This window comes from Anas acuta, chromosome 2 (genome assembly GCF_963932015.1).
Source record: "Anas acuta chromosome 2, bAnaAcu1.1, whole genome shotgun sequence".
In the NCBI taxonomy this organism is placed as follows: domain Eukaryota; kingdom Metazoa; phylum Chordata; class Aves; order Anseriformes; family Anatidae; genus Anas; species Anas acuta.
Window position 1 is genome coordinate 72,143,708 of NC_088980.1, and position 72,089 is coordinate 72,215,796.

Below are 72,089 nucleotides of genomic sequence, written 5' to 3' on the forward strand. Positions count from 1 at the left end.
ATTTGACAACTGTTGAGAATCAGTAAGAAGCATGAGAATAACTGTCAAAAGGAAGGGTTATCATGTATTTTATTGCAAAGAATAAGTGAAGTTCTAAGAAAAAAATTATGCAATATAGTATGACATGAAGAGAAATAGAAGAATAGAAAAGTATCTACCAAAGTCAGTCATGTAAGCCAAAACAAAAAAAAAAGCCTCCCTTCCCTTCCCTTCCCTTCCCTTCCCTTCCCTTCCCTTCCCTTCCCTTCCCTTCCCTTCCCTTCCCTTCCCTTCCCTTCCCTTCCCTTCCCTTCCCTTCCCTTCCCTTCCCTTCCCTTCCCTTCCCTTCCCTTCCCTTCCCTTCCCTTCCCTTCCCTTCCCCACTGCATCATTTTGGTGAACATTTTCTATATAAAACATGGTCAGTGACAACACTTGGAATTGACACTACCTAGACATATGGGGGGGGGGGGGGGCAGATGCTATTAGATTCAAGAGGAAAGCATAGCAAAGAATAAATTACTTCTGCAGAACTTTGTAATTAGTTTGCTGTCAGACTTCTCTGTGCAGTTAGAATGTATGTGGGTGTAATCAAAATGATAGCATTAATAACAGTACCTCTCCTGATACACTTCAAGGAACAAACTGTTTCTGTTCAGTTAAAGTCAAAATGTCTTCTCATTATTCTCCTCATTAGAAACCTAGTCTGCTTAAAGATGCTTGACAACACTGCTTGCATTTTGCTAATATTGATATTTCTATAAGTGGTTTGATTCAACTTTATCATCATTGCAAATCTCTCTAGAAATATTGCATGGTAAATATCTGAATCTTTTTATAGTTGATATTGCATATATGTGCAACTTTTGGTTTTCCTTAACAAATAGATTTTAGGTTTGCATTTCTGCTTCAATTAAGTTTTGCTTCACAGTACAAATAACTTGCTGTTTCTGTCATTATTAACTAATTCCTCTGAAAATGATGCCATTTTTAGTTAGAGAACTTTCTGAGCATCTAATACTTTTAGTGTAATATATATTTTGTTATTCTACAGCACCATGTTCTATGACACGTTGCCTCTTTGGATTCAATGACTTTATTTAAGCTATGCAATTTGGAAAAATTTTCAAGCTAATACTGTAGACATTAAAAAAATCTAAGAGGACACTTAGATTAAGTCAGGAAAGAGGAATTAAGAGGAATACTCAGGTGTATTTCATCTCTTCTTCTGATCTCCACATAAAGAAAAAAGAAAAAAAAAAGATGTCATGACAACAGGAGCCAGCAAACCCCAGTAAACAAGTAGAAGTGGAATATATTTATTCCTATTTCAGGAAAAATCTCCATAGAAAATTCAGAAATCTGTTCAGTTTGTCAACCCCTGGTTTTCTGGTATCTACAATCTAATCTTAGAATGCTTGATCCTATCTTCATTCTGCTGTTGTTGTGCACTTGAGTAATTTCATATGTGACTATTTCAACTGAAGCCCTTACAAACAGAAGCTTTGTTCATATACGTGACAGTCAGACATTAATAGATCATCATTCTTGCCTCATAGAATTGAAGAGAAGTGAGAAATAAGATAGAGAGAATTAGGGGGAGTTTTAAAGGAGTGGTGGCTTTCTTACCCAAGTACATTTGTACTTGGGTCATGTTTTAAATTGTTTTTACATAACAGCTATATAGTAATATATATATAGTAATATAAAATATTAATAGAAATATACTTTAAAACAAAAACAAATAAAGCATACTGAGCGTTTTTTTTCATAGTGTCATTCTAGAACAAGTGTCGTCGTCAAAAAGAAGTATTGAAATGTTGGTAGTAACACAATGAGATCTAACTATATTTTTAATTTCTGCATGTGTAGATATACAATGTTTCAGAAGTAATGAGGAAACCTTAGAATCTAGTACTTCAGTTAAATCAGTAACTTACGTATGGAATTGTTCTGGAAACAACTGTATCTGCAGCAGCCACTTACACATTTAAAAATGGATAAAGTTTTAGGTATCTCCATGCCCCACTTGCCTCTGATGTCTCTTTAGGCTGAGCGTGCACTTTCAGGTGACTCCTGTTGTATAGGTCTGTATGTAACAAGGAGAGAATTTTGTGGAGAGAATAATGAGACAAGAAATAATAGCAGGGTAGTCTTGGCAGAAGGAACCATAGGCTGGATTTTCCCAAGTGACCTTAAAGAGTCAGAGTATTTCCTCTCTAAAACATGAGATTGCAAAGACAGTCTTGGTTTATAATATATCTATATTGCATGCACATCTGTAATCTTTTGCTCTCATTTATTTTATAGATGAAGTTATGTATATTTTATTTAAGAAAATGTTAAAAAAATAGAGCATGATCTATAGCAAACATCTTTACGTTAAGTCTATCTCTTCATGGTAATGGACAAAATGTGTTAAAAACCTTGTTTTTCTCACCTTAAACCTGAAGAAAAAGAATATTACTGTATGTAATATGCTGTAGCATTTTAACTTTTTTTTTTTTAATACTAATGTAGTTTTATCTATATTGGAATATAATGAGAAAAAAGCTAGGATCATATAAAAAATCATGAACTATACAAAAACTATGTGCATTTTCTGATATGTTTAACATCACAATCATGTTGAAGCAAAAGAAGAGGGATATACATAAGAGGTACTACAAAGTCCTCAAATAGGTGACCTTTCTGAATCTACAGAAAAGAGCAACTTACCTGTGATAGTCTGAATTATGTCTGAATCTTCTTTCTTTTCCTCTGCTTGTATGGAAGATGTGACAGTTTTCAATAAATAATTATGATGCTACAGAAAAATGTCATTCATCAGATTATTTAAAAAAAAAAGTATCATTATAGAAATGTTTATTGACTATGAAGTAATATATTTATTTAAGTTGTGAAAGACATCTCTATTACAAAGCATAGAAAAAAAGTGCTTTAATAATGCAAGCATTGTGCAGCAAAGAAAATTACCTACTGGGAAATTTTTGGCTTCACTCTGAAAACTGTAAACCTTCTGAGAAGATACCACCACATGGTACCATTACATAGGTTTATAAGGCTGTTTTTTCCTAATACACAAGCAAAGCTTCTATTTAATAGAACACTGCTGGAACATTTTTCTTTTTAACAAAGGTACAAAAAGTGATCTTGCATTCTACTTTAGGTTATTTAGAAAATACTAATGTAATAAATGACTAAATCCCAAATAGTATTACAATCAAAGTTTACAATTTATTAAATGAATAGAGGTAAGCAAACAGTGCTGGGTGCGCCAGGAGTCTCTGCTCCACCAAGACACACACAAGTTACATCAGGCAGCTGTTTTTATACTGCTAGGCTAATACATATTCATTACTACTTCTAGAAAAGGCAGGGTTATTATAATTAATTCCCAGAATCCCAGAATCTGAACTCTCCCACTGGTGTATGCGTAGTCTCTTGTGGTCCCTCTGGGGTCTCTCATGTTGAAGGCTCATAGTCTTCCTTCCAGGCTTTTAACTTGTCCTTCTCCTTTGTCCATCTTGGCCACATATCAGAGACTTGCATAGTGTCCCATGCAATAGTCATAATAGTTAGCAGTTATTCTGAAACCCCTTTGTTCTCTTATCCCCTACTGACACGAATTGCTGGACCATTCCTTTGCAAGATACACGAACTATATACATTAACCACTCTGTTTTTCTTAACTTGTGGTTATACAAGGGTATGTAAGAAGGTTCATCATATCATGCAGCCCTAGCATTGTTCTATATTGACACAAATCAGATGAACACATTTCACACTAAGGTGAGCCAATAAAATATAAGGAGCTTATTGTGATCAAAATGCTTTGATGCCTCCACACATATTTTGTCCACCTACTTTAATGTTTGTTCACATTCTAAAAATTACATACCTGGAGTAAATTCCTGAAGAAAAAAAAGATTTTTGAAGAGCTGGAATAGTCACTGACACTCATGAAGAATCCCTGAAGAAAAGCTAGCTGTCTTTGCCAAAGGATTGAGTAAAATAAATTGCACTAAGAATACATACGTTTATATGTACACACACATAGACACATACATGGACTCTTCTTGTTTACTGAGATGATTTAAAGGGAAGAAAACTTCTTCATATGTTATTGCTCAAAAGAGTAGAAATATGAACTTTCCAGAAAAACAAATACTATAACTCAGTTTACCTTTCAGTGGAAGCACCTTTGTCAGAACTAACAAAATATGTCTACTCTGTCAAAAATAATGTCTAAATATTCTATGGGCCTAATTGATCTACAAATAAAGTTTGGGGATTTTTATTTGTTTGTTTGTTTTTTATTGTTTGTGTTTGTTTGTTTGTTTAAATCACACTACTTAGTGATGTGCAATTATTGTGGATGCACATCCCCAGCTGAACAAGATCACCACCTGGTTTTCCTATGAGTGCCCTTTTATTTTACACATGGGGGGAATTTTACTGCTTTCATCTACTAGTCTAGCTACTTATGTTTAACCCATTGAACCTAACAACTTAGAATGATACAATACTCTTCCTTTTTTTTTTATTTAAACCTATTACTAGTGAGATACTACAAAGACACAATTCCAGATGTTATATTGACCATGTCAGTTGGTAACTTTGATTTTACTCCCTTGACAAATTTCAGAAATTTTACACTGATATTAGTATTCTGGCAACGCAATAAAAAAGGCAATATGAACATCTGTAATTCTGTATCAAGATTTATAAATGACCACTATAATTTTGTTTTTCCGGTTATATAATAGGCTGTCCTAATATGTGTAGCTACACATCTTATGAAAGAAGGATTTATTTTATTACTTTTTATTTTTTTTCATTACAAATACCATTCCTTCTAGAAATAACAGGGTAGGTGAATTGAATGGAATTCCTGTATTTCCCATGTGGTTTACACACATTATGTTATAATTAGAAAGCATCCTTTAGAAAATTAGTGCTGTTCAGCTCAGAAGATCTTTTACTAATATTTTTCTTAGTAATTTTGTTTCTAGAATGTATAAAAGCTCTTCTATACCCTTTAATGAATTTAGCTTCCAATTAAAAAAAAAAAAAAGTGATTAATAGATTAATAGTAACAAGAATAAGCTTCTAAATTATTTAACTGTAGAGGACCCAACAGAAAAAAAGCTCTTCACAGGCTTTAAAGACTGAAAAAATACATTTATATTTTTAACTTGTATTTCATTTTATTCTACTTTCAAATGTCCAACTGTTTATCCACAGAGATGTTAAGAGGCTGTATTCCAGGTATTCCCCTTGTTGGAAGTTATCCAACTTTCATCTACCAAAAGAAAGAAACCTTGGGGCCTTTGGAGATATCAAAGAGAACCAACAACAGGTCTCCAACATAGGTAAAACACAATATCAAAAATAAATATTGATATAACTTAGCCCTACAGACCGGTGAAGAAAGATCAAGGTGTACAATACGTGCAGACGTGCAAAAATCACCACACACATCCTAATGTGTGAAGCAAGAAACCATCAGTCTCAACCTCTTATTCTACGTCTTGAAGGATTTGGGATGCCAATACTAAACTGATGCTAAACACTGATCTGCCAAGTTGACTGAAGAAGTGGATAGGCTTAACACCAGAAAAATGGGTATTTACTAAAAAGTTTACATGTATTTCATTTTAAATGTATATAATAAGAAGTGCAAGCACAGCTTCCACCGAGGTAATAATAATTTGTTGATAGTCTGGTTAAGGCTTTATGTGACATATTCCCTTTGCTCATAACATTTTAAGTATAACAAACTGGTAGAAATTCAAGCAATTTTTCTTTAAATTGGATGCAACAAATAAATTAATGAATTGGTGTTCCTCAGGGACTGATGTCCCTCAGTCTGGATTGGGACTGGTACTATTTAACCCTCCGCAAGTTTTCATTAGCACCAGGCTAAGAGGTGTGTTTGACACACTGGAGGGAAGGGGTGCTATCCAGACCTTGACAGACTCAAAAGGTGGGCCTCTGTGAACAACAAGGCCAAGTGCAAGGTCCTGCACCTGGGTTGGGGCAATCTCAGACATGAATACAGACTGAGCAATGAGAGGATAGAGAGCATCCCAGTGGAAAAGGACTTGGGGGTGCTGATATGAATAAAGTCCAAATGTCCTTGGCTATGTGTATGTGGGAGCTGAAAAATGTGAAAGGTAAGTAAGACTTGAGAAAAAGAGTTTTGTTCTATGCTTAAGAAACCATAATACCAAAATTTAGGAACAAGAGCAATTGGATAAATAAACAGCAATCTAGGTTTTGCAGAAAAATGAAAGCAGCTATTTTGGCTATTTCAAATAAGTTTATATAAAATAAAAGAGATGAAAGTTAACAAAAGTAAATATATAGCAGAGCCAGAAATTCTAGAACATTCATAAATCAGGCAGAGTATTCTGTATCACTGAATTTTTAGGTGTGCTGAAGAGTACAGATAGATTTTCATAAGTAACATTAAAAAGATAAAAGATGATTTATGGTAGTAACCAGTCACTTTTCTGCTTTAAAAAGTAGTCTGTAAAAATAATAATTAAAAAAATAAATAAATAAGTTCCTGATACTGTAAATAAGCTATATTGTAGGTGAAAGTTTGAAAACTAGGATGGAAGGCATCCCCTTTCGGCTTTATTAATATAATCAATGTTGTGATATATTTGACAACAGAGATGAAATGACTTTTAATGTGGCATTTGCTAAATTGTCAGATATTGTTATTGAAAGAACTAGTTCAAAATCATTAACTCTTTTATCAGTAGGAGATTGCATTTTAATATTGGCTGTATAACCGCGGGTAGCCCTTTATCTCTTTCCCTTACCAATATAATCTCTTAAAATCACATTTTCAGTTCCATGTGAAATTTAGTATTGATTTTAAATAGTTCAAATTAATTAATTCATGTAAATTAGAAAATAATTATGTTAAAACATTCTTTAAAAAGTACATGCTTCTCATACTTATTTCATTAAAAGAATATAGGAAGTCACTTCTGCAAAAAGCAAAAAAAAATTAAATTTGATTATTATGTTTATTTTAAAAGCTAAACATTATTTTAATTTCACTGCTGGGTTATATTGTGTAGCAAGTCATCATTAAGTAATGCAGGAATAGGTGCAACATGAATATGCTGCATGTCTGGACTCAAGATCATCAGCTAATAATAAAATCCTGTAATTTTCAGTGACAATATTCCGCGTTGTGCCTTTGCCAAGATAATTTTAATAGTTAAAATATAAGTACAGAAAAAAAATAATAAAAAAATACATTGCATATTATAGAGCACAGAAGAATGTACCCTTATTACAAATTCAGACCTAGAAGATTGGATAGGTGAAGCACTCAAGTACAATGAGTGATATAGAGTATATGTAATATAGAAAAAGAATAAACCTAACCATTTTTTCTCAATAAGATTTTTTTTTAATTAAGATTTTTTTAACATAAATGGCTTCCCATCTGAATACACCCAAGCTCTTCTATAAATTTAGCAGCTGAAATTAAGTAAGTTAATAAAGATTTTTATTATTATTATTATTATTATTTATAGGTACTTATTTGTCGTTTACATACATTTAATTTTGCTGTAGGACAAGAATGTGCCATGCCATGCCCATATTAAAATATTTTCTATCTATTCTTTGTATTGTTTAATTATTGATTTGTTTATTTTTTTATTCTGTTACCAAGACCAGTGCAGGTTCCTTACAACTTTGCTATTTGTAAAGTAATACAAGGGCATTAAGATAGGCCTCTGTTTTTATCCACTTAATGAAAGGCTCTTTTCTGATTTATAAATGACAAAAAATCAGAGAGCTTGGGGAGAAAGCAATCATTTCAGTTAATCAATGAATGTAGATCAAACACTTGCATATTTATCCAAAACTTACCAGAATTATCTAAACCCCATTATTAAATTATCTAATTATAAATTATCTAATTATCTAAATGGGTGACAGAATCAGAAAAAAACTCACATGGTTCTACATTTTGGATTTGAGTTGCAAACAGTGTTGATAACACACCAATATTTTAGTTGTTTCTTCAGAGTCTCTTTAAACAGAGACGAGATCTTTTCTGTTTCTTACACTGCCCAAGAAGGGGGACTCAGCCAGAACAGCTGATGCTAACTGGACAAAAGAATATCCCATAATATTGTGCTTAACAGTAAGAGCTGGGAGAAAAAAAGAGGAGGGAGGGTGGACATTTACAGTTATGTAGTCTGTCTTCCCAAGTAATTGTTAGCTGTGTTGAAGCCCGAGATTCCTGGAAATGGCTTGCTAAATGGATTCCTTATTTTGCTTTGCTTGGGCATGCAGCTTTTGCTTTACCTATTAAACAGTCTTTATTTCAACCCATGAGTTTTCTCACTTTTGCCCTCCCAATTCTCTACCTCACAATACTGTGGGGAGTCTCTTATTGAATTTTTATTAACAGATTAAGTCACTAAATGCTTTTTCCAGGATCTTACACGTCAATTATAATTAACTTTTATTTCACTTCAGGTGCCATTTTACTTGTACTAGGGAATTTGACTCTACATGTATGCCAAACATGTAGTTACTTCTTACTTTACCTTTTATTTAACAAATGCAATGAGTAAAAAATATTTTAGATAATTATTTAGATTAGCAGAGCTAACTGTGTTCACAACTCTGCAGCAGGTAGTCAGACATTTTGTTTAAACTACTTTAGAACAGACCAGAACTACTATTGCTTAGCAACACTTACCACAAGGCTATTCTGATGTATTGTTATTGAAGAGAAGAACAGGGGAAAATGTCTGGATACTGAAATCTGGATTCTCAAACATGAATTTTAAGTCTTGCAATTACATATTTGCATGACACATCTAAAGAACTAAGAACTTTTAAGCACCTGAAAATAAAGATGGTATTTTGATAGGTACTTGAAGAAAGTCATAGCTTAAGTACTTAGTAAAAACAGGTTTTTAAATCCACCAATTTGTATTTGATATACACAAATACTTATCTAATTTTCTCATTAAAATAAAGGGAAATAAAATGGTATTAGGAAGATATTAAATTAGTGAGAATATATTCAATCCAAATAATCTAATGTTATGGTATAGAAACATACTCCACTGTTTTTAGAATATTTTCTTTTGCAAGCACAATTTATTAAACCTCTTATGAGAATGCTTTCTAAACTGCCTCTTTAGCTACTGGCTTTGTTAAGGTCGTGTCTTTCCCTGTCCTCTCTCAGTCTCCTTGTTTCATGTTCACCAAATAACCATACTTAATCACATTATCCTTGCCTTTCAGTTCTTAATGTTTTGGCCCATGCCCTACCTGCCAGGCCATTCTGCATCACTAACTACTTCCTTTTTTTTTTGTTTTTCAACAGCAGATCCTAGCCTTTATCACCCTCTCTCAAATCTGTTTTGTTCCTCTTGTCCTCAAAGAACATCTACTATATATATAGTTGTGGTGGTTTTACCGTGCTGGGCAGCTAAACCCCACAACCGCTCTCTCACTCCCCCTCCTTTAGATGAGGAGGGGGAGAGGTAAAGCAAAGAACAACTCACGGGTTGAGATAAGGATAATTTAATTAAAGGGAAATAATTATAATAATTAAATAAAGACTACCATGAACTAAACAATTTAACTAAGGGGAAATAAAAAGGGAAAGGGAAAATAAAAAGAAGGGAGGAAAACAAACAAACAAAATAAATGAAAGCTATATGGAAGTGCAGAGGAAAGAAATTACTCTCTACTTCCCACAAATGAGCGATGATTGACCACGTCCTCGAAGCAAGGCCTCAACGCACGCAGCCAGTGTTGGAGACGAGGACCAACGTCTTCTCAACGAGAGCCCACCCCTCCCCTCTTCTTCCTGTTTCCACCTTTTATTGCTGAGTGTGACACCACATGATATGGAATATCCCTTTGATTGGTTTAGGTCAGCTGCCCTGGTGATGTTTCTCTCCTCACTTTTTGTCCACCCCCTAGGAGGGTTAGAGAGAGGCCCAATGCTGTGCCACTGCTGCTCAGCAGTAGACACAACACTGGTGTGGTAACACTGCTGTTCCAGCTACAAGTGCAGAGTACGGCACTGTATGGGCTGCTGCCGGGAAAGTTAACATCCTAGCCAGATCCAGTACAATAGTAGATATATAGCATATGTATATAATAATAGCATATAGATATGTATATTTATATGTACTTATTATATATATACATATATAATATATATATATATATATATAATAAATATATTTATTATTATTTTCAGCAAAGAGTCAGACTCCCTCTAAAAGGAATCCTTAAAATAGTGTGACATACAGAATTTGGTTTATTTAACATAACCTTATAACATATCAAAAGAAAGAATTATTATTCCATGTAACATAGAAGAAAACATCACAGACTTGAAGTGTCAAGATTTCATGATCCTCAGTGAAGAAGAAACAACAGCAGAATAGAAAAAACATGCATTATGAAACTGTATTTGCAAAGGAGAGGCCTTGCAGAGAGATCTTGACAAATATGAAGGCTGGGCAATCACCAGAAATGCAAAGTTTAACAAGAGCAAGTGCTGGATTCTGTACCTGGGATGGGGCAACCCCCAGTACAGACTGGGGGACAAAAGGCTGGAAAGCAGTCCCATAGAAAGCAAACCGGAGGTTTTGGTCAATGGTCAGTTGAGCATGAGTCAACAGTGTGCCTTGGCAGCTCAGAGGGCCAACTGTACCCTGGGGTGCATCAGGCACAGCATGGCTAGCTGATTGCGAGAAGGGATTGTCCTACTCTGCTCTGCTCTGGTGCAGCCTCACCTCATTCAACGTCTGCATTTTGGGGAACCACAGTATAAGAAGGACATCAAACTATTAGAGAGTGGCCAAACAAAGACTACAAAGAGGACTAAGGGTCTAGAGGGGAATATGTATGAGGAGTGGATGAAGGCACTTGGATTGTTAGCTCAGAGCAGAAAAGACTGAGGGGAGGCCTCATGGCAGCCTGAAGCTTCCTCATGAGGGGAGTGGAGGGGCAGGTGCTGAGCTCTGCTCTCTGGGGACACGACAGGACCCAAGGGAATGGCATGGAGCTGGGACAGAGGCAGTTCAGGCTAAATGTCAGGAAAAGTTTCTTCACTGAGAGAGTGGTTGGGCACTTGGAACAGGCTCCCTGGGAAAGCGGTCATGGCAGGTTTGCTGGAAATCAAGAAGAGTTTGGACAATGGCCTCAGACTTGTGGTCTGACTTGGAGGGTGGTCCTGTGTGGAGCCAGGAGCTGGACTCAACAGTCCTTCTGGGTCTCTTCCAACTCAGGATATTCTATGATCCTATGAATCTCTGATTCTATGAGAACTGATGTGTTATATCACTTGTTCAAATGTTTAAGGATATGTGTCCATTCCTTTAAGAAATAATACTAAAAGTGCAAACAAACTATTCCCCCACAGAAAGAAAAGTAACATTCATAATAAAATATCGAGATTAAATTGCAGCTTTTCATTGATCACACAGGTGTAAAAGAAGCATATAGCAAGTGGAAACTATATGAAGTGGCTAAGGGGAAACAAAAATGCATCATGACCATATAGAAGGAAAATAAGAAAGACTAAGGCACATGTTAACATGAAGCTAATTAACATGCAGGACATGGATAAGAAAATATCAAAAAATAATCACACAAGGAATAACAGGAACTAAAAAGGAAAATGTTGTCTGTTGTTCAGTAGAGAGCAAAGGCTACGAGCTGATGACACCAGGAAGGGTAAATTAATTAACGTCTTGTTTGCACAAGTAGTTGATATAGTTAGCATTAGTATCATATATATAAGGCTCTCATCTTTCAATAGGTTAGAAAGAAAATGTATGTAGAAACAATCCACTGCAAAAAGTACAGAATGGAAAACAGGATGGGAAATGGTAGTTCTGCAGAATAAGATTTAAGATCTTTAAGCTTACAAGCCAGAAATGCAAGGAGGATTTATAATACATAATACATAAAAGATAGATATGTTAAAGAATTTAAAAATAAATAAATAAATAATCAAACATCGTGTCTCAACTGCAGGAATAATAAAAAAAAAAAATGTTTAAACTTTAAGAAAAGACTATTATAAAGTAAGGATGAATGAGTCGAATAGTTTGAGAAATCCATGGAATCACTGATCGTGGTGCCAGATGGCTTTATGAACAAGCAAGACATCCCTCTGCAAATAATGATATAAATATGGTGGATGCTGACCCAGGATAGACTATTGCAGATTTGTAATTCTGTGTCTTTAATTTACTGTGATACAAAAGATGTGAGGAATTCTTCACTCATGCTCAATAGCTACTTGAGATGCTGTGGTCAGTTTATAAGATTAATTCTTTCCCTGGCCTTGAAATTCATGTACATTAAAAGATTTATATACATATATATATATGTATATATATGTGTATATATATATATACAGTATGTATACAGTTTATCATTTAGATTTTGTTATGCAGCACACTGTATATATATATACATATATATAATATGTATATTCTATATATTCTATATAATATATATTATATAGAATATATAGAATATATATTTTATATATACACATAATATATACATATATATTATATATGTGTGTATATATGTATATACAGTGTGCTGCATAACAAAATCTAAATGATAAATGCATTTTGCTGCATCCACTTTTCCAGAAAAATGTTTTGTGCAGCATGTGTAACATCTTTGGTCTCTTCTTCCTTCATGTGTCACAGGAATGAAAGTAAAAGCATTTGTACATTAATGAATAAATAAATAATTATGAACTACTATTTTATCTAGTGATAGTGAAAAAACATTGTGAATGTCACAGAGGTAAGAAAACAGTGAAGATCCCTTATTGCAGAGGGATTGCAAGGAATTGCACAAGCTTTGTGTTTATCTTGTATCCAGGGAAGAAAAAAATAGTGCTGTATCAGGGTCCCTTTTAATACACTAACATCCAAAGTTCTGGATCTTAGCTTTAACTTTAAGAAATGTTTTCTTTCCGAAAAGTTTTCTGAGTGAAAGCCCCAAGAGCAAAGCTTTCCTTTCCTCTTGCCTTCTTTGAAACAACTACATTTGATTCATGCTATTCTTAAATACAGAACTGAGCTGCACAACGTAACCAACCAAAATTATTTTAGAAAAGATTCTAGCATTGGGGATTATCTTCAAATGTGTTTTGCTTTTAGTAATTCATACATTTTACAAGACGCTATTGTTTGTGGAGTCTGTTTGCATACCAGAAGGACTAATATTCCTTAAAGCTATTCCATTTCCAGCTGGTATTTCTCTTTCTGAATCTTATTTTTACATGTATATTGTCACTATTGTACCTTAGGTGAAATTGCTATTCTATCATGATTATAGTCACTAGGTAAAATATGACTATACTGAGTATTTTTGATGAGGTCAAGGGGGGAGAATGAAGAGATGCATCCAAAGGAATGCAAAGTAACAATTTTAAATCAACCAACTTGGAAAGTTCTTTTTTTTTTTTTTTTTTTTTTTTTTTTTTAACAGTCTGGAAAGAGTAAGCTCAAGGCACATATTTTTAATTTATAAAATTCATTGTGGCAGAGACACATTCAACATGACTTCTCTCCTGACACCAAGTAATCTCCAGGTGTTCAACTCCCTTCAAACTACAACTGTGAGTTTGCCTGAGTATGCTGTGTGCCCCAGGCTTGGAAATATCTGAGTGAATTTGGTATCCTATAGAGGTGAGCTAGCACATCAAGTTAACTGTAAGGTTTCAGTATTTAATTGTGCCTGACTTGTCTTTGCTTAGTCACTTCCCATGCCTACAGCCTTCTCTTCAGTCCTCCAAAGCTGACAGATATATCTATGTGTTTTTTCAGTCTGTATTTTAAGGAAGAGGGAAAAAAAAATAATAATAAAAAAAAAATCAATACCTGTATTCTAATATTCTTAAAAGGCAAGAATTGGAAATGCTACAGAAATTATGTAGCACATTTTCTGCCTACAGATAAGAGAATTGTATAAACAGCTTCCCATCACATAGAGGTACCTCTTATGCAGTGAGACTACACCGATGTACAACAGAGTTGATCAGTTGCCCTTTTTCAGTGAATGAATATAAGGGAAGGACTGCGCAGAAGGCTTAGTGGTTCAGTGCTTTCATTGCTGACACAACAGAGGAAAAGAAAAGAAAAAAAAAAAAAGAAAGAAAAAGGTGCTCTGGTCTTGACACAACAGAAATGAACATCCAGATTGAAGCTCTGTTAAGTGCTAAATAAAATAACGTACTACATATTCCTTCACAGGAAAATAACCTGGGTGTTCATCTGTAGTCAAATGATTTGGTTTTTGAGGAAGTGAGAACCCTTAAATACAACTCTGTTCAGCTGGGCAGCACATCAGAGTGATATGGTTAAAGCATGTCAACATCTTTAAAGAGCAGCAGGCAATTGATATGGTGAGCATCACGCATCTGACTGCTTTTGGTTTTTGAACTGATGAGGTGTCACTCACATTAGCAGTTGACTGCTAACCAGGACTCCAGAATTAGGTCCAGAAGGAACTATACCATTTTGCCATGCTCCCAAGTTCATTTAAAAAATGGCCACAGACACTAAGAAATAAAAGAGACACAACTGAAGACTAATATTTGGTTGCATAGTGACACTGAGATTCTGAGACTCTGAAACAACTCCTAAAAGTTGCTTAAATCTTTGATGAATGCCCAATTTCACTTTCTGACCTCCTTGCTAGGATATTTTTTAACCCTAATACTAGTTAAAGGTACAATAACTACCCAAAATATATAAATAAATAAAATTCAGATTTACCATGCTTAAATGCAGTAAAAACTATCATTTGGTAGTTTTGCATTAACATATTCCAGATTTGGCACAATTGTCTACTATAGACTTGAACCAGTGCCTAAATTAAACTAACTGGACACTTGCTGCAACCGCAGTGGACTACTGTGGGCAACTTTTGGTTGAGTTCCCAAGGATATGATTACTTCATCACTTAGACTGAGGGCTAAATGTGCTCTGAAGATTTTACTTAGCAAATTTACTGACCAAATGTACTCTAAATCTTAAGCCTGAACACCATTTGCATTTCAGCCTGATTCAGGGAACTTCATTCAAGTTATAAATGTGAAATATAACTTAGAAGAATTTCATAAGTAGTAATTTATTTTCCCTCCCTTCTATGTTTTCTTTCTCCATCACCCAGAATATGGCTGTTGTTTTTATTCCCTTGCTTCTTCTTTGTGCCCTATTCTTACCAAATTCCATCTAAAAACATTGATAACAGAATTTGCTGCCATCTAGGCAGACATAGCTTTCTAATGCTCTGCTACTTCTTTGCTACTCGACCCAGTGTGTCACTCTGTTAGAAACTTTAAAAAGAAAAAAAAAAAAAAAAAAGTAAAGAGTATGTTTGTGTTCCCGCTGGTTCCCACTGCAAGCCCTTCCCTATACTATCGACCACAAAAGAATGATAGCACTCATTATTGACAAGAAGAAGATGAGTTGATAACACATAGCATCTGGCTGACAGATGAAGAAATTCATAAAGGTGTGTAAGGATGAATGTGAACAGCAGTAGTGTATGCAGAACTGGGATTCCCTACAGCATCATCTTACTCTATGGATATTTTCAGAGGAAGTAAGCAAGTAATGCCTTGCTATCCTGACTTTTTTATGTCACATTAAAAACATCCACAATAAGGAGGTATGGAAGGAAAACAAAGGGATGATAAAAGATTGAGTAGGTATCACTGCCTTATGTCTTCTGTCTTAGGAGATGTCCTTAAAATGCAGCTCACAGTACACTTCAGGTTTACACATTTCTTTTACTTTGTAAATGGTGGCAAGTGTGAAGATTGCTCTCTCTACATAGCCACTTTATTTTTGGTCCCTCATATGTAGTTAATTGAATATCAAATGTATCGGTTTTCTTTGGTTTTGGAGGAAAAACTCCATACCATTTTTATAATTCAATTTTATCCCCTTCTTTTGCAGTTGCCTCAGTTGCTCATCATTTCTGGTTTCTTTCCCTTTCTGTATATCTGTTATGATATGATATGATATGTTACCAACTTTTCTTTTTGTCATTTGTGCTTTATTTATCAATGTCTTCAAATTTATAAAATTCTGTCTCTTGAGCTGTTATCTGTGTAATGTTTACTGTCCAGTTTTAATAGGAATGGAAATAGTGGCTTTCCTAGAAGGTCTAACTGAAGAACTACAAATGATAAAATATCACTCACAATCTTTTGATTAATGATACATTAACAAAAACTAGCTGTTAATAATTTAATACAGTAAAAATTGAAACGATGTGAGGGGATTTAAAAAGGTGTGGTTAAAGAATTTAACACTTTTTCCTCTCAATTCCGAGAATGTTCTGTGGCTGCCCAGGACTTGCTGAACCAGGGAATGGTATGCCCAGAGAATAGCATGTGGGTTGTTCAGAAGTGCACACTGTATGTAAATTATCTGAATTTCTACCACAGAGAACAGAACCAGGAGCCCTCTGCTCCTTCGAGTACATCTCACACATTAAAAGCATATAGCCGAGCAGACATATCTCTGAGAGCAGGACATCAAAAATTTCCTACTATCCCTTTAGTAGGCTTGCAAGTTGTAAACTGGTTAACTATGGTCTAACAGCAGTCTGTGCTTGTTACTTTCCATCCTGTGATTGCTACCCATTCCTGTAACACTGATGAGCCCCCTTGATACTGACATTGATATATCTGTGCAATTTCTTAGGTTAGATAGATCTGCTTCTTGACACAGAAATTCTGTGTGATCATGTGCCTGAAGAAATAGCATATTCCACTACTTCAAGCCAGCTTTTCTGGCCAAGAAATTCCACTACTGTTGCTACCAGAAACAATGGGAGTTCACATCTCAGGAAACTCGCCATATAAACTTTTGCTTACAGAGCAGGAAGGAGCATGCCGAATTTGTTAATATTCACCTTGACTAGCATCCAGAGGTTCTGCAGCAACCAAAGCCTCTCACACTTCATTCCCAATTCCTTCACACTGCTATGACCACTGTTAATTGATCAGTGCATTTTTACAGGAACTCATGACAGCAGGCCCAAATGACTTGTGAATTTGGAATTTCAGAGGACAGGGAAGTATCAAGTACAAATTGACTCCTAGAAAGCTTCCACCTCAAAAGTGCACACAACCACACCAGAGAAATAGGACTCCAAACTGGACACCTTTGATAAAGGATATGGGTGTAACAGAAATAGGAAAATAGGGAAATGTCTGGTTTTGAGATTTTTTTCAGGTGAATTTGGGAACATAAAACTGTTGGAATAGATAAGCTTTGTTTAGGGTCACTGTTAATCCCTGTTTGGTAATCAGTTGTGTTTGAAGTAGAGTTGTTTGAATTAAAATGTATCACAGAATCACAGAATCATCTAGGTTGGAAGAGACCTCCAAGATCACCAAGTCCAACCTCTGACCTAATGGTAACAAGTCCTCCACTAAAACATATCACTAAGCTCAACATCTAAATGTCTTTTAAAGACCTCCAGGGATGGTGACTCAACCACTTCCCTGAGCAGCTTATTCCAATGCCTAACAACCCTTCGGTAAAGAAGTTCTTTCTAATATCCACCCTAAACATCCCCTGGCACAACTTTAGCCCATTCCCCTTCGTCCTGTCACTAGGCACATGGGAGAATAGACTAACTACAGCCTCCTTTAAGGTATTCATTCCTAGCCTTCTCTGACCCTTAAAGAGCCTGAGTTCTGGAGAAAATTTTGTGAAAGTATCATTCTTTTTTATTGCATCTTAAACTTTTATTAGTGGGGAGGCACTCATGACAACTTTATGAAAGCAAAGTAATTCTTGTGTTATAACAACTAGGTATGCATCTATGCTTTCTGCAGTGCCAGCATTAGTTGAAGGGATGAAAGACTTGAGATGTGCAATGTTTTTCCCCAGAAAAGCATGCACAAATGTAAAAAGGCAAAAAACAAGATGTATTTAACCAATTAGGTTATCTAAAAAGCATTATTGACCATAACTACAACTCCTCCTCTATACACACTCTGGTTTTAAATCACAACTTTTTTTACAAATAATTTTGAGATAGGTGTATATCAAATAAGGTTGCATTTAGCTCTATATGCATACCAGCAGCAGGAAATTATTTAGGTTAACTGACCTAATAATTATTTGCAAAAATTTTACTCATTAATTTGGAATACAAAGTCCCTGAAGTGATCTGCTGGGGTTTAAGCCAAGTATAGACTCATTAGCATTTGTCATGACTCTCAAAAAACGAAGGCAATAGGTAAAAAAAAAAAAAAAGTTTAAAAATAAAAAAGTTTTTCAGCCATGTGTTGGTCTTCTTCTGTCAAATTATTAATAATTCTCTGCATTCTCCTTCCTTTCCTCCCTGTCTGTCTCTTCAATTAATCTCTAAATCTGGTAACTGGCGATTATTTCCATGGGAAGTCTAGTGATGACAGAAATTTGTTACAAAATCACCTAGGGCTCCTGCACTACCAGAAAAATTAACAGTATGTAATTATTATTATTTCCAGCAGAATTGCTGAAAAAAAATTGTAAATTTTCTGCCAAAAATTTGATTATTTCCCATGCATATGCAACTGCCGTTGTTATAGATGTCTTCATATTGTAGCTTTAGAGATAAAAGAAAAACAGAAGGTGCAGGCTTTTAATTTTTTTTATTATATACAAAAGACAGGAAGAAAACCCTGATACAATAGCAGTGTGATACTCCTGACAATGATGGAGGACACTAAATTGGTCTCTTTGATAAGCAATATTTGGATATTCTCATATATTCTCTTTCATGTATCTGTAAGGAACATCTTTCAAGTGATACAATGCATATACACAACACATTCATAGAAACCATAATATACTTAATACAACTTAAAACTCATAGAACATCCGGCATTACAGTGGAAATTGTTTCTAAGAGAGTGGAAACAAGCAAACAAACAAAAACTTATTTATCTGAAAAGAGAACATTTGTGTAGAATATTCACCTACCAGCTGTTCTGGTGGTGAAACAATGGAGTGGTATGGAGTAGATAAAATTAATAAATATATTGGTAGAAATGTAAAAAAAAAAAACAAAAAAAAACAACAACAAAAAAAAACAACTAGAAAGAGCTACAACAAAATCAAAGGTTTATTTTAATAATATTGTTTATGTTAAGAGTGGTATTTCAGATTTTTATTTTGCTTTGTTTGTTTTGTCAATTTGAAGCAATTATGTGCCTGTTGAGATGTAGCTGTCTTATTTGTTTAAGCTAACTAGATGTCATTAGACAATGTCAGACAGGAATGATGATGCTTCAGTTCTGACACTGTAGCAAAAGAGATTATCATCTGTATCTAAGTAATAGTTGTACATCTTTTTATTTTAAAATTTTGATTTTTTGTAACTGATTCTTCACAACAAACAAACAAATAAATAAATAGAGTTGCTTGAAAAGCTGCAGACTTATCACCAGATACAGCATTTTCATTAACCAAAAAAGTTACACAGTTTGATAGACAGTTTATCAAGTGGCATGACACCTAGAAACACATAGAAAAGCTAAAGTTCCACATAATTTATTTTCTAAAATTGCTTGGTCCACCCAGCTACTTTTTAAGTTCTTTCTTTCTTTCTTTCTTTCTTTCTTTCTTTCTTTCTTTCTTTCTTTCTTTCTTTCTTTCTTTCTTTCTTTCTTTCTTTCTTTCTTTCTTTCTCTTTCTTTCTTTCTTTCTTTCTTTCTTTCTTTCTTTCTTTCTTTCTTTCTTTCTTTCTTTCTTTCTTTCTTTCTTTCTTTCTTTCTCTTTCTTTCTTTCTTTCTTTCTTTCTTTCTTTCTTTCTTTCTTTCTTTCTTTCTTTCTTTCTTTCTTTCTTTCTTTCTTTCTTTCTTTTTCTTCCCTTCCTTCCTTCCTTCCTTCCTTCCTTCCTTCCTTCCTTCCTTCCTTCCTTCCTTCCTTCCTTCCTTCCTTCCTTCCTTCCTTCTTTTCCTTTTTAAAATATTTTTTCCAGATTTGATTCATGAATAAAGATGCACTGATATAATAGAGAATTCAGTCACTACACTATCATTTAAACCTATATTTGTGAAAAATTATTTTGTTAGCCTTTTACAAATTTCCTAAATAGTTTCACATCTAACCAGCATTAGGTGCCTTTTCTATTTATCTTTCTATTTTATTTCTATTTGTCTAGGGTCTTAAAGCAACTAATGCAGGCAGACGTGCATTAAAGATATCTGGCACTGGATAGACTATCTGCAAAGATATCTGGCACTGGATAGACTATCTGCAAAACCTGACACAAAACCTGACACAGTTCTATGACAGAATATATACTGTTTCTTCAATAGATTCTAACTTCTGTGTTGATCTCTGTGCTGCTACAAAAAGCCCAAAGCCCAAAAGTAATGTGTGCTAAACTGGTTTGGCTCTCACAGCCAAATATGCTACAATCATTATTATGAGTGTAAGTATAGCATAGATATACAATTTAAATCACACAGATTTCTGCAGAGCACTAACAAATCATTTTGTAGATGACTGTGATGTGGACATTCTGACCAGAGCAAGGACACAAGAAATGTTTTCTGTGATTCTCAGCCTCTCTTTAAACAAGAGAACCATCTTCTGAACAATCTGAACAATCTAATTTTTACTATAATAGTTTTGAATTGACACCCATTTTGTTTAAATTATAAAAAAAGGAGGTGGGGGGGGATGTGGTGAATCAAACTGTGATTTCCAAAGATGGTATATAACTCAGTTGGACATTACACAGTCCCAACAGAGCTATTTTCACTTCAGCCCAAACTTAATCCAATATAGCATTTTTTTTTCCTTTGCAAGTAAAATACACATGCAACTTACATAGGCCTGCTCAAAGAATAGTTAACTTTAAAGGATTTTTATGCTCTAAAAATTTTTATTTTCATGGCAGTACTCTCTATACTTCCATGGTACAATATCTCATGTTTCTAAGCAGATAATCCCCAACAGGTTTGCAAAACTAAAATATGTAACAGAAAGTTATCTTTGCCTCAGCCTGAATTATGAAAATAAATTGTAGAATAGAACCTCAATTAAAAAAAAAAAAGAGAGAGAGAGAGAGAGAGAAGAAAATTCAGCATGTGGCAATACTTTGGGAGGCAGCTTAGTAACTGAAAACACTGTGTAAATAAGTGATTTCTTTTATAAAGATCTGTAAAAAAGAGATATACCTCAGCTGAAGTTTGACTGCTACCTCCATTTTTATCTTTTAAAACACAATAAGGTTCATATTTTGCTTATATATTGAAAGTAAATACTATTACAAACAATATTTCATACATCTTTCCATTACAACCTTTTCACTAACGCTTAAAAAGAAGCAAACGTTATCTGTTAATAAGCTTCCTGTGCTGAGTGACTTTAATGCTTCCTAAGTCAGGATCTTTCCACAGTAATATCAAGTATATGTTTTTAAGATTTGTTTTCTCAGATATTGTGTTGACTTTTGATTCACTTTTAAATGGCTCTACCTGAAAAGTACAAATGATTCTGCTTTTGTTGGTCTTCTCTAGGTCCACTGAATTCACATTATGTCTGACAGAGCCCATAGGGGCAGACATGTTAAGTGCTACAGAAAGCCAAGAATAAAATAGTTGATGGACAAAATTCCATGACTCTCCCCTATTCTGATGCCATTTTTGAACTGAAATCAAATTCAGACATTCGGTTATTTAAAGGAATCTTTGTTGTTGTTGTTGTTGTTATCTTTTGCTTTCCAGTCTCAGATTAATTGAAATATTGTAAAGGAACAGCTCTTGCTTGTAGAGTTTCAGTAAGTACTTCTCTGAACCTTCAGGAAGGTTAATCAGAATGACAAATCTGGTTAGCTTAATTTCATTAATCCCTTATGTGGAAATTTATTAAGTTAATAATGAAAAGTTAAAACAACTTTAAGCTTAAATCAGTGTCCACACAAGGATTTAGTGCAGTTAACCCACCAATTTTAAATTCACACCCCAACTTAATTTGGATCGATTTTATTGAGTGTCATTTACAAATTCTAGTAGAGAAGTTGATCTGATGTTTTCAGCTTGTAGTGACATAAGAGGTTAAGTTAAAAGTCCTGGTGACTGGTATTTGGACCTGAAATTCAAGTTTTGAGGGTTAATCTTTCCTGCTATTTTTAAATAATAACAATAACAATAATAATAACAATAATGGAATAAAATCAAAGCTATGATTTTTATTATTATTATTATTTAGTTATTTATTTTAATTTTTCTCTCCTCTCCTCCTTCCTCCCAGAGAGGCTGTGGAGTCTCCTCTGGAGATATTCAACACCTGCCTGGATGCCATCCTGCAAAATGTGCTTGCTCTAGGTGATCCTGCTTTGCCAGAAGACTAGATATTTGTACTAAATTTCTTTAGACATCCCTTCCAACATTAACTATTTTGCAATTCTATGATTATATCCTCTTTGGTTAAAAATAAAAATGAAAATGAAAGCATTGTAAAGACATGTCAGTCCGATCTTTGCACAGTTTGGTTAATATAAAGGAAGACTGACTCACAGCAAAATATTCTCTCTTAAGGAATGTATTTTCATTTTAATATAAACCATCATCTCCATTTTAAATTATTAAACAAAAATAGTAATTAATTCAAGTTTAAATTTATGTCATTACTGCTGAAAAGTTTGTGAAGAATCAGAGAAAATTTAATAATGAAATGCTTTGAATCCGGTGAAAAATTCTTAGTGAAATGGTTTTTGAAAATGGAAATGCTTCACCTGAATCTAAGATGTATGAGTCATCGTTGCTCCAACAGTAGGAAGATGTAAGAATCAGAAATTCTTAAGGCTTGAATAAATTTTGACTAATGATATTGATCTTTTCCGGTTCTGATATTTAAGAACATTTCAGTAGAAAACACTTCAGTTTACACAGAAGGGTTTATATCAGTTTATTTTTAGTTTACTAGAAAAGCAAAGGTCTCCAAACATTAAAGTAGTAGATAATAAAAAAGTGCTTTCTGCAGCCACAATAATGTTCAGAAATAGTAGTCATTTGGATTCATAGTATCTGTGTTCCAAGTGTATGAAATATTAATATTATGTAGCAGAATAGTATTCACCTGAGTGGTATATAATCAGCTTTACTTTCTGCCATAAACTTTGTATGAAATCACAATGCTGCTTCTTAAAATAAACAAATAAATAAATGAAAGTAAAAGAATATATAAGCACGCTGCAACTTTTCCATAACTATGGAGAAAAATGGGTTTTGTACAAAGGTCAGAAAGCTTAGAGGCCTCTCTGAGACTTGACTGCAGAAAGTGCATCAGCACCTGGGGACACATCAGCACCTAAGCATTGATACTTGTATTCATATAGCTCATGAGCATCTCACATAGCAAGGAGCTAGTCAGTTTTCAGAAAAATGCTGCAGATTTAAATTTTCAACATTGTTGCTATGAAAGGGATATCATTTTGTTATACTTTTGAGTTTGAGCCTCTTCTTTCTGCAGAGATGTCTCAAAATGTCCACTGCCCTGCCTAGAGCCTGCTAACCCTTCCTTCTTTGGCATCCTAAGCAAATATGGCTTGCTTGCCACCTATCTGCCAACAGACCCTCTGTCATCATTTTATTGTCCACCTCTCATCACTCCAGAAGCATTAAGAAAAGAACATTTTTTAACTGAAAGAAACATGCAGCATGTGCTACAACATCATGAAATGTGCAGTGGAAAACAGTTCTAAGCAGAACCTTTTACAATGTACTACAACGTAAATACCAGTTCTTGTGCTATCCCACTGAAGATGAGAGAAGCCTTCTTTAATAGAAGAAAACAGCATGTGTCATGGGATTGCATCCAAGAAGTATGGCAGTCCACCCTTTCCAATTTTCTCTGAAAATTATATTTCCAAATCCTTTATGAAAAAGTTGTGTACAATTTTTTTTTCTATCATCCAACAGTCCATCTTGTCTAGGAGCAGTATGGTGAACTGCAAGTATCCCACTGACACTGAAAAATACACCAGAGTGGCCACAGTAGAATACATGTAATACAAAGTAAAAATAAATTATGTTGGGACATTTACAGAATGTGTGGAAGTTGTCAGTTTTCCATTTTGATCCTCCCTTCCCCCCACCTCTCCCCCCCCCCCAGTAATATCAGAATGGGATAATGGGATAGCATCTGGGCAGAAGTTTGTTATCAAAGACATCCAGGGACCTGAGATTTTAAGCACTAAATATTAAAATAGCAAAATAGGGAAGAAGGGGAGATTAGTTTATGGAGGGATTACTCAGAGCAACCACCAGAAAACAGGAATAAACAATCCAAAATGCAACTAAGCCACTCTAGATCAAACTTAGCTACACAGTTATTCACAAATAAATGTCATCTGGAAAAGGTATTTTATGCTGCCTTTTGCTCAGAGCAATAAATTGCAAAACAATTTATTTAGCTAGTCTTAACCTGCAGCAAGCTTTTTTTTTTCTTTTTTTTTCCTTTTTTTTTTTTTTTCCATATCTCTACTGTCTAATCTTCTAAAGGATGATTGTGATTATGATTAATAATATTAGTTTTGGGATGCATCTGGTTTGTTCTGGATTACGCCTAAATGTGATATATAAATTTGCAAATTAATCTTTGTGACTCAATACCTCCTTTATCATTTTCCATGCATCTTTTGCCTATCATAAATTGCTAACACTGATCTTTTCCTTAATCCCTTTCAAACACTATTTCATTTGTCTATAAAAATGAGACATAACTGCTATACTGGAAAAGGACTAACATGAGAGTTATCCCCACTGAACTCAAAAAATTGGACTACATGGAAAAGGACAAGTAGAGTTTTTTCTGCCTTCTTCCTATATCTTCTTGCAAATGCAATGAAATTCCTCTCTCTTAAAAATTAGCATAGTATATATAGTGCAAAACTGGGTCCCACTTTCGCAGATCATACCTTCCGCCTAAATAAGCCTCTATGAGCCTGATTTATGAAACCTCTCTTCATAGAGAGGTTTATTTGAATATGCGAGTACAAGCTTTTAAGTTTTATAGGCACTATAACACCCACCCAAATTCGTGAAATGCAGAGAAAAATTGAGGAAAATCTAATGAAAACTGTTATAGATGTAAAAATATGGTACCAAACAAAACAAAGATCTCAATGCAGATAGCACTGTTAAATTCAATGGCAGCTTTGACGCTTTAGAATTGGACTGTTCATTCACTGTAAAGCCATTTTCTGAGTTACAGAAAAAAAAAAAAAAAAAGAATAAAAGAGAAGAGAAGAGAAGAGAAGAGAAGAGAAGAGAAGAGAAGAGAAGAGAAGAGAAGAGAAGAGAAGAGAAGAGAAGAGAAGAGAAGAGAAGAGAAGAGAAGAGAAGAGAAGAGAAGAGAAGAGAAGAGAAGAGAAGAGAAGAGAAGAGAAGAGAAGAGAAGAGAAGAGAAGAGAAGAGAAGAGAAGAGAAGAGAAGAGAAGAGAAGAGAAGAATACTAATTGGTTTCTCTACTTTAGCTTATCCTATGGATCATATTTGACTTGAAATGGTTACCTCTTTCAGTCAAAGCTTGGTCAGAGATTCAAAGCGTTTGAGTTTTCTGTAACTTTCTCACTCTTTTCTTCACAGTATACTAAAGGAGCACATCTCTCAAACTCCTTAAATATTTGTTTGGCTCAGAAATGATTATAGTCATGACAGCATACAGAAGTCTTCTGGGATTTGGTACTACTGCCATCTGCTTCCTTTAAAGTAAGAATGTTTTTTTTTTCGTTTGGAAAAAAAAAAAAAAAAAAAAAAAAAACAAGAAAAAACGAGATTGTTCCTTTACGCAAGGCATTGCAGTAATCCAATTTGGGATAAATATTCAGAGAAGGCAGCTAATATGATATGACTATTTCATTCACAGATTTTGAGTGAAGTGACAAGTATTTTTAAGAAGTAAATAGTGGAATGATTGTCTGTCATGAAACAGAAACAGTCCCTTTTCCCGAGAAAGGGAATACCCAGAAGTTACTCAACAAACAAATTTAAGCCATGGGAATCACAATAGCAATCTGTATAAATCTGAGGAATAACTAAAACATAATAGATAGACTGACAAAAAAACAACCACGTAGGAATTGTTTACAGTTTTGGTTGTTGAAAACTAAAAAGAATACAGAAGGAGATATATATGACAATCAGAATAATATCAGAAGACATTATGTCAACAACTTTTCTACAGGGTGCTGGACATGATCAAGTTTAAAATCTCAGAAAGGTCTCCACATTTCAAAGGTAATACATTGTCAATAAGTGATATTTATAACTTGAATTTTAACTTTGTTAAATCAGGCAGTCAACTTCACTAATACAATACAATACAATACAATACAATACAATACAATACAAAGAACTAAGCTAAACTATTGGGTTGTCTGGCCACTTAGATATTACCTGATACAGTTCACATAAAGTAACAAGACTCACATAGCTCATGCAAGAGAGGTCTTGAATTCTGCAGCAGAGTAAATTGAATTAAAAAACTGTTTTAACAGATTTAGGCAGCTGTGTGAAATGGTCAAAAAGTCATATATTATCCTGTAGACTATTGAAGTTGTTCTGAAAGTATTACAAAAATGGGAATATATAAGCATTGCCTTTTATTTGTATAGAAACTAATATCTATTCCAGTGATGGGGCTTAGGCTAATACAACAAGTTTGTAAATAAGGAATATGCATGGCAGAAATTTCTGTTTACTGTGTGTGGATAGCAGAAAAGGCAGCTGCTAATTCATTTCAAAGCTCCATTTTCACTTTGAATCTCTATGTCTTGAAGTCTAGGGGTTTTTTTTTGTTTACTTTGTTTGTTCTCTTTTGCTTGTTTGAGGATTTTTTTATTTTTTTTTATTTAGTAGTAGTATTAGTAGTATTTTTGCTATTACAAAGTTCCTGAGTTGTACCAAATTTCCTGTCCAGTAGATGAGCTAAGACTTGCAGTCCCCTCAAACAGTACTTCATTTTTTTTTTTTTTTTTGGTCCATTTATGACCTTTACTTGTACTATGGTTTTATATGTGAAGAAGGAACATTTCAGTGTTCAGGGCATTAGCCTGGAATATGGGGAATTAGCATTCAGTTTCTTTCTTCATCCTGTTACCATCTAAATCAAAACAGTTGGTTTTCCTGTGACATAGGGGATTAAAATTATAAACTGATACAATGTTCTTCTCCTACCTTATTTAAGTGGCTCAAAGAACGATGTTATATTGTGAGCATAACTCATCATCAAATAGCAAACATCTGATATTTCAGAAGAAACTGCTGATTGCCTGAAAAACTTTACCTTCTGTAAGGGAAAATGCAGACTTCCCTTACAACCCCTCCCTTCTCCTCTCCTTCTTCCCCAGATATTAAGGGAGGTAGTTGAGGGAATTTAATGTGAGAAGAGAAGAAAAAAACGGTGGACCAAAAAGTTAATATAGAAAAACATCACTTTTTTGTCATTTAGTGCAAAAACTAATATACAAAAACAGTTAAAAAAACAGTTATAAGATGTGCTCATAGATTTCTTATGCATATTTTCAAGCAAGCTAATGATTCAAATATATTTATATATATTACCCACTTTATTTCAGATTTTCTGAAATAATAAAAAAACAACAAAACATCAGTAGCTATTTGAGTAGAAGTCATACACACAAATTTACAGGTACAAGAAAGCAAACTTTCCTGAGAGAGTAAGGTGGAAATCATCTCCCAGTCTGACTTCACTCTGAACACAATTTATGTATATGATTTGTCTTTAACAGACAAACAAGACAGGAAATGCCACTTGTGTTTCTGTTTTGTTGAATCACTTTATTTTATGATTGAGAAACACAATAGCATATCATTCATGTATAATATTTTTGTTCTGTACATTTCAGACAATAGTGCACTTTTAAATCAAAATAATTAAGTGGTACTACTAGAATTTATTGCAGGTTAGATCCCAGTCTCAAAAAAAAAAAAAAAAAAAAAAAAAATAATAATGTAGGTGCCATCACCAAGTAAGACTGCTCCTTTATTCCTACTGTCAGATTGAGGTGTTCATCAGTCAATTGGAAAGAATAAGAAGTGACCTGACAGAACATAGGAACTCTGCAATATAGCTACACATTTTGTGTGTTGCTAAAAGTCATAAAACTTGGATTCGATCAGCAGTCTAGCAGCCTGTTAGCTCTTATCGCTATTCTTGCGTGAGTTCATTTATTTTTTCTAAATATTACCTAATTCTATTGACTGAAAATGAAATCCACAAAACAATATTTCTTGTTTTTACTCCTTATGACAGTTCAGCACTTGTATTGTTGGCATTTTCTATACAGGAAGCTGAACAATGACTCAAAGTGAAATGGAACACTCTCTGGGACTACACATAGCTGTATTTTTGCCAACCAGGTATTTCTGCACCTCGTATTAAGATGACAGATTTCATATATGCCTTTCTCAATTGTTCAATTCACATATTAAATATTTGCTTATGTTTTGTATGTTTCTAGACAAGCCTAAATATTAAAAAATAAAAAGCTATTTCTTCACTCAGAGGGTGGCTGGTTGGATGAGGCCCTGGGCAACTTGATCTAGTGGCATCTCTGCTGCAGGGTGGCATCCCTGCCCATGGTGGGGGAGCGGAACTGGGTGATCTTTAAAGTCCCTTCCAACCCAAGTCATTCCATGATTCTATGATTTCCTACATTCATTTCTGAAAGCTCTAAATAAAATACCACATTAAGAAAACTGACATCCCAACATGTTTTCTCACTGGGAAAGATACTTGAAGTATCCCTTCCCTCTGCATGCAGATGATTCATTTCAACCTTTAGAGAATCATCCCCTCAGCAGCTGATTATCAGGCCCAAATTAAACTTGCTGCTCTTTTCTGCTCAGTTAAGGCCACTCTCAATGAACAGGTGTCAGAGGTCAGAGCTATGCGTTTCTGATGCAAGCATCTGGAAATCCCAAGCATGCCATTTCACTAAGTCTGTCTGAACCACCAGTTGTGTCTGATTAATTCACTCCTGTATTGGCAGTGCACAGGTTTAGAAGAATCATAAAATCACAGAATGGTTTCAGTTGGAAGGAACCTTAAAGATCATCTAATTCAACTCCCCTGCCATATGTAAGGACACCACATAGATACATTTCCTGAGTTCACAAAAATCCAATGGCTCTTTGGAAAGCACATGGGCTGTTTGGGTATCTTGTTCTCTTATATAAAAAGCCACAAAGAAACACTGGTGTTCAAGTACCCATGTTTACTGAACAACCTCAAACTACATATTTCCATTGGTTCATTTGGGTTCTGGCAGCTTTGAAAATCTGTTGAATGCACTTGGATCATCCCAACATGTTTCAAGGTTTTCTAATTGATTCTCTAATTATGGTCAGCCAGGGCGTAGACTACATTTGTGGACAGCCTTGACAAAGAACATGGTGATTTTCTGATGTATAAAACAGCATTGCCCAGCTTTTCATCAGGATTTGAGCCGCACTCTCCTGGATTACAGGTTCCATCAATCATTTCACAATGGGTCTGCCACATAACCAAACTGCAGAAATTCCCATCTCGTCTGTTCGTTCATTCATCCGTTCGTTCATTCACTAAAAAAAAAATAATAAATAATAATAATTATGAATCCTATGAAAATATAGTTGACTTTTTTCTGTCTTCTTAACACTGATAAATAAATAACACTGCTAATAAGCACAAATAACATGTACCAATATATCCTCTCTGTAGAATATAAGAACAAAATTTTTCAAATTGCAAGGTAATTTGAAAGGTAATTGCAAATTGAAAGGTAATTGCAAAATTACCTTTCAAATTCAAATTTTTCAAATTAAGCCTGCTGAAGTACAAAAAGAGTGAATGATATGACAAAATATCCATCATAAATTACAGATTTAAATCCAAGAATAAAACAAAATTTGCTGGTTTGAGCTTCTTGGACTTAAAAAAGTATCTCATTCAGTATGTTCCAGTTTCAAGCAAATAGAACCCACATTATATATGGAAATAGATCCTAAAACCAAATTAAAAATAGAGTTTAAGTGATGGTATGTTTGATCATATGATCTCTCAAATATGCTGCCTAATTACAACAAATCCACAGAAAGGTAACTCTGAAAGGCATTCATTTTGTATTAGGTTTTTGTGAACAAACAAGCCAAAAAGGAAAGCCCCACACTGAGAAAAAGTCTGCTTTGGGGATTTAGCCCTGATTATATGTCAAGCAATCCACAGAGGGTTCATCCCTCTGGGTTCAAACACAAATCCAGAGGGGAGAATGATGTTCCCTCTAGCCCAATTACCTTCTTAACCATTTGCTAACCAAATGTTTACTTTTTAGTTTTATGCAGATCAAAGACATTTGCTGTGGTATATGTAGTGTCTTAGAATTATAGCCTTTTAAAAGATTGCTCTCTTGAATAGCACGACTCTGATTTAACTTTCATAATTGCAGTTCTCTGTAGCATTTCATGTTTACGTGACTTTTTTTATTGTACCATGTTCTGTAACAGATTGCAATGCGGATAGCACTGCTACTGTACAGCCAGTTAAACACTGATTAGTTCACAGCTGAAAGTTTTTAATAACACTTGCTCATTTCTTTATAGTGTCAAGTTTTAATTTCAAGAATAAATAAACTGTGTTCTCGACCTAATTATTTGAATTATTGCAAAATAGCTTAATTGGTTTAGAGAGGTTAATGTATTGGTTAATTTAAATATTACTGTATATTAATGATTCTATCAAATGACTGAGAAGGCATTATTACTTCAGGGAAAAAAAAAAAAAAAAGATTGGTATTATGTATATTTTAAATCCTAAATGAGCTTTGCTGGTGTTCCTAGGGTAACTGAGCATTATAAGCACATTACAAGATTTGCAACCCATGGGATGTCATTCATGTTAGGAATAAGAAACCTTAATATGATTAAATTCCTAGGATTTCAGAGGTCTGCCATTAATCACTGCTAACTAATACAGAAGTTTTGTTTGTTACTGTAGTAGAGAGAAAAAGAACTATGAAGTCATAATTTCAAAGTCTTAAAATCTGAGGATGATCAGAAATTTCAATCAAATTTTAAAACAAGCCCAACAACAATTTCAGAAAATTGCTGTAAATTCCTTTTCATACTTGCTTCAGTATGGTTCTATAGGCAGAACAGCTTCACAGTCATTCTGGAAAAGAGACACAAATATTAATTCTATCACATGGGAATGTAATATTTCTCAGTATCATAGTCTGTTACCAGGCATTATGACCCAGTTTTTAACTGTTCCACATATAGGTCAGGTGGACTCTAAAAGGCACCACATGTTAAAGAAATTGATACAGCCTCAAACAATATTCAACATCTTTGCACCCTTAGTGCAAAGAAAGAAAACAAAACAGATGATGTGCTGAGAACTGAATACATATTCCATTCATGAACTCTATATTTGAGGAGGTAACAGCAAAGGGGCTTACCTTTGAATTCAGCAGTTTTAATATACATTAACTGAATGATTATTTCGGTAGTTTCACACTGATGACAGCTAAACTCCACCACTCCCTCTCCTCAAATGGAGATAGGGGGAAAGAAAGTATGATTGGAAAGAAAAATGCTCATTGGCTAAGATGAGGGTAACTTAATTAAATGGAAGAAAATAAGCAAAGGTCATGAGGAAGCAAAGAGATAGAAAAAAGCAATTATTCTCTACTTCCCATCAATGAGTGATGTTTGGCCATGTCTTGGGAAGCAGGGCCTCATAAATGTACACTCATATACATAACAGAAAGCAAAAGAGGAGAGAAAAGAATAAGAACTGTTCTGCTGGAAGGGTTTCTTATCTCTAGCTTGCTCATCTGCTGACCACAGTGCATCTCTGCAGACACTACGGTATTTCTGTATAATGTCTAAGACTATTGCTGCTAGTCCCGTGATACTGCTATAGTAGGAGGTTATTGAGTACAACAGACAAATCATCTTCATTTCTGTACTCTTCTGCATGCATTCTAAAATTGCTCAAAGAATAGTACATAGTTCATAATACAGAGGGAACAAACAAGCAGAGCTCTGAGTTCTATCAAGCGTTGTGCTCTCTCATGCAGTATTCACATCACCTATCTGAGCAGCGTCTGGACATTTAACTGAGGCACTTTGAAGGTGCTTACCATCTGTAAGCACCTTTTACCATTCAGTACTGACAGCATAAGGAATTTGTCTTCTAATTTTTTGAATTGCAGCAGAGTCAGTAGCAAAAGAAGGCAGAACAATATCCTTCTCTCCCTCAAAACTGTTAGACAAACACAGATGTGAGCTATCTTAATATCCTGCAAACTTCACAAAATTTCCAGTATTTAGTATTAATATAGGTTAATAATTTCTAATGGTGTACAAAGGTGGCAATGATGCTCATCTGTGCACCTACACCCATTTCTGTGATTATTGTTTATATACATATATATATTAAGTAGCAAATATCTATGTATTTACATTACATATATATATATATATATATATGTATGTATATATATATATATGTATGTATGTATGTATGTATGTATATGTATATATGAGAAGATTCTAACTCTCTGCCCAGACAGATTTCCACAGTTCTACACTGTGTAAGTTACTCTCACTGGGGAGTCACAGGTGTGAACTTTTCTGGAAAGTAGGGCGCATTGTCTATTGTCAATATGCTCATTGTCTATATGCCAATAAACTGTATCAACATGGGGATGAACCAAAGTTTTGTTGAATGCATAGAAAATGCAAACTGGAACTCTGCAGTCATGCTTAAGATCCTTAGTAGCAGCCTAGTCCATAACAACAAGGGTACCAGTGCTCTGTAAGTATTCCCTAAATCCTTCTCTCTCCCAGCACTCTTGCTTTCTTGTTGTTAAACCTGAAAATTAGCAAGTCTCAATTTGATATAGAACTGACCTCAGAACAAGAAAAAAATATTACAACTGTCACCTGTCAACTGTCACCAAAGGGCAACACCAGCCCCTCTTGTCTTTGCCCAGTCCAAGGCTCCCATGGCAGCCCTGAGCCCTAGTCCCTGCCCCAGCAAGGTCACAGCAGGACTGGGCTCCAGCTCTCCACAGCCCTACCCTGCCCAGCCACAACCTCCATACCAGGATCACCCATGACCTCATCACCAGGCCTAGGGAGGAGCCCAGGGCTGCCATGTGTTCCTGGTGGGCCAATGAGACAGGCCCAGCCTGCTAAGCCCTACCAGGCCCCAAGCAGCTGTAGTACCGCAGTGGTATGGCATCACCACTGTCTCACCAGAGAGTTCAGTGGGTACAGTGTGAACTTGGTTTTACATGATAAACTGAATATATACAAAATTAATACAAAAATATTCATTCCAAGGGATTCACAAACATAAAAATTGTTAAGACAATTAGATACTTGTCATAATTTTTAACCATCACACATAACAAGATGACAAGAATCTTTCTCTAATTTTCTTTAAAATCATTTAGCCCTGAAGAGGTCTGGCAGTTGGACTAGATGATTGTTGAAGGTCCCTTCTAATTGACCCATTCCATTCCATTCCATTCCATTCCATTCCATTCCATTCCATTCCATTTAGAAGTCTGCAAAAGTTTTTCAAATCCCATTGTATTTAATAAAATTATTTCATAAGAATCACCTTCATGAACTCTTCCTTCTTCAACATTTTTAAAAGATGTCAGACATTCATTTGCTTTGCAGTTTTCAGTTAAAGTAGTGCCCTTAGAATTATTATTTTCCTTTTTTATGTGTCAGTGAATTCAGTGCTGGCTAAAACAGATTTTGCCAGCTGTCAACATTTCTGTTGTTTTTCTGGACTGTGAAGCAAGCTAATATTACAAACCACAGTAGGAAGAAAGTTAATGGTACTACAAAAGCCACCTTCCCATTATTTGTTCTCCTTAATACAAATAGAATTACTGGCATTTCTCTCTCTCTGTGGAGTTTTCTTATTGAAAAGCTGTAAGATAATTTCCAAGTGTAAGAACAAAGCGGCCAAGAAGAAGTGAACAATAGAGCCAAATAAATTACCATTTGTACAAATATCAATCTAAATGCTCCTTTTATTGTTAGAGTTACTGACTTCAGAACATTACAGAATCAAATCCTAATTCTCTTATCTGAAAGAATAATTTCTAATCTTACATTTATTGGCACTTGTCAGAAGCATTAACTGGAGTTTTTAATATTAGCACCACAGAAGATTGAAGTGTTGCATTTGAAAGCTCATTCACAACACAAACTTTTTTACATTAACATGTCTTGCCATAATCATAGACAAAATAAAATTTGAATATCCAGAAAATATCAAGACAAAGAAGGAAAGCCAAGGGTGCATAAATACCCAGTTTGTGGAAGCCTTGACTACTTTTGTAGTTACATAGTAGCCTGATACCACATGCAGTATAAAAAAATAAAAATAAAAATAAAAATAAAAAAATAAACCTATGGCTGTATTTGATCTCCCATTAGCAAAGTACCAGAAGATATCTATTTAATCATCTATTGAAGATCTGGAAGGACAGAAGCCGGCATTCTAGGCAGTATCCTGTATATGGGGGTCACTGGATGTGGTGCTTTTATCCCAGTGCATAGGAGTTAAAACTGTCACTCAGCGCTGAGGAAGTCTGAATTCAAGTCACAGGGATACTGTATGCCTACAGAATAAGAAAACACAGGCCTTTCCCAGAGTTTGAAGACATGTTTAACAGTTCACAGAAATCAGACTCTTTACATAGATGAAAAGCACAATGGTTTTGGATCACAAAGGGATGGTCACAAAGGGATAAAGCCACTCCACCAATATGTATGAAAAGGGTATCTTTGGGTTGGTGTCATTCACTCCCCTGCCCCAGGATGAGGGAGAAAATTGGAAGAGCAAACCCAAGGAAAAACAAATAAACAAGTGAACAACAACAACAACAAAAATAACAGCAACAACAGAAAACAAGGAAAAAAACTTGTGAGTTGAGATAAAGACAGTTTAGTAAGTGAAGAAACAAAGCAAAACAATCAATGCAAAGGCAATCATTCACCACCAGCAAACCAATGCTCAGACAGTCTTCAAGCAACAGATACTTTGGAAAAACTGTCTTTCTGTTTCAGTGTTGAACATGACGTTACAAGGTATAGCATTGGTCAGTTTGGGTCAGCTGTCCCAGCTGTGTCTTCTCCGAACTTCTTGCTCACTCCCAGACTATTTGCAGAATAGGACAGGGTGAGAAGTAGAGAAGATCCTGATGTGTAAGCACTCTTCATCCACAGACAAAACACTGAGGTGCTATCAATATTGTTTTGGTCACTAATCTAAAACAGCACAATACAGGCTGCTATGAAGAAAATGGTTCCATCGCAATCTAATGTGTTTTGAATGGACTAGATTTTCAAGTTTTCTCATCTTTTCAATATTAACAGTATCTAAACAATTCAATGCATTTGTAATATTAATCAAGACAGGAACTTATTTCAAAAGAAATTTTCAAGCTTTGAAGATTCCTTTAACAGATTAAAAAAAAAAAAAAAAAAAAAAAAAAAAAAAAGGTCTTTTAATATTGACCACAATTAAATTTCTGAATAATATTATCAACCAATTCATGAAGAATAAACGAATAGACAACCTGAGAGAATTTGGTACCAGTGGTTTCCAGAATATCAAACATCTATCCATGCATATTCAACAAATGACAGATAACAAGGACTATTGTGTGATCAAGTTTCATACTTATATTTTCAGGTTTTGAGGTTTTACGCCTGAGAAGGCAGTGAGAATAATAATAGGACCAATTTCCAGTAGTTTTTAAACTGAAAGAAATGAACATTTCTATTACTTCCTGCAAATTCTTTCATTTCTTGCTGCAGTGAAAGTCCTGAGTGTCTCCAAGGTCAGGTATGATTCTTTGTCTGACACTGTAGATATAGCTTGCCTTATGGATTTGGTTTCGCCTATTCATAACATTCAAAGCAGCATGAGATGAAAGGAAGAGACATACAATGACAAGACTGGATTCTTACGTGTCAGAACCACACAAAATGCTGATGTGGAATCAGTTATTGTTAGAATCATAGAATCAATTTAGGTTGGAAAAGACCTCTAAGATCAAGTCCAAACATTAACCTACCACTGCCAATTCTAATACTAAACAAAGTCACTGAGCAACCACATCTACAAATCTATTAAATACCTGAAGGGATGGCAGCCTGTTCCAATGTTTCACAACCCATTCACTGAAGAAATATTTCCTAATATCCAACATAAACCTCCCCTGGCACAACTTGAGGCTATTTCTTCTTGTCCTGTTGTTTGTTGCTTGGGAGAAGAGACTGACCCTCACCCCACTACAACCTCCTTTGAGGTAGTTGTAGCGACCAAAAAGGTCTCCCTGAGCCTCATTTTCTCTAGGCTAAACAAACCCAGCTCCCTCAGCCACTCATCATAAGACTTGTTCTCTAGACTCTTCACCAGCTTCATTTGGACACACTCCTCAATATCTTTCTTGTAGGGAAAGATATAGTGAAGAGAACTGGCTCCAATACTGAGCCCTGGGGAATACCACTTGTGACCAGCCACCAACTGGATTTGACTCTATTCACCACAACTCTTTGGGCTCAGCCACCCAGTCAGTTTTTAATTCAATGAAGTGTATGCCTGTCCAAACCATCCGCAGCATTCTCCAGGAGAATACTATGGGAAATTTTACATTATATTTACATTACTATACATTACTATTTACAAATATTTACATTACTATGTAAAAAGCTTTGCTAGTCTGGGTAGATAGCCTTTCCCTAATCCACTAAGAGGGTCATCTTGTCACAGGTGGAGATCAGGTTCATCAGGCAGGACCTGCCTTTCATATACCCATTCCTGATCACCTGGTTGTCCCGTGTGTGCCACGTGTTGTCACTCAAAGTGATTTGCTCCATAACCTTCCTTGGCACTGAGGTCAGACTGACAGGCCTGTAGTTCCTTCTGGCCCTTTTTGTAGACGAATATCACATTTTCTAGCCTCCAGTAATTGGGACCTCCCCAGATGGCCAGGACTGCTAATAAATGATGCAAAGTAGCTTGGTGAACCCTTCCGCCATCTCCCTCAGTACCCTCAGGTGGATCCCTTCTGACCCTATAGACCTGCATGTATCTAATTAGTGTAGCAGGTCATTAACCATTTCTTCCTGGATTATGGGGACTTCATTCTGCTCCCTGTCCCTATCTTCCAGCTCAGGGTCTGGACACCTGGAGAACAACTGGTCTTACTACCAAAGACTGAGGTAAAGAAGGCATTAAGTACCTCAGTCTTTCCTTATCCTTTCTCACTATGTTTCCCCCCACATACAATGAATGAAGGAGATTCTTACTAGTCCTCCTTTTGTTATTAATGTATTTATATATTAAATAACACAACTCTTGAAACAGATGTGACAGATCAATAGCATGTAAAATGTGACTTACAGGGAAAAAAAATTGTTCCTTTTTAATGCAAAACACCAAACAATTAGAACAATCTTTGAAAAATACAGTGATATTGGGTCCCAGTGCTTCCTGACAAAAGTTCTGATACAATGCTTGCCGCAGGTATTAGTATGCACATACAAATCAATGCTCATCAAGTGTGAAATTAACTGAATAGGCACCTGTGACAAAATATCACCCTGACCAAGTTGTTTCTTTAGTCCAGAGTGAGGAAAAAAATAAATTACATCTTTTTGTAGGTGAGAAGCAAAAACTTATTCCACCCATTGTAGACCAGGACAGTGTTTCAGCAGTGTTTATTCTATTGGTTATCAGACACTGATCACTTAAATCACTTAAATTACCTAAATCACTTAATTGTTGAGTATGCAGTATTAAGTACCATGAGTCCAAGACTGATATGGAAAATTTCTATAAAAAGGTGGCAAGTCTGGATGGGGTGTAATATAGTGAAAGAAGAATTGTCATTGCTGTTTTTGTTGCATGCATAAATTTTTGTTACACTATCGTTGTTATAAGAAGGGATCTGTAGAGGAAGAAATTCTGTCTTAAGCACTGATGTTGAAAAATGTTCCTTGACCCAGATGTTTCACTGTCCAGACAAGTTAACATGGAGTTCCATACATCCTAATTGAATATTTTCATTTAAAATAGAATATTGTTTTTTATTAAATAATAATGATAAAAAATAGCCATTACAATCAGACTTTCTACTGCAGAAACCACTCCAAGAAACATCACAATTTCAGCCCATTCCACAACAAAGTTACAGATCTTAGTCTCATTCACTAACATGATTTTAAAAATCTGACTCTACTTTTCTACAAAGTTTCATAAAAACTGTAGAATCAAAAGTGGATTTTAACCCAATATCTGGTTACTGATTGTGGCCCATAGAATATATCTAGAGAACAGACACGAAGTTGTTCAAGTGTCATCCTAATCTCTAGAAGATACAGATCACTTCAAATCTGGGAATACAAGGTTTTATTACCTCTTTGATGCTGTCATTAACTGTAGTAACACTGATTTGGTAATTTCCTTCAAAATAAAGTTTTCTTTGCTCTGATTTAAGATCCTTAAATAGATCTTTTAATTAATTAATTATTTTAATTTTAAATTAAGATCCTTATAGATCCTTAATAAGATCCTTAAAAGTCAACTCTTCTCTCTTCTTTTTATACTCCTTTTCTTTATATTAATAATTATCACTTCCTGTCATACCAGGAAAGAGTTCAAGAAAAAAATACACTTAATGGAAATACAGATTCTTTTGCAGAACTCAGACCAAAGGATTCTGTGCCAGGTCCAACCACATGGGAAAAGAAGAAGGAAAGGACATCAAAGGCAGCTGTAGTTCATTCTCTTTTCAAGAATAACAAGGTAAATAAACAAGCCCTTGTTTTCTGAAGTGTTAGTTTTAAGATGCGGTGTCACTGAATATTTTTTTTTAATTATATTTGTAATCATTTATTCTGAAGCATTATGACAAGTAATCAAAAGTAATTAAAAATCTATAAAAATATCCTCTATTTAGGGAATGAAGTGAAGACCAAAACATTTTTCTGTCTTTTCAGGTGGAAAATTCTGGAGAATGGAAAAATTACTCTTTGATATATGTAATATTTGCAATTGTCTGATACTAGAGTAGATAGTCAACTCACCTATTCCATATCATTTTATGCTTTTATCAGATTGAGAAACAAACAAACAAACAAACAAACAAATAAAAAACACAAACCCACATCTGCAATCTGCAAGGAAAAAAAAAAAAAAGGTGTGCTTTCTCTGAAATACTGTCTAAAAATGTCACCTCAGGCTTTGGAAGTGATGTTCTCTATCAAGTTATCAATTTAGCACAGGGATGAATGACTGTGAATAGAACAGAATTTGAGGAAAAAAAAAAAAAAAAAAAAATTTGAAAAATCTGAATGAAGGTTTAATGTATTATTGAAAATGCTTTAAACACTAACATGAATTAATTTTATTACATATCATAGCTCAGCGGTATTTCGTACAACAACAAAGACTTGTAAAATAGTAAGATGTTGATATCTCAGTTGCATTCATAAATTAAGGCAATATCCATCCCTAGATGGATATTTGAAAATGAACATTGTTAATGAACATCACTAGTGAACATCAAAATGAACATCACTAGTCTTCTGGGAAAATTCAAAATAGTGTTTGGCCAATAAAAAGGCAAATTTTGTCTGTTATTCAGTTAATAACATCTGAAGAGAATATGATCCAAAATTAAGGGTGAACTCCTTCATGTTGTGTAATTAACACTGTAAGTTCCACTGAACTTCAAATATTCAGCAAAATAATATGGAGGTGATCAGACATGATTTCTGATTCCATTCTATTCTGGAGTACCATGAGTGCTTTCAGCCCTAGAATGTTTTTATACACCAATGCGAGGGGAAAAGAAAGCAGAAATGCAGTAACTAAAGTATATGAAGACGGAAACAGCATAAAAATAAGAGAAACTGATGATAGTGATTTGTAAATGCTTAGTTTTTATGACTATGTGAAAAATTAATAGTAGGAAAAAAAAAATCCTTCTCTGAGGAGAACTTATGGAAGTAGCAATAGGAAATCATAGCTGGGTAAAACAGAGTGGGAAAACTGAGCAACAGAAGATTAAAAAACATGTAATCAATTGCCAAACAATGAGCTCAGTTTTCAGAGTAATTTGCAAATATTGGTTTATGTAAATGCTGTGTGTCAGTAATGATTTAAATTATATTAAATAATAATAATAGTAATAGTAATAGTAATAGTAATAAATCAAAAAGAATCAGAAACCAATTAGTAAAAACAAACCAATATAAATTATACATATCAGATGCAGAAGTATGCATCAATCCAATTATCATATCAAAAGAATTCTTGTGAACTGACAAGCATAAGAAAAGATCAAAATATTTCTCATTGTCTTCCACATTTCATTTTAACAACATAAAGCACACAACTTATTTCTGTTATTAAGCTAAAACTGTATATTTGCTAATTCAGCTGTGTGTACATAAAAGTATTGCATGGATAAGATCTCTATATATGTATAAATGTAAAATAATATTTCAAAGCAAACTAGTTCAAAACACCAGGATAATTGACATTTAATATTTTTGTACCTTTCCCTATTGAAGGATGCCCCCTCCCCCCAGTCTTTCTTGGATGCACTTATACTAACATCTCAGTGAGGTGCAGAGGGAGTAAGGTTCAGAGTCTCAAAAATAGTTAGATTTCTACATCAGGAACAAACTTGTCCTTATGTAGATGTGGACAGTTTCTCAATGCAAAGATTTCTATCCAAGCTAATAATCTCAGACAGACACTAAGGCAAGGTCATCTCATCCTAAAGGAAACATCTGATGACTCATACCTTAGCAACTGTCTCTTTTCTATAGGCTAAGGTGACTAGTTTGTTAGTGGATATCTAAAGGCAGATGAAACCATTGCTATGCATAACATGGTACCTTTGAGCATCTGGGTTTGAATGCCCAGGAAGACAATGAAACCATGAAATATAAAAATATTTTTTTCAATATAAGTCAAAATTACTTGCTTCATTTTCCTGTTTGCAGAATTACTTTTGTTTATAGAAAGTCACAATGTTCTGTTTCACGATCCATTACATATATACATTCAGTTTCAGATTACTAGCTATAGCCATTACTGCAATTGTTAGGAATATATGGAATAACTGCACTAGTGATATGCTTTGGATTTTTTTTTTTTTAAGAAATGCAAAAAAAAAAAAATGTTACAATGAAAAGCTTACTTACACCAAACGGTTAAGTTTATCAAAATGGAAGGAAGAGAGAAGGAACTGAACAGCTCAGCTGACACCATAAAATTTCTAGAAGCAAAAATATTCCACAGAATCAAAAAAATAAAACCTCAGGCATCCTAATACTCTTATATTTGTAGTACACTTACTATCACCATGTTGTTGTGATTTTATTTTATAATGTTGTTAGATTTACTTCTATATTTTTATAATAGAATTAATTCTGTTATTAGGGAATAAGATACTAAGATCTTCTGTAAACACTTGGTATTGACTAGGTTTCATGAAATTTCAAATAAAAATTAAACATATAATACGTGTCTGCATATGTGTGCAAAACCAAAAAGAGAAAGAAGAAGTGCCATGACAAATTGAAATCGTTTACACATAATACGATCAGCTCTGCCTAAATATGGCAGATGAAAAACCTGAAATGCTAACTCTGGAAGAGATTTTGTATATTATGGTATTAGGGGTGGGAAAGGGAGGAGAAAAAAACGTGGAAAATATTGTAGGAGGGAAGGATAATTACAGTGTGCAGATGGCAAAGGAAATAACTTAAGGCTTGCTATCAGCACAAGATACAAATAGTAGTTTTCAAAAAAAAAAAAAAAAAGCAACAACCATCTCTTTTTCCCCTTGTTTCCCCTTGGCTTGTCACTGCTAAATATGAGTACGGATTATATTCCTCATCTGGAAGAAAAAAAATAATAAATAAATTAAGGTTTATATTCCTAATCTGAGTGTCTGAGTACACAGTTGAGATCCACGCCTTAAATGACTTTCTGAGCTCTTAGAAACAACTTCTGCTAGACCTTACACTAATTTTAGTCAAAAATAATTTCATCCTATTTCAAATTATGGAAAGATTTACATCTGATGAAAAAAAATTTACATCCTCGCTTTCAAAACTCATTTTCCAAGTATATTTGTGTTTGACTGTGTAATGGGTTTTAGAGGTTTTGACCATATAAAATGTAGTAAACACATACGTATGCAATTCAGGGCTTTTCTTGTAAAGGTGATAAATAAATGGCCCACTTTTACAGCAAAAACCTTGTGATTTCTGAATATCTTTCTCTCCACAAACTGATACAGGTATAGTTTACTGTGCACTATGTAATATATATTGGACTACTATGGACTATGTGCTGAACAGGATTATATCCTAAAATAAGACCCCATACATCCAGCATTCAGTGTCTCTGAGTCACCACAGCTGCAGTATTAACCAGGAGATGTGATTTTACTCAGCACAGTAAGCCTGACTAACTGCAGTGAAGTGTCTCGCCACTGTTTTTACAAACTGGATCAACCATGACAGCAGGGTGGGGTGAGTCTCAGTTTTGGACTCCTCTCTCTCCAGTGAGAGAAGTGGCAGTACTTGGGTCTGTGATGGGTTATGCAGGCAGAAGAGGTGTGTCTTCAGACCTTTTATGACCCTCTCCTGTGACACCTGCAACTCTCAGCTCATTGTCAAGCCAAGAGATTTGGCTTTTAGGGTAACACCTGCTTTCCAAGCATGTGTTACAATTTCATCCAGAAAACTAACAGCCCATCCCATGGATATGCTGCAGCCTTGGAATCATCTAATGGGTCCCACTGAAAAATATGTCACCATTCATTGTCTCTGATGCTCAGCAAAAATTCTGTATTTTTCACAAATTAAGCGGCAGTAGCATTCTCCCCCTGTCTTATCTCTCTTATTATGGGTTGAGTGCACAAAGGTGAAAGAACAACATACAGATTTATGGAACAAAGAAAGAAAAAAACATACTTCTGCCAGAAGAAATTGTGAATCCAGCTTATGAGTACTGTGATCAGATGGACAATGATCTGTGTGAGAAGGAAGGGAAGGAAAAAGTAAAATAAAAATAAAAATCTTACAGCATTTCTGTAGTTTTTTACAAGCAGTTACTCGTGAACAGTCTTGCATGGATAACATATGAGAGAGACAAGGGAAAAAATCCAATAGTTCATGCAAGAATAAAAAAAACATATTGCTATAGGTTTGTCTGTAATTATTTTGAAACCCACTCAACTCCATAGAACTGTCTACTGGGTCAGCTTCTCTTAAAACTGCTCTCTCTCCTCTCTTGCAGTTCTCTGTGTGTACACAGGATTTATTTTCACACCAAGGAAAAAAAGCTGCTTTACAAGGCTGGAATCACAGTTTGATTACCAGTATAATTCCTTCTTCCCTAAGCTGATCTCACAGAAACTCTATCAGCTCTTGTGCTGTTCTTCATATCTGTGTCAAGGCAGTGAAAATCACATGTAATGAATGTAATGTAATGCTCTGCACAGCCATACCTTGTGGGTTGTTTCAACTGGAGCAATTGAAGTATAGGAGCAACTCCCAGCATGACTGCAATGAGCTGATCTGATACTATTTTCATTTTCCCATTTGACCTATACTGAACCCAATTCTCTTCTGCTTTGTGTTCGTGTTGTGGATGCATTCTATCTGGAAAGGTGAGATATACATACAAGGCTGTAGGCAAGTATGATATATGTTCCTCTATATTGGCACAAGGAGCTCTTTCTATTTACATGTCAGTAAGTAGCAAGCATATTAACTTACACATGACAAGGCTGTCTTTCTACTCATTTGTTTGTAATCTAATATGTATATTAGAACTTTGAGGACACAGTCAGCATTTACTGATCTAACCAGACTTTATACGCATCCTTTATAAGGATGAGTGCTTTAGATTAAGTTCCCTAATTGAAACCGCATGGTTGTTTGGACAGAGAAAATGATATTTCTGCAGCTGGTGCCTGGCAAACTTTGTTCTGATGTATTTTGCAGTCTCAGAACAGAGGATGGGAAAAGAAACAGAATGGAACTCAGGCAAGCGTAGATAGCCTTTGCTTAAAGATTTATTTCTTAACTTCAACTCTTTGTTGTTTGAAAAAATACCAGCAAACAACAAGCTAGCTAAACATTAAGTGTTAATTCCAAATGGTCTTACAGTAGACATAGTGTTTTCACAAAATTGAATTTTGATGTATACTCATCCAGTATACAAAAGAAGCCTCTGAAAAAAAATAGCTCAGCCCATTATGTACCCCTCAAGCTCTGTGGTGAGGCCAGAAAACACTCAAGTAGACATATTGTACAACAGTCCCGTATTTCCTGTTTTACAATATTTGCAAAGATATGTGTATGTTTGTTGTTTTTTTTTTTTTTTTAATATTTTTTGCCTGTATTTGGAGTGCTGCCGACTGCTAACCATGTGAGGAGTCACATCCAACTGTTCTCTTACCTAGCTGCTAAATGTGTATTGCGCAGAGCATAGCACATTTGTGCTACCTCCACAGCACAGTGTTAAAATACCTAAAAGTAAATCATCAGGCACAAAGATGTACTCTTGTCCCATTTTCAACTGGTTGTTTGTGACATTATTTAGAAATTTAAACTCAGAAGTTTATGCTTTTTGCTTTTTTTTTTTTTTTTTCCATATTAGCTATATTGTTGCAGGATTAGTATCTCCTGCAGAACACTTAGGAGTCCTTTTCTTGCTCTTTTTCTGTATTTCTTCAACCTGATTTTGTTCCTGACTCTATCTGGAACAGAGCTTGCTTTCAGAAATTCCTCAGGAGACTTTGTTGCAGTAGTCTTTTGTTGGTCATACAGATTGTCTGCAGATGTTTTTACTGTCAATTCATAGTCCCTGACTTGCCAGCAGACAAATCCAGCCTATTGCTGATATTGCTTTGACAGGCAGGAGTAAAATTCTAAAAATAAAAGCAGTTTTTTTTTTTTTTTCCCCCCTTGTCCGTAGCATTAAAACAAACAAACAAACAAACAAACAAACAAACAACCTTTTTTTGTTTTTTTTTTTTTTCTTAAAAAACAAATCATCATTGGCATGACCAAAATGAAGAAAGAATAGAAAGCCACCTAATACTGAGGTTGCAAGTGCTGACTGATTTTTGTTTGTTTTTCTCTAGCAAATACATTTGCAATAGATACAAACTGTGATACTTTTAGCGTGCTGGCAATATCCATCCATGCTTTTCTTGGCTGAACCAACCTATTTCCAGGACTTTCTGTCCTCAGGTACTCCTAGTATTCATCTCCTGGGAATTCCATACTTAAATAAATTGTTCCATGTAACATAATGTACACATTCTTTTCCACGGTCACTTGTTTGATAAACACAAAAACAAACTTTTAATACATCCTTGAAAATTTCTCTGTATCCCATTTATCTTCTGCACCTTCTAGATTTTGGGTTATATTCTAACTTGAGTTCCTAAGTTCAACACATACATTTTTTGGATGCATTTCTTTAGATACATTAGAGAAAAGATTATTGTGATTTGTCTCTCCACAGAATCCTAAAGGCCTTATACATACATCTAGTTTGTATTTAGAGGTAGTGACAAATTCAGTTTAAGTTAGACTTCTCTGAAATCCCAAGTCTTTGCAATCTTTCAATAACACAATATTAAAGGCAATCCAGAAAATAGCCATCTGTGAAAATATAGTCATATATATATACTAATAAAAATAATATTTCATTTTATACTTGTAAAATAGTGTTACACAGACATCCATGCATTTCATTTTGTTTGGCTGGAGTATTAGTAGGGAAAGGAAAAGGCAGGCCCATTCATGGTGAAAAAGTTTTTCTGTCTGGAGGGAACTGGAATAAAGAATATTATTTTGCCTAAAGACTGATATAATTCTTGCTGTGTAGTGGTAGTTCTCAAAGTGGGTAAAATACTTTAATATAGATTTAAATTCTCTGTGCATGCTTGTTTGCAGACGATCTGCTGTGTCCCAGATAGGTGCTGCACAGAATCACACCATGATGTCCAAGTGTCTGCAATTAATCTGGTGGCAATTGTGTAGAATCAGATAAAGAACAATGAGAAAGTTTCAATCAAGTAGAAACTTAGCACACTGTGATCTTTTACTAAGACCGTGAAGTCCTGAAAGTACAGCATTTTAAAGTATGTGTTTATGATCATTACAAAGGAACTATATATATATATATATATATATATATATATATATATAAAAGAGTGTAGATGAGAAGGCTTGTAACAAAAGAGGTTTCTTTCATCTAATAAGTAGCCACAGCTGGGCGAAAGGATGTTATATATGCTAAAATTGCATGGAGGTTCAGAAAGTGACTCAAACAAATTCAAACAAGACAGCCAAGAGCAAACCAACCCACCAAACAAACAAACAAAAAACAGGCAGTGGGAGGAGAAAGGATTATTAAGACACCAAGATGTCACATAGGATGAAGGTAGTCTCAGCCACATATCACTGGTGACAAGCAAAGCATACTGGGGAGATATCACTGGATGCTTGCCCTGTTCCTCTTTCTTCCATGGGGTCCTTATTCTTGAAAAGTGTCATAAACAAAGTTGGCTAGACGCACCTCTTCTCTAACCTACTAAGTTTTTAGAGAATTAAAGAAAAATAAGTATATGCCATAAATGGCAATTTGGGCAGCAAACAGATTATTGTTTAATGAATAAAAACAGAAACGAGTTAATGAATGGAATTAGGGATGTGTAGTCACACTCACTCTCACTGACGAAGTGCAGGTCTCAACCTTGTCTAATTCAGTCTGATTTCCAGGCAAAGCTTTGGTGTAAATGCTGCCATTTAGCTTTGAAACTGCAATCCGTAAGGTATCTTACATACCATAGTACAGGAAGAATAAAACACAGCTGCATTTTGATGGCAGACATATTTGGCAATAAATATATCAGGTTCTTTTCAAAGAGAAGTCAGCATGTTTTGTAATTTTATTTCATTTTCTAAAGTTGAATACATCAGCATTTTTTCATCTGATATTTTTAAAATTTCTGTTTGCCTTGAATCAATGTAATACCTACCATAAGACAGAATTTGTAGGCACCATCATGCAGTGCATATTATTTTTCCCAAGTAGATTTATGTTCAGTCAAAGACATCTTAGTAGTTTAGAAACATTTTTCTCTTTGAAATACTGTTTTTCTAACTGAAGAGACTCTTTTTTTTAGAGAGTTGAGTGCTCTTACCAGATAGTGAGTAGCTTTCTTCTGTCTACATTTGCACCTTTGCCTTCTGTTTATCAGGTGTCTCAGGTGATAAATAGTCATGTAGAAATTATAAAAACTGAAAGCTGTCATGAGCTAATGTAAGTTTGATGGTTGTGTTTGTTTGTTGTTTGTTGTTTGTTGTTGTTTTTTTTTTTCTTTTATCCCAAATTTTCCTCATAAGCAAACTTTCCTCTTTCATAATCTTGTCAACATTTTTTAGATCAGAAGAAATAACTCTTACACGGAAGGTTAGTGTGTGGGAGGTGAACTGTGAGGGAAATGAAGATGACTACGATGCAGAGATACAATGAAAGAAGAGTATGAAAAGATCCAGTGAGCATGGGAGATATTGAATGTTGGTTTTGTTTGTTTGTTTGTTTTATCAAAGGGGAGAAAATGAAAAGCAGGCTAGTGAAGAACCTCTCTTTAAATATGCTTCTTGTAACCAAAACTTGCTTATTTACCTATACCTCACAATATATTTGGGCTTATTTCACTGATCAGTCATCAACATATCTAAATTTATTTTCCTTTTCCATAAAAGCATCAATATGGACAAAAGGACTTTTCAAATAGCTAAAACAACAGTGTAAAATTTCATAGGTATTTAAGAAATCAGACTCATTGTAACCTCGAGCACATTAAAGGAAAAACAGTGTTTTATTTTTTTTAATTATTTTTTTCCCCTATTCCTCCATTAAGAAAAGCAAAAATACATTCATATATGCCAAGAACAAGCAATTATTTTCTGCTAAGTCTTTTTTTTCCCTAGTTTGACATTTAATGCCAAAGCTGCCCAGGTCTACTACGGAACCCCCACCTGTATCTACTAATTCCTCTTATGATCTTATGTCTTCCACTTCTATTTCAACTGTATGAATTTCCTGAAACATTCCATCATGTATGTAGTTGTGCTGACACAAGGAAGGGGTTGTTTGAACTAGCACTACAGAAGCGTACATGGAACCAAAGTTTTAAGACCCTATTATTTTCCTATTTATAGATCTAGTATGACTTTATCTGGTCAAAACACCTTTCCTTGTCCAGTCAATAATAGGGTCACTGCAGACAACTTATATTAATAATGAAGCTGCCTGCTTCTGTTAGGTCTTGTTGGGTTGTTTTCTTCCTTTTAGATCATATTTTATTTCTCATATCTTTATTCAGGTCAGATTTCATTGCACTACACTTTCATTTTGAATTGTAACTGGTATATCTGTAAAATATTTTTTTTTACCCTATCAGAAACCTGTTTGCTTTTTAAAAAAATAATAATAATTCTATCATGGTTTTGCAAAGAATTAAATAAATATTTTTTTTATAAGGAATTTATTAATGTAATGATGGGCTGAAGTCAACTGCATGAAGTTTAAAAAGGCCAAGTGCCGGGTCCTGCACCTGGGGCGCAATAACCCCAAGCAGAGCTACAGGCTGGGAGATGAGTGGTTGGAGAGCTGCCAGGCAGAGAAGGACCTGGGTGTAATGGTGGACAGTCGGTTGAATATGAGCCAGCAGTGTGCTCAGGTGGCCAAGAAGGCCAACGGCATCCTGGCTTGTATCAGAAACAGTGTGACCAGCAGGGCTAGGGAGGTGATCGTCCCCCTGTACTCGGCTCTGGTCAGGCCGCACCTCAAGTACTGTGTTCAGTTTTGGGCCCCTCGCTACAAGAAGGACATCGAGGTGCTTGAGCGGGTCCAAAGAAGGGCGACGAAGCTGGTGAGGGGCCTGGAGAACAAGTCCTACGAGGAGCGGCTGAGGGAGCTGGGCTTGTTCAGCTTGGAGAAGAGGAGGCTCAGGGGCGACCTTATTGCTCTCTACAGGTACCTTAAAGGAGGCTGTAGTGAGGTGGGGATTGGCCTGTTCTCCCACGTGCCTGGTGACAGGATGAGGGGGAATGGGCTTAAGTTGCGCCAGGGGAGTTTTAGGTTGGATCTTAGGAAGAACTTCTTTACTGAAAGGGTTGTTAGACACTGGAACAGGCTGCCCAGGGAGGTGGTGGAGTCACCATCCCTGGAAGTCTTCAAAAGACGTTTAGATGTAGAGCTTAGGGATATGGTTTAGTGGGGACTGTTAGTGTTAGGTCAGAGGTTGGACTCAATGATCTTGAGGTCTCTTCCAACCTAGAAATTCTGTGATTCTGTGAATGTAGAAGAAAAATCCTTTGGAAACCAAAATTGCACAGAAAACACTGATTCAAAACTGAGCAACTCAAATGTTTGGGATAATATTTATTATAATAGGTAAACCACTAGATGGATAAAATTGCAAGAAAAGAAAAAAAAAAAAAAAAAAAGAAGTACAATTTATTCTCAATGACTATAGAACTTGTTTTACAACTGTGCAGACAATAGTTCATATCTCAGTTACCCAAACATAGTGCCAGTGAAGATACACATAGGTATCTTATGGCCTCCAACAAACAACCTGTGCTCCACAAGAACATGGATCTCCTTGCTGGATCTTTCAGCGCCCCAGAGGATTTCTTAGATAGCTTTGAGCGGCAAAAAAATGGCACTAGGTATCAGTGCTTGGGCAACAGTATTGGTACCAATTGTTTTCATGAAGTATTTCACTTTAATTGTTGGTTGAACCTCTTTCACACTATAAAAGACACCAGAACAAAAGTGACCCAGTGAGGGAGGGTAATTCTCCCTCTGTTTCTGGCATTAATATGACTTTCTTACAGGTTCCCATGCTGGCCAGCAGCCTTTTGGAGACTTTCCAGTTTGCACAGATCATTCTGTGCAAAGTTCTACCTCCTTCATATAGTTCCACCTGACTATCTGTGCAGCTACCAGGACAGCACAAAGAAGAATTCTTTTTAACAGAACAAAAGCCAGTATATGCCATAAACTACAAAGCTAGCAAGCAAATGTTTTCCATTATATTTGTTAAGGATTAGATGAATCTTTGGCTTTCTATCATGGCAACTCTAACTTGAAGTGATTTCTTTCCACACTTGTGTGTATGCTTAAATGCGTCCATGTTTATGCTATTGATCCAATAAAGCCTATTGCTTATGTAAGCTTTGTATATTGAGGGAGGGCTAATGGCTAAAGGCATCAAAAATTAATATTTACTTCCATAAAGAACTGTTGGTGCCTTATTAATTTTTTTTCCTTTAGAGACCATTATATTTGAAAACAGCTGTTTGTTCAAAATGACATTCTCTGAATGTTTCATTGTCCCTGTTCATTGCTAAGTGTGTGTGCATAAAATGAGTTTATTTTTCTTGTGTTCATTTGCTTCTACTGCCTCATAATCATAACAGAGCATAATCATAATAAAGGAAATGCAATATATAAACATAGTTAGTAGGTAAAATACATCTTAAAATCTCCCATATAGTTTCAATTGCTTCTTGGTGTAAAGTGATGAATTTGATAGGTGAAATACAGATGAAGATGCTTTTATTGGTTGTAGAATAAGTAAGTATAGGAATGTTCATACTCACTTTAGTGTGCAGCCTCTGGTGATCTGCTTTTCTAAATTCAATCTCACACCACATGGTCCAACTCACCTAGCGGATTAATATTCCAGAGCAGACACACCAGTGACATGTGTGAGACCCCTCCTTAGTATCTTGTCATCTGTGCTTTCCCTGCCTTCCCATTCTCCATCCATTTTATAACATTCCTCACAGACTAAGAAGCTTTCCAAAAAAAAAAAAAAAAAGGAGGTTGCCTCCTTTTGAGGCACAAAGAAAGAGTAGCACAGAATAAGGTCCAGCAGGTATGCTAAGATGTTCTTTAACAGATGTTGTTAGCTCAATGTTGCTGGATCTGATGGAATCATGGCAAACTGCTGCTTCAAACGTGAGCAGATGAACAACACGTCTAGGGGAGCTCATCAAATATTTTTACAGTCTACAGATCTGGACCAAGTTTTTTTTGGTTTTTTGTTTTTTTTTCTGGAAGAAAGCAAGCCATGGTATCACTGGCAAACTGTAACCCCATCTGGGTCTCAGAGACAGCCTGCATGTGAACTACAAAAGGTAGGGTCTTTAAGTCAAAACTCTGTGGTTTTCAGGCTGGCTTTGTCATTAGGACTTAGGGACAAAAATGAGTTGAAAGGGCCCTTCTGCAACATTGTTACGTTGCTACTGAATAATTTTTCAAAGCCAATAGCTCTTGCTAATACCAGGAAAATACTTGCTTCTGGACAGAGGCCAGCTCTGTGAATGAATTACAGTGGTAGTTACAGTTTTCCAAGCCTGGGAGATGGAGTTAAAAATGAGGGTGGTGATATGGTCTATGGTGTGTGGACATATCGGGTGCTGTTCCAGTCTAAGACAAGCACCACAAGTAATTTTGGGAACCATTACAAACATTTTGTCTTTTAGTAAGTATGAGTAAGAATTACCCCCAGTTTTAATTTTATTCTAGCACTGAAGTGGTAGTCTGGTCAATGATTAAAATCTTGTTTCTAGTTCTTACAATATTTTAATTCTGACATTAATTACATAGTCTAGAAGAGGACTGGAGATTTAACTTATACCATGAGTATAAATAAGAAGCTCTGAGAGTTGTGCATTTCTGTACCTGACTACTGCAACACCGATTGGAGTAACCAAGCACTAATTCTGCAACTGCTGGTATAGATTATCACAAGAACACAGTCTATTCCCAAGGGTGCAGTAACTATCTACCAAGTGAGCTTTTGCCCATCTGAAAGCAAGAGTTTGGGCATCTAATTAAGTGGAGGAAAAAGTTCAATTCCCCTTTCCATTTAACTCTACTTCATCCTTTCCATAAAAATATACCAGCAGGTGTATAAATTGTCCAATCTTCCTTCAAAAAGTAAGTACTTCTCAGGGAGTCTACCTTAAATATTTACTGCATGTCATCCACGATGCTTTTGCTTTTTGCAGTAAAGCTCTCATTGGCATTAGTTGCAGACTCAGTAGTTACACAGATACAACACTGGAGACTGAAAAGTTCACAACATTTTCCTCTTATGTGATTTACGCTTGCTGATCATTTCAATTTGCAGAGGCTGTTCATCTTGAAAGTGATAAGGAAAGAAAATGTCAGTCATTTTAATCAAGCAAAATGCCAAAAAGTGAAAAGAAAATTTACCTCTGTTTTTCTTGTCTGATCACATGTGATAACCATAGGCCATCACATTTCAAGTTATCATCTTCTTGCATCAGATTGTTTGGGGACCCTTCTGAGTAACAGAAGTTAGTGGGGGCACTGTAATTTAACATGTTTTTCATTCAGGGAGTAGTTTGTGCTTGACTTGATTAAATAGTATTGCCCATTGTTTTTCAGCCTATATAAAATATAATAAACCACATGACACTTGTGAAAAAAAAATATATATATTAAAAAAAATAATCAAAGTTTATCTGCTAAAAGGTTCAGTAAAGATTTTCATTTCTGATTGGACTAGATCAATCTTTAAAAATTTATTTTTATTAGTATATATTTTTCATGTTTTAAGTTGGGAAGGAAGACTTTTATTTGTGGTTGTTCTTTTGTTTTGCTGTTGTTTGTTTTGTTTTTGTTGTTGTTGTTGTTGTTTCTGTTTTTGTTTTGTTTGCAGTAGCTCTATCAATGTCTTGGGACTGATTTAGAGACCTTTTCAAGATGATAAACTATAAGATAAGAAATGCTATTGTAACAAGACAGCCTGGGGAAGAGAGGGCAAAATGCTGCCCTGTGCAAAGAGCAAAACTGCATCCCAGGTAGGACCCCACACCAAAGCAGGTGGGTGACTTGCTGAAGGACTGCAGCTTGTGGGAAGGACCCACAATGAAGAAGAGGAAAAGGGTGAAGAAGGAGCAACTGAATGGAGCTGTTGTGGACTGACCCCAACCCTCATCCCCCATCCCCTGCACTGCTCAGGGTGGGAACAGGAGGTAGCAGAGTCTGGAATGATGTTGAGCCTGGGAAGAAGGGAATGGTGAAGGGGTAGGCTGTGGTTTTTTTGTTGTTTGTTTGTTTGCTTGCTTGCTTGCTTCTCAACATTTCTATTTGTAATTGGCAATATTTTTTAATGATTTTTTTTTCCCCCAGGTTGAGTCTTTTTCCATGATGGTAGTTACTAAGTGATCTCCCTCTCTTTATCTCAAGCCATGAGATTTTCCATGTTATTTTCACAAACACACACACACACACCTTCCTGTTGAGTAAGGAGCATGAGAGAGCAACTGAGTGGGCATTTTTCAGTTAACGAAGGTCAACCTGCTGCCATGGATGAAGCATGAAGACATCAAGAAAATGTTTAATAGAAAGTCATTGATCACGTTTAGAAATAACATATTTGATATGTGCTGGTTATTACAGGGGAAGATTGCTTTTTCTGTAGAAGGGATGTTAAGGGATTTTTCCTTGAAATGTATTACCAATTTCTACTAGACAATTTTTATGGAAGCTCCTGTCACATTGATCTATTCACTGGTTGGTGCTTTTTTTCTTATCTCATATGGTTTACTACATTTTTTATGTTTAAAGGCTTGCTGCTTACATAGATCTAAGTAGGCCACTTAATGGCAGAAAGGTCTGTATTTTGGTGATAAAATAATGGGAGTTCCTTCTGTTCATCACAAGAAGTCTGCAAGTTAGCAAATACTGAATTTATATCTTCTTTATTGTATTATTGTATTTTCTAATTAATAAAACATTTTAGAATAACTAGGCGATGTTTAAAACCCCTCCTTCTATCCTGAAGATTAAGATAGTAAGGTGAGAAGTTCATTCAATTCTGCCCAAAATGCAGGTGGTCTGTCATAGGGTGGTGAAAATCAGAAGCCGTTCACTGTGCAAAGCTGTAACATTTGAGTTGCAGCCTTGTGTATCTCTCCTGGGCTTACTGCTCGTGGTTGACTAAAGCTAAAGCAAGACCACAGGGCTTCATTTCTCTTTGGATAAGAACACCAGAATGTGTATATATATGCTATGTATACTGTTTGTCTCATGTAATAATCCTTCAATGTAAAGCAGTGGTAATAGACTATCTAGTCATTTAAATTGCCCTCTTTAAGTAGCTGAATTAATCCACTGCTTTCCTGAAGCAAATTACTTATACTGCTGTTCATGTGTGTTGCAGATTGCTGCATACTCTTTTCCAATGGCTTTCTTTGTAACTGTAAGAGCTCATGATGCACTATCCTTTTTTGAGGAAACTCACAAAGCAAGAGTACTTATGAGAAAGAAGCTGGTACATAAGCACCATATGATTCTGAATTGTGCTTCTATTACAAAATTACTTGCTTTAATTTGACAGCTGAATTTTTGTTTTAGTATTTTGATTAGTTTTGTGTATTCCTGAGAATTAGATTGTTATATATCTTGCTTGCTAGTAAATTATTCCTATAGAAGAAATGCAAAGCATAAGGGAAGGCTAAGATTTAGTCAATTCCTATCAGTATAACTTTTCCTGGGATTTTAAAAATTAAGTTTTATGCCGATGTTGAACATTTCATACACACAAGCTATGGTTAAAATTATTCTACCCTTATCTATGTTCAAGAATATCTAAGTATTTGTGTGTTTACTTTTCATTTACCTGAATATATTTATTACTGTAACATTTCTTATTTGCAAGACCACCTAAGAATAGGTTTGGATTATTTTTTATTTTATTTTATTTTTTTAATTTCCTACACCCTGTTTGCCTTTTTGTGCTTTCTAAGTGTTTATTCTCAGGAGTCTCCTGTAGGAGATAAATTTTAACAGGTGAATGTCTAAATAAAACATTTATATCTATATTTCAGTGAACAAAGTCCCATTTAATTAGACATTTTTAGATTTAGCAAATCTAATTTACGTAAGGAAGTACAAAAATTTATTGTACTTCCCCTAATTAGAAAAACATGTTCCCACTGAAATTTTTCTGAAAATACACTTATCGATTTTTAATATCAATTTTTTTATCACTTTTAAATTGCATGCAAATAATTTTTTGTTTGTTTTTGGAGAGTACATTTTGTATGTTCATTTTGCTGAGAAATCCTTTTAGAGCAGTGGAAATGGCAGTATGCTACAAAATTTTCATCTGATTGCGTTATATTCAGGTATGTAAAATACTTTTTCGGTTTTAGAAGAAAACGCAAAGTTTGATCAAAAATTAATTTCAGCAATTTTAGGTGCCTAACTTTGAAGGCTACAGTTTTGGCAGCATATCCAACTTTATGCTGCAAATTTGTGCACTTTGCATAAGGTTTAATGTACATATACAAATATTACTTTTCATCAGTGAAAACTGCAAGTAGGATTATAAAAATGCTGATCAAACAGGAGAGCAACTGCAGAAAAACAAACAAACAAACAAACAAACAAACAAACAAGATTAAGAAATAAAGAACAATATACATGTGTCATTATGTCTTCCAAGATCAGCTTTGGTGTTCCAAGATCAGATTCAGGATAAGCTGTGGTGTTCCAAGATCAGATTCAGTTCTAGTCAGAACAATGTTTTTTTTGTTTGTTTGTTTGTCTTTGTTCACAGAAAATCTCCATTATTTGAATAACTGTTTCTCTTTATAAAATAAGAGTCAAAAACAATTATAGCACAAATAAGAATTGGTTTATCTGACCTGTCATGAACTTAATGATGATCCTTATTGGGATCCATGGTAACATTTACTAATTGCTTTTAATTTGCTTGTAAGTCCACTTATTCACACAAACTCTGCTGTGGCATTGCAAATAGTGTCTCCTGCCCTTATCAAAATGGTGAAAATGGATTTGACTCTATGGAAAAAGTATCTCAACAATGTTTCCCTTGAAAAAACACCTTAACAATTTGTCAAAAAGACACACAGAAGTAGCATATTTTTTCACTTTAGAATAAATTTGAAATCATGAGCTTATGTTCAAAATGTTGAGAAGGTAAGATCTACTTTAAGACCACTTTTCATAGAATTATAGAATCATTTAGGTTGGAATAAAGATTTCTAAATTTCTGAACCTGTGTAACAATATGGAACTATATCTGAAGATCTCTAGTAAAATAATAATGCTAATGCTAAGGAAAAATAATCACAGTATATATTGCCAGAGGTTTTATTACTGTTTATGGAAAACAAAGGGCAGAATTCTGTATTGAAGGAGTTATATTTTTTTAAGAAATAGAATGCAGCAGGTTTCTTGTGTTTGTGGTTGCAAATGAGAAGTCCTCTGAAGAAAAAACATTTTATGAACCTATAAATAATTAGAAAAAGAAAACAATCACATTTTATTGACAGCCAGTGTAAACCAGTTTTCCCAAAATTTAATTCACATATGCATGGTTGCAAACAAGTTGCATTTCAACACCAGAGACAGAAGACAGAGAAAGAAAGGATTTTTAATGGTGACACCAGCCACACTTCTACTCTCTGCTGCATTCACATAATCAAAGTTTAAGGTTACAATTACTTTGAAACTAAATAAAGCTGATACACTGCTTGTAAATGTGCCAAAATTCCTAACCATACTCTCATACCTAAAGAGCAGTATTCTTCCAGAGCCAATGAACAGGAGAGACCAGGGGGAGCAAGCTTGTGGCTCTTGCTCTACTTGCATTTTGTGAGTTTTGAGAGTGTCTACTTTAACAAGCATGTGCCAGAAACCTAAGGCTGTACTGTATTTTGTTATCCAAATCCTCAAAAAAAAGGAAATGAATGCTACAGTGAAGTATTGGAATCAGGCTGCTGCAATAAGTGCTGTAACCCTTGAGTGTCTATCCCTTGTCTTTAATCTTCTCCCAGAGCTTATTTTTTTCTGGGTCCTTCTCCAGGACACAGATTATGTTTTTCTTCAATTATCTGTTCTGTTTTGCTTGTAGTAAATGGCTAAATAATGTTTCAGTATATGATCTGTAGGCTGGCAGCCTACAGAATGGAAGAAAACTTCTAGGAAGGGACATTTTAGGAAGTGAAATCCCTCATTTGAGATTCTGAAGACACTCAAAAACAAAGAGAAAAATCTACATGGAGCAAAATGGAAGTGCTGTTTGACTTTAAACTCATCTAAACCCAATCTTTTCTTTACAGACACCAGTTCAGATTCTTTTTCCCTGAACTTCTGATAAAGCAGCACAGTATACATGTAGGGAGGAGACTGTTGTGAAGAGGATGGTTACAGTTCCCCAGTTTTCAGGACAGATTTCCTGCTCCCTGAACCTTGGTAAAAATAAGGCTGATGAAGGTGAAACATGCAGTTTATCTTAACAGAATCAAAATGATCAATAGAAGTAATGTCATAATAATGACAGCAATAAGCAAGAAAAACACAGCTTAAAAACCCCTCCCATGTTACTACAGAAGAGTGAAACCAAGTCTTCTATGAAATTTGATGTGTGTAGGATTTAAAACATTTAAACTCATGTATTTGAGGTGCTCAGCTAAATAGTTAGCTTCACTACTTAAACAACAACAAAAAAAAATCAGAACTTTTTCTTACTATTATATTGATGTACTATTGCAATTTAGATTACCTAAATTATTCAGAAAAAAATAATAAATGTGGCATATCAGAAACAGAATGTTTTGGAATTCACCTTTAAAAACAAGCTTTTCTCTCAGATGAAGTGGTTTCTGAACTACCTCTTGTTGTGTCTTAATGCCTTCCTGTGTAGTAACTGATGAGTAGATTAAAGATGACTGAGAATTTTTTCAGTTCATTGTTTCCTCAGCGAAAGGTTATCAGAGATAACAGGTTTAGTTCCATGCTAACAGTCATGCCCAAGATGAAACAGATGATCATATGTAAAAATCAATAAAAGAAGAAATGTGGGCATTGACTAGAGTAATATTGCAGGCTTGGCTTGCATTTCCTTTGGTATTTCCAGTCGATTTATTATCAGGTAATGACACAGTATTCTCTGCAGTTTTCCTGAGCAATTTGGCCAAATCTCTTCAATCAAACTGTCAATGCATTTTTAGATATTCTACATATTTTTCATATTTTTTCCCTTCATAATATAGTTGCTATAACATTCATTGTCTTCAATTAGTCTAAGGATGTCATTAGGATCACTTCTAAAATCCTTCAAGATATTACCATTCTCTTTTTACTGAGACTATCTTTCCATTGAGAGAGAAGGACATGTTATAAAAATTACATGAAACTTTACTGTCTTAAATAGACTCTGAGCTGACAATTTTTTCTTGGACACTGAAAACTACAAAGACTGTAGAATTACACTGAATATAAATTTATTTAAATATTCCTGCATACTCAAGTACTGTCTTTATTAGATCTTTTTGCATACTCAAGTACTGTCTTTATTAGATCTTTTATGTTCTATTTCACTCAACAGAACTCATTCATTAGTTGATCTAAAGTATGTGTTTTGCTGAATGAGGTCATTACATTGGTAGCAAAAGTACATACTACTTATGCCTTTTTCCAAAGAAAGTTACGTGGACAGTATGCTGTTAAAGTTACAGTTGATGGGGAAAAAAATGGAAGAATATTCCATTGATGCAAAGTAGAATTTGTCTTCTACTACAGAGGGGAAAATGCAGTATAAGAAGATCCTTTCATTTTACAAAAAATTAATTCTGTCAGTTTTGTTTTGACATTACTTGTTTTTCTAAGCAGAGTAAATCCAATTGTACATGTATACCATAATCTCTTGATCTTTAGAGAAAATTTAGGTAACATGTTAAAGAACAATGTTATAAAATTCAGGATTTGAATGCTTCCTGTTCCAGAAAAGCTTGTGTAATAAATGGAAATTTCAGTACCTTGCACAGTTATATAAGCAAGCAAGTCAGTTTAATATTCAAGTGTTTTCACAAAATAAACCAAACAGCTCAGTTCTCTGTTTTTCAGCAACAGATGGATTTTTTCAGAGATGTTTTAATAAGCGCTACCTTTACCTCTTGAACTAGAGGTTGATATGAGAGTCTGTTACTGAGCAGAACTATCTGACTCAAATGGAAATAATGGGTCTTCAGTACTTTTGAAAAACAGGTCATGTCAAGTGAATATATCTAAATAATAGATATCAACATTTTGCAGATTTTCACAGCTTTTCCCTTCAAGTTCATATACGTGAATTCTTATTATTTATGTAATAAATGCAATATAATTTATTTGTACACAGAACTATTTGTACACACAACTATTACAAGATCAGCTCAAAACGTAAATATTAAAAGTCATGGAGAAGTACAGCCATCAGTAAGGGGCTTAATTTAGCAAGCTGTTAAATTCCTCTTCCAGACAGAAAGGCCAGTATTGAAATTTAGGGTTCATAACTGTATGCTGCCCTCATACACTACACAGGAATCTGAAAAATTTGATCTAAATCTTCCGGTGCTCAGTGAATTCATTTTCCCCTCTCACAAACACAAATCATTTAGTTTAACGAACAGCATTTTATTATATGGAGAAAATCAGCAACATGGACTAACTGAGCAATATCCAATATCTATTGAGTTTTGTTTTTTTGTTGTTGTTGTTGTTGTTGTTGTTGTTTTTTCCCCAAGTTTTACTGTTTACAGCCCTTTTCTGTGACCTTTTTGGTGAAAGAACTGCTACACCAGTTAGTTGCTTCTGATTTCCTGTGATAACAGCCTCCATTTGGGGGATTCTGACCTACTGAGCCAACACTGAAGATGATTAGACAGAAAATATTATAAGATATACAGTCAATTTTATTTCTCACAATCAAGGAACGAGAAAGGTCCTGAAGCAACTTTTACTATAGAGTGAAGCACATCTCTTAGTTTCGCTGTTATTTTTTTTTTTATATACGTACCAATATTTTACTAAAAAAAAAAAAAAAAAAAAAAAGAGAGAGAGAGAAAGAGAGAGTGAGAGCTGTCAGACTTGATGGTAAGGAAACAGTGCTTCTAGGTCCTGATTATACATTATGGAAAATGCATAGATTTCTAAATTATCTGTAAAATAAACCTTAGTGGAAGACACAGCACAGTCTGTGATTGTAGACAACCATATCCAATGACTTTCTCAAGGTTAAAAACACTCACGTTCATGACTGTGTTTTGTGACTCCCGAATCTATTTTTTGTGAACGTCATATCAGTTCCCACTACAGTTAATAAATGTAATATTTAATATCCTATAATTTTAAAACAAACTGCCTAAAAGAATTAAAAAGTTCTAAAACAACAGGTTTCCCTTATAAAAGCTGTTTTTATGTGCCTTGTAAGGTGCCAAAATTTGGCAACTTATTTAGACTCTGGATCTGTGTTTCAAAGACCATTGTAACTAAGAGTTTATAGAATATTCTGTCTATCACTAATTTTTTAAAACAAACAACTACCTGTGTACATGTAGGTTTACAGGACAGTTGAAGATACAAATAGGTATCTTTTTCTGCAATCAGCCATCCACTCAGAGTAAAATCTGAGTTATGAGCATGTGTGTCTTCAGGAATCAGCATACTGGTAAGCATTGAAAACATTGATAGTGACAGTCATCACACGTCAGGAAACTAAATAGCTCATTAAAGCAACACAGTAGAGGAGTGACATTAGCAAGGAATGACGTGAGGGGAAAGGATTCCTGTGCTATGAAGAATGCTAAACAAAATGCAACATGGTCCAGACACAGAAATGAGAACAGCTATTTTAAAGCAAGCAAAGGAGAAATCAGGAGTATCTGCCAAGCTTGGGCGTGATTATTGACAGGGGCAGGGAAAAATGGGATGCCAAACACTTGCTGATGAGTGTATGAACATATACCTGTCAAGAGCCAGGAAACTGACAAGTCTTTTAAAGAACAAGCAGAGAAGATGTCAGGACTGAGAGTTGTCAGGACTCGAGGAAGCATTCAAAAGGCTATTGATTCTTTAGAGATCCTGTCTTTCTAAAGATAATCTCACTGCATTAAAAAAAAAAAAAAAAAAAAAAAAAAAAAAAGTGAAAGGGGTTTCTCTTTCCAAAGAACTTACGAAGAACTTGTCTCTTACAACACAGTGAGCCAAGATAGGAATTATTCACTATATTTGTATAAGACATTAGTATGTTTGGGTACAGGATTTCAGCTAATACAGAGGTGTCTTTTAAATCACTCTCTAATTCCTTTTCAACTTGTCTGTAAGAAGAAAACAAACAAACAAACAAAAAAATTTCTAATATAAGGTATTTGTAAAAATAGCAAACTTATTTTGAGACACACAGCACAGAACAATATGTAGTTCACAGGTGATGTCAATATAGTGCTTCTATATGTTCTCAAGAGTTTAGTGACCAGGAGGGCTCTGTCTTGATCCTGCTATATTTGATCTTATGTTATTCATTCCTCCGCTCTCATTAAACTACACTTGGAGTACCACATTCAGCTCTGCGTCTCCCAATATAAGAAGAACGTGGACCTATTAGAGTAAGTCAAGAGTGTGGTGGTTTTACTTAGCTGGGCAGCTGTGCTCCACCACAACTGTTCTCTCACTCCCCCTCCTCAAAGCGAAAGGGGGAGAAAATATGATGAAAAGGGCTCAAGGGTTGAGATAAAGACAGGGACATCACTCAACAATTAGCATCATGGGCAAAACAGACTCAGCACAGGGAGATAAATGTAATTTATTACTTATTACTATCAAATTAGAGCAGCAAGAAACTCAAAACAAACTAAAGGCACCTAAACAAACTAAAGGCAACTTACCCCCTTCCGCTCTCTTCTACATCCTCCCCCCAAGTGGTGCAGTGGAACAGTGAATGGGGGCTGCGGTCAGTCTTTGAGTCTCTGCCACTCCTTCATGGTCCCTCCCTGCCCCTGCTCCAGGTGGGGTCCCTCCCATAGGATGCCATCCTTCCCGAACTGATCCTGCAGGGGCTACCAAAAAGGCAGCAGCTCTTCAAGAACTGCTCCAAGATGGGTATGTAGTGCAAGATGTCCCTCCTTTTGCACAAACCTTGGGGTCTGCAGGCTTGTTTATCACTCCTTGCTTTCCTGCCTGATGTTGCCCAGCAGCTTTTTCTCTTAGCTCTGCTCTCATAGAGACCCAACCAGCGTTGCTCCCTGGCTTGGCTCCCTTTTGGAGCCAGCTGGAGCTGACTGTGACCTGACACAGATATCACCCCTGCAGGCCCCTGCTACCAAGTCCTTGCCACTTAAAGGGCTTTGGGCATTTCCCAATACAATTCTTTGGGAGTGTTTAAGGCTGAGCTGGGTGGGATTTTGAGCAACCTGGTCTGCTGGAAGGTGTTCCTGCCCATGGCAGGGGTATTGGAATTAGATGAGCTTTAAGCTCCAATCCAAACCATTTTATGATTCTCTGATATGATTTTATGGGCTATCATTAAAATTCAATCATTTACATAAAAAAAAAAAAATAATGTTTTCTGGGAATTTGTTAAACATTTATAGATACCTTTCAGAAATGAATTTAAAGCTTACCAGTTGCAAGAGCTATATTTGGAAATGTTTACTAAGGTAGTCCAAGACTAAATAACGTTTGATCACCCCCAGTGATCACTCCATGAGATCTCCTTTGTGAATATTTAAACCTCTATTTTGTGTTTAGTGGAAGACTTCCATCAGTTCTGCTTTCACTTCCACTAGGCTCTTGAACCATGAAGCGTAAAGAGGGATGATAAATTGTAGTTATCTCTTAAAGAGGTGTAGATTAGTGTTTCATCACTGAAATAATGAGAGTTCTCCAGATTTCCATCAGCTGAAAAGGTGGTACAGTTTTCTCAGTTTGATCAATAAGGAACTGAACAGCTGGCACTAATCAAATACAAAACCTGAGGTATTCATTTACCCTTGATTTCTAGTTTCTGGCATAAAATAAACACTTAAAGCACTGGACATAACTGTTTGTAAAATAAAATGTCAAGTGCTTCAAAACCATACTTATTAAGTCCTGAAAGTCTTGGAAAGTCTTGGAAATTGCTTCAGCACAGGAAACTCTTCTCATTAACTCTCTTCCTGGGGAAGTAAAATTCTTTTCACCATTGCTCTGAAAATACAGAATATTATTAATGGAAAATTGGCTGTTACAATAAATCCTTGTGTGGTTTTTCAATCCTGAAGTTAATTCTGATCTTCAAGTAATATTTCACAAGTCATACCGTGTTATTATGTATTTACCTGATACCATTTATGAAAAATATTGTGGAAAATTATACCTTTAATTTACTTTTATGTGCTTAGATTTCTATAACAGATCTAGTAGGTTAATATACTTATACCTAGATGTCAGATTTTGAAAATACTCCTTACAGTTGTAGAGATTTTAAATGACAAGTAATCATATCTGCTTAACTGCACTACTCATGAAACAATGTTCATCGTGTGTCAGATACCACTCTCTGAATCTAGTGTAATGGGACATGCATGACCCTAAAGCAGTATGCAGACATCATCCTGACTTTGGTGCAGAGAGATCTGTCTCTCCTTCACATTTGTTAACAGAATATTTTTTTTCTTTCTTATTATATTTCTTTGTTAGGCATTCTATAAAGTAAGATAACACAGTGTTCTAGGCAACACGATGTCAACATTCAGAAAAGCTCTCAGAGTTCACAAGTACACTTCCTCAGACTTACAGATAACACAGAAGAATTATTGGTGATTGAAGTACTAATTTTAGAAATCTCCAAAATGGGCATTCTTTATACATGCATAGTGTTCCCTTTAAATTGACAGGTGGTATTTATGTTGAAAAGCTGAAAAATACTATTTGACTATATTATTTCAAATAAAAGGAAAAGAAATCTGGGACTGGGAGCAGGGGGGAATTCCAGAGAGCTTAAAAATTTTTAATTTTTCTAGCTTCACACAACACCCTGTAACTGAGAGAAAGATTTGGTTCAAAATTCACAAGTCAAAGTTAGACATTCTCCATAAATATGAACAAACAGCACAGTATTAAGAATCCCCAATATAATCTATGTGGTTACCACATAGATGATTGATGGTGAATTAAAAGCAAAGTTTTCCACAACATGCTCTGCACACAGTAATCTTGTACTTAGAGCATCAAATAACATAGTCCATGTTTCTTAATGCACTTATCAGAATAACCAATGTCTTAGAACACTGTTTCATGTGTATTTTAAGAAAAATAGGATTTTTAAAAAATCAGTATACAGCCAGGTATTTAAAACTTATCTATATTTGCTTTAGATTGGGTGGGCAGGTATAGACCTTATTTTTCATTTTTCTGATAGTTAAATTTTTAGTTCATATTTTACCTTTAGAGACAATATATATATACATATATGTTATCTACTTGGGTTATGTTTATTTAAATACTTAGAAGACACTTAGTGTGCAATATCGAAGCTTCACAAACAACATTGTAAATTTATGCAAAATAGAAACCATGTGAGAAGACCAGTAAATTTCCATTCTTTTTTTTTTTTTTTTTTATGGCATTTTTTTCTTTAGTACTTGTTTTATTATTCCTAAACACCATCATAAACCAAATTTAATTTAAAAAAGACAAAGCAGTAAACATGATTTTTAACCAACTGAGACACTGAAGAATGAATCATTTCATCGTTTATCCAGCTTCTCATTCTTGGTCACTAAAAAGAAGATTCCCAGAGGTAATAGGTTCTTCATCTAATTGGGCTACTAGTAGGTCTTTACACCATCTTCATTACTCAGCTGTGATCCTTGTCCGTATTTATTCACCAACTCCGTTCAACAATTGAAATGCATTTCTGTGGAGTTCAATAGATATTTACCAGATTTGTATAGGTTTCTATATAGTGTTTTAATTTTCTTGTCTGGGTTTTATACAGGATATAAGGTATGAATTCTCCGCATATACAGCAATTTGAAATTATTCTTTAACTCTATTTTTTAAACTGAGTTCATGAGTGAAAATGTCTAATCAGAAACCAATGCTCTCTGACCAGGTTCTTTTAGACATTCCATGTGTGGAGAGTAATATTTTTAATATAAAATGTATTTATTAGGAGATGGTTGACATTACATGGGATATTGATTTAGAAAAACAATACAGCAATGTACTGAAACTACTATACAAGCACAATATAGCAGTTAAATGATCACAAAGTAATTCCCATTATCATTCTCTATATATTTACCATCAAGACACTGGGCATCCCCATTCATCTAGAAGGAATATGCAGGTTGAAACCAGCTGAAGCATGTTGCTCTCCTTGAAATTGTTTAACTAGTTGTTTTATGTTAGGCTGAGCCACATAGTCACTCCCCTCCGTGCTGGTTTGTCCAACTCAGAGATACATTAATACTCTTTTAATGAACTCTGGGAGAAGCATTTATACCACAACTTGATCCATCCAATGATAGTTATTTATCTAAAACAAAGGCCACCCTCAAGGCCGCCTTTATATTAAGATAAATTCATCTTCTTTTAACTGCTGTGGTCAAGTCATGTCCTGCATTATGCTATAGGTTCTTTTAACTGCTGTGGTCAAGTCACATCCAGCATTATTCCCTGAGCTTCATGGGCACATCACCATTGCCTATCTCTGCCAAGCCTTCTTCCATTGTAGAGGTTTATTGGTCAGTCACAAAAGATTAAGAGAAGACTAGGAAAAAGGCATAGGAGAAGGTATTCTGAATAGTTTCCAAAGCACTGGTGCCTTAACCCAGCCCTCCTGGAGTCCTTATTTATATTCAGGTATGTTGTCTCCTAACAGGATCAATGATCTTTGTGACAGAGATGATAAAGAAGAATGACACAGGGAAATCTCCACAGTTCCTTTTGAGCTAAAAACTCTGTGAAGGACAGAAAACCCTATACCATAACTTATAGCCATAGCTGGGAAAACTGAAATGGAGAATTTAGGAAGACACTGTTTGAGAAGTAGCTACCAGACACACCTGTGTGAGACCCAATCACAAATACTCAGAAGTTACTGTCCTTTACCCCTTTCTGAGTGATCTTTACTAAGCATATATTTGCACGTGCATATACATGTGTGTGTGCTTACAGATATTTTACAGATATATTACAGATGTTTATGAAAATGCCCAAGGATTGATCAAGTGATCCAGAAGGTCCATTGCACTCTGAGGGCAATGCAAAGGGTGAAACTGAATACCAAGATACCAAGATACTGGATTTATGCTTTTTTTTTTTTTTTTTTTTTTTTTTTTTTTTAATGTGATTGCTTGGACACCCATTTATATTGACACCCAGTTATATTTTATGTTAATTCTGCCAAGTCAGTTCAAGTGTGTTTCTTATTAGAGTTAGGTAGAGAATTTTAACTCTAGACATTTTGTAGGTGAATGGTAAAGTGATGAAGGCTCTTGGAAATTTGGTATTGCCATTAGCAGATATTAAGAGCCTGAAACATGCTGTTTTACAGGAAAAAAAAATTAAAAATAAAATAAAATAAAATCCTTGCTAAAATTCATCATTGTTATTGCCTTACTGTACATTTTATTTAAGTTATTTTAACTACAGTTAAATGATCACAATATATGTCATCATATACACATATAAAAAAAGGCTGTAAAAATGAGAATTTTAAACTGTTCAGTGTGAATTATGTTAACTGCTATGCATTATTTTAGCAAGTTTTCTTCAAGAAATAATCTGTAAAGTGTTTATGAAATTGATTAAAATACATAAAATGTATATTGTGGAGTAAATGGCCATAAATTGAGAATGGCTGTTTAAAATATATGTATTTTAGCTTTATAATCCATAGATCCAAGAGGAAAATAATAATAATAATAATAAGCATAATTTAGTTGCATTTTATGAATAAACCTGTTACGATTTATTACCCTAGTGGGATCTATATTTATTAAAATGTAAACACAAAACTATAATTATGATCTATGCAAATGAATAATAATATATATTTCAAACAAACCTGAGATCTCACTGTTTTTTCACTCAAATACCTTTGCATTTACTGCAGCTATAAGCAGCTACATTTAATGCTCGAAAAGAGAACTTGTATTTGTTGTATGATATTAATGACTTTGTTTTACATGTATATCTTACTTTATATACAATAAAGGTCCAATAAATTTATGTGAAATGTAGTCCCAGTAGGCATGCTAAATGTAAAACTAAAGCAGATTATTAATCTTATTTAATTTTGTCAAGTACTTAATTCAGTAACTTCCTGAATTATTTTATATTTGTTTTAGTCAACCCCATTAAAACTGAAATTGAGTCCAATATTTGTTTTTTCTGAAGTAAATAAAAGTTCTTTCAATTTGCTGAAAAAACGTACAGAAATTGGTTGTCAAGAGGTTTGATTGCTGTATGAATAACCTTATTTGATTCACCATAACAAAGAGCAAAGACACTGAGAAATCATGAGGTGTATTCAGCCTTTGAAGAATATCCTAAATTTGACTTTTCTAATCTGTCATTATTCCAACTTCATGACATTTTATAACCATTAAATCACTACATTAGGCTGTTTCAGAATAATTGTAATTATGCAAATCATTTAAATGGACAAAAATAAAATAAAAAGCAGACAGAAACATCAGAAATTAAATACAGCATTGGTACTTCTAAGCTTCTGAACAGAATCAGATGTTCTGAAGTTCAAAGATGATTAGATTTCCCTTTTAAAGTTTGTCTAAAGACACAATCTTTGTCTTCTTCATATCTATTTCTTTAATGAATCTTAATTCTTTAATTTGATAAAGCTTTCTAGACTATAAAGAAGCTCCACCGTTTTCCATTACATAAATGTCACATTTAAAATCAGCCATTTTAGAGTTTCTTATGTAGACAGAAGCCTTGGGTATGACTGAGTCAAGGTTACTAAGTAAACATGACATACGTACTTATGCTGAGCACAGTGATGCAGAGACAAAGATAATGGAAACTGAAGGTTTAGCAAAACTGAATATTAAATTACAGTGAGATCACAATTTAAAGGTTTTCTCTTGCTCCCTGTTGACAGTATAAATATTCCTTCTGCTTGGTTTTCTTTAAGATTATTTAATGTACCAGTTTCATAGAAGTGCAATGTTGTAAGCTTTGCTGCAGTCATTCCTTGTCCTTTGTTCATGAAAATTGAAAGTCCAGTCTTGTAAAATGTTTACAGTCTCTGCCTGCTGCCTGAGTAATCCCTGTTTGTTTGTTTGGTAGGTTGGTTTTTGAGTGCATCCCAAGTTGAAATCTGCTTTGCAGAGACTGTGGGTAACACTGTTGTTCAGATGGGGTTATAGGCCTGGGGATATAAGAATAAAAAGTAAATAAATTATCTTTCAGAAGCCAAATAATTTTGTTATTTTTTCATTATTTCAGTATATGGTGCATGTGATGCAGCAGTTAGTCTGTTTTCAAAGATCTCTGCATATTAAGAGAATGAAAATGAGACCTGTAAGAGATCAAGGGCTGGTGATTGCCTGGACTCTGAATGCATGCAGAAGGGTTGTGTCTGTCCCATGTATTTTTTTCTCACCTTTCCCAAGTTCTGATTGCAGTGCTGGAAGTCAGTTCCATATGCTGTAATTGTCTTAGTGAAACAAGTACCAAACCCTTGCAAGCAGTGTAAAAATAAACACAATGTGTACTTCTTGTGTTCTTGTTTCCTTATGGAATTTAGAAAAAAAAAAAAAAAAAAGTGACATTAGAAAGAACAATTCAAATGCAAACCTATTTACAAGAAATTATCTCTGCCTTACTGTTAATGAAAATATTGATTCTACTTTCTATTTTTAAGGGTAACTAATTTCTGATAACATCTGGGAAGCAAAGAGGCATGACAGTAAAATACAGATACGTTATTCCACAGAGAAGGACATTCTTTTTTTCATTTTTGTCTTTTATGGAAATGTATTTTTTTGTTTCCCTATACATTTTTCAGCAAAATCATACTTTCCTAGCTCCCTGAAGTGTCCAGAATGGATAATAAAATGCATCATCTGAAGCAAATCTGCTAGTTCTAGATGAAAATGTGTTATCAGTTTCTGTAACTCTTTTGGTTGTCTTCAAAATCAAGTTATTTTCCACATCTCCCAGGTACATGTTGGTACACTACAAAATAAATTTTCTGTACAATATCTTCTTGTTTACAAAGAATTATTGAACAAATCTATATATACACAATCTTGATATTTTATTTATCAATACATCTTACAGAAAAACAGAGGAACCCAACTGAGGCAGCCCAACTTTGCCACTTATCTTCTTTCAAACACTTCCACCATGGTTGTATCTCACCTGAATGTTCAGTAGTAATGCATTATTTCTAATATCTTCCAAACTAATTTATTTCTGAATTCATGATGTGGTTTCAAGATGGTAGAAGAATATTTTCTTCCGTATTATTCCGGCACCTGTGAATTTTAGTAAACTTCTCTGAATATGCAGGTACACAAGGACTACTGTTTGTGTAATGCTCACAGGAATATGACATCTTTTCTTTCTCTGCACATTCATGGGGGAAAAGAATTTCTGCTTGTTTTTGAAAACAAACAGTGATGATACATGTTTTGTCTACAGCTTTTCCAGTTATGTATTTGAATATCAAATAATTACGGTGTCTCTTCAAATTGTAAGCCAGCAGCAATGAGTCATTTATGCAATCTGTACCATGTCATGAATTGTTGAGTGGTTTTTAACTGACTCCTAAAGAATCTGTGATTCTCCATTTCTTTACAGATATGGATATTCTGAATAATGACAGAGACATGTCACTTTGCAGACAGAAGTCATTAAGCTCCTGCCAGTAAAAATCAGATATTTTATCAAGTGCTGTAAGTCTTTACAAACCAGAAGACCCTGGTCTGTTACTTCTGATCAATTTTTATTTACATCATGTCCTTAAGAAGCAGCCCGACTTTTAAGTAAGGTTGCTGTATGGAGTGAATAGTTCCACAGAAGAGTTACATGAATTTTGCTTTGCTGGGATTGATGTTGCTTCCAATAAGTTGCATCCCTAACCTTGGAGAAGGTAACCTTCTCCGTTCACAGAGGATGATTAAAGCAGGGAAGCTTTCCAATGCTCTGAAGACGTTTCATTTCTAGTGAAGTCACACTGAAGAGAAAAAGATAGCCAGCAGCTGTGGGGGTTGGCTTTCAGGAAGACATTTTCTTGATTATTTTCTTCCTGTTGTAATTATTGTTATTATTGCAGAAAGCTAGTTCATACTTTCATAAAGAGAATTTTTTTCCAGTTATTTGGAGAGCTTGTTGAGCTTCTTGGACTTTAATGCCCCAATAAAGTAATTTTAGGACAGAGGTTGAAATTGGAGCTCAATTAAACTTTTTGTTTGTTTGTTTGTTTGTTTTGTTTTGTTTTAAGTGAGCTGATCTGAATAAGCCACAATTAATTCAACTTAACCAAACCAAGGTATCCTGAATTTAAGTGTTGTGGTTCATAATCCTGCATTATTTACGCCAATCGCTAGCTAAAAGACAGTCAGCCCCAGCTCTCAACTACACAGTCACACTGCAGGCTGCAGAATGGGTGGAATGGCTACTCCTCAGCTGCCACAGCTGACAGTTCAGCATATTAATGTAGTATAAAACGAGTGCTAGTTCAATCCATTATTCCAGATTGTGATTTGTGTTTTCTCAAGGTGGATGTTTTGCCTTTTTCACTAACATGGACAGCAGTGTGTTGCAGAAAGTGTTTTCCCGAACATGTTAAGTTATAATATGATGGAATGATTTGGGTTGGAAAGGACTTTAAGGATCATCTAGCTCCCACACCCCTGTCATGGGCAGGGACACCTCCCACTAGACCAGGTTTCTCAAAGCCCTGTCTGACTAGTTCCATGCTTCTAGAAACATGTTTACTGAGATGAATTCATATTCATTCTCATGATTTGATTCTGCTCAAATTATCTTTAGTTAAAGATTCATAACTGAAAACAATACATTAAAATTTTCATATTTTAAAATAAAACATCCATGTACATTAATATTTCCATTGCATGCAGCTTCATAAATCATGCATATATAAATACAGATAAATGTTTATATATAAAACATAGTTGGCCTCGTGACAGGCTGTAAGTATAGATTTAATCTTACTGCATTCCTAGTTTTATTTCTCATTCCAAACTGTGTCAGCATAGCCTGTAAATGAAGAATGGGCTTTGGCCTTTGCAAAAGGTTTTTCTGTGTCTGTTAAAGCTCTAAGACATGCAATTCATCAGCAGCTGCTGGGAAAAATGTTGTTATGCTTTGTTCATACTTTCTTGCCTGAGGAGCAAAGAGACCTCTCAGACTGCTGTCGACAGAATGGCTTTCAAGTTAATTGAAAACTATAATCAATCTGTTTGGGATTTCTATCACTCAGAGCAAAGGGAAGAATTGTATTTAACTAAGCCTCTGTAGTGTTTATGTAGTGTTCTAAGTGCCTTGTCAGGCACTAGATGACAAGTAAGCAGAAGAGTAAACAGAATGGATTTCCTTAGAAACACTGAAAAATAATAAATAAATAAAAAGCTGTTACAAGAAACATTGTCTGCCATACTTTGTCAATATATTGCTGGGATACAACCTTTTAGGAATCCACCCAGTTCAGCAAATTCACAAGTAGTCAGCTGACCTTGATGAAATTATTATATTTGTGTATGTCCATAGGTTACCAGTGAAGTCACTCATATGGTTCAAAAACATTATTGATCTCCAGCAGTCTGAAGAAGTCATCCATCTTTAGATTTTTAGGGAGCTTGGGGTCTGCTGCTGTATGATTTCTGAGTTCTGTTTTCCATGTGCAACAGATATTCTGAAAGGCAATGAGGAGGTCACCCGTCTATGAAACTCCGGAGGTACAGTGTACCTATCTCTAAAGCTGTCTTATGATTAAATATCACATTATATCTATGTCACAATCACATACTGCAGGCAGATTTCCAAAAATGCTTT

The 72,089-nt window shown here is 34.9% G+C and overlaps 1 long non-coding RNA gene across 2 annotated transcripts; it reads right to left on the reverse strand.

The window, feature by feature from the left end:
- Positions 1-29,283: 29,283 nt before the first annotated feature.
- Positions 29,284-37,038, reverse strand: LOC137850610 (uncharacterized). 2 transcript variants are annotated; one of them, XR_011092673.1, is made up of 3 exons: positions 36,929-37,038; positions 31,186-31,229; positions 29,284-29,644 (listed from the first exon to the last, which is right to left on the reverse strand). It is a non-coding gene; the product is annotated as an uncharacterized lncRNA (long non-coding RNA). The 2 variants fall into 2 exon arrangements; XR_011092672.1 differs by lacking the exon at positions 31,186-31,229 and having other exon boundaries at positions 36,929-37,016.
- Positions 37,039-72,089: the final 35,051 nt, after the last annotated feature.